The 72,089-nt window shown below is 39.4% G+C and overlaps 1 long non-coding RNA gene across 1 annotated transcript; it reads left to right on the top strand.

Moving 5' to 3' along the window:
• Positions 1-42,224: 42,224 nt before the first annotated feature.
• Positions 42,225-44,979, top strand: LOC138064214 (uncharacterized). Its single transcript, XR_011137490.1, has 3 exons — positions 42,225-42,714; positions 43,151-43,243; positions 43,646-44,979. It is a non-coding gene; the product is annotated as an uncharacterized lncRNA (long non-coding RNA).
• Positions 44,980-72,089: the final 27,110 nt, after the last annotated feature.

Here is a 72,089-nt window from a genome sequence, read left to right as displayed (position 1 = left end):
TTATTTTTGATAAACACCACAAAGGCCAAGTCTCATCCAACACACAGAGCTCCCACCTGCCTTCTACAGAACAAAAACCCTCTCTGTGCTATGACCTTTGGAAAATGAAATGACCTTGATGGAAATAAATGCAGGGCCACAGTAGCAGGGATGCGACTGAACTGTGTCTTCTGCGAAGGATATATTTTAACTCACATGTAGTTTTAATCTCCCTAGCATACTCTGCATCAGTAGAGCTCTCCCCTGATATGGTGCAACTTTTAGTGAGTTGAGTTAATTCAGATTCTGATGGATCTGGACGTGTTGCTATAGAGGACAGGTAGTAGGAAAAGGAATAAATATCTTTTCCTTTTGGTGAACATTTCTGTGATATACATTGGTTGAAATTTTGCACTTTTAAGAACTAGTTGGCAAACCTTTAAAAATAGTCCCTAATTAATGGAAGATTTTCAAAAAATGCAACCTTAGAGCTAGGCACCAGTAACCTGCTGAAAAAAAGGAGTGTTCTGTCTTTGCTTCAGTCAGAGCTTACAGACAATCAGAAGGGTTGCAAATGTGAGTTTTCCATTTGGCTGAAAATACCTGGCACAAGACCTGAATGCATGTGTGTTTGTGCATGTGTGTGTGAGAAAATCTTCTGTTTTTTGTGGCAATCACCTATGTCCACTTTATGGCATTCTTGAACACTGGAATGAATTAGTAACGGAAACATTTAAAATTATGTAGATTCTAATACCAACATCTACCACAACTGACTTTGGGATAGTTACCTCAGTAAACCTCATGTCTGAATATTTGATGAACTCGACCTCTGAAGAAATGATATATTTTATAGCCTACCTCCGGACTGAGGGTGTCAAGCACAAATAAACATCAATGCATACAATATATGCACTACCCACTTCAAAAGTTGCCACCAAACCACTGGCCTGATGTACTTTCAAGCGTTGCGTTTATTTTTATCTCATGGTCTTTTTATTTACGGAATGCTATAAATGTACTAGGTCAGACATTAATTAAAAAAATTACTTAATGAATTACAGATTTTTACAAAGTTTCTGCATTATTTCATAAAGCCATAGGAATAGGTGCACCAATGGCATTAGCTCAACTTTAGCCCTAAAATGGACCGTGAATAAAAATACTCTTATGAATGTTCTTGCAAGTCAGAAAGCCACTAATGGGCTGCTGTGATTACCTCTCTCTGATCATGGGAAGTACTGGACTAACATTAGCAGAAGAATTCTGAGAGAAGGATACTGTCATTTATTGTAAGATCTAGGCACATGGACTATGCTTTACTGCATATGCAGCTGCTTATTTGCGGGGGAAGGGAGAGTTCCTCTAGAAAAAGAAAGGAGAAAGAATCTGAATGTACAGAGGAAGTGGCTTTAAAAGTTCATTCCCATCACCTTGCAGAAGCCCTATTTCGAAACACTTAAGAGAGTTCCAGGTAGCACTGGTTTCTGGAGTTGAAACCTCCTTGGAATATGGCTCCATTTTTTTCAAGTTGAAGAGTTTCAAATCTACTGCAGTGGATAGAAGAATAGGATCTGCCTATACAGTGGAAATATACAGAAGCACATAGAAAAATAATGTATTTTTTTAAAAAAAGAAGGAAGCAGAGAAGATGGCCATACTGATCAGTCTCTCTCTCTCTTTTTTTTTTCCCCAGCCAGAAGATGCTAGTAAAGAGACTAGGTAGAATATATAGCTCTCATACACAGGCATTGTTCCTAAGCTGTGTGCATCTTGTACAATGAGGATCACACTCATGGATCATAACCTGACTTGGCTTAGTTACTGCTTTATGCACCTTTGTCACAAAAGTGACTAGTACAATTCTCAAGAGTTATCACACTTGCCTGCCTCCTATTCTTGAGATATATCAGCTCAGCAGTAAAGGCCTTAAAATGCACAAAATTATTAATAACAGTAACTGAGCAAGATAAGAATAGAACCCTTGACCCATCAAAATCAAATGGCATTTTGCTATTGAGAGTGGGTGAGTGAGAAAGGATGTCAGCTACTATCTTCTACAGAAATGGAGAGACTGCTCTCGCTCCTGAATTTCACGCAAGGAATGTGGGGATGGGAGCAGAATGGGACTCACTGTAGACCTTGAGTATAGCCAATGTGATCAGTTGAGTTTGGATCTCCATGTTTAATGCAGACTGAAATATTCAGAGATTTTAGCAGCATCCTCCTGAGAATGTAGAAATGATACTACTGAGAATATAATTCAGCTAAATCAGAATGGATTTTCACGAGGACAGGACTCCAAAACCGCCACTCACCAAATTCTGTTTTCTTGTCCCAAACCTGTAGCTTGAGCCCCTTGGTGAAACAGTTATTGTGGGGCTTGGAGGAATATGGAGGAAGTATGGCAAAACTGTTTTTCTCGACTTCTTTTTCAGATATTGCTCTACCATTCTGCTGAAACTTCATCTATATCTATTCAGGGGCCAAGTAGTGAACTGAAAGCTCCTCAAAATAGGAGCTTATAATGGAAAGTATTAGGCAGTTTATAATGGAAAGTATTAGGCAATCTTTACTATGTGAGCCACTGCCAGTCGCTCCTAGAATAAGAGCTTATCCTATCATATTTGCTCTCCTTTCTTAGGAAGGCTTCAGCTGGCAACATGCCCTGAGAGTCAGAACACTTGAGCTCTGTTGGACCAATAAAGGAATTAATTCCATAGCTGAGGGTGCTCCTCTGAAAATGCTCTCCCCTTGCTCTCATCACCCAGGCAACAATCACTGCACTTCCTTCCAAGAGCACCACTTTGGGATGGGGCAGGGGAGACTCGAAAGGGGAGGTCTTTTTAGAAGGGCAGCCAAAATCTCCACTTGATTCCAGACAAATAAGTAAGAAGCTGCTCAGCGTTTCTCTGAGACAGCTTTGCTTATAGTTTAACAGTTTTGCCTTTAGGCCTGCTTTTATAAATGTACTCATTTAGGTGCTGCATTTTCAGGGTTGATATGGTATGCACTGCATAACATTCATCTCACTTCTCAGAAAAAAAGAGTGTTGTATTTCAGCTTGACATTATTCCTCTAGGGAAAGTGAGGCTCTGAGGCAGGGAGGTGAACAAAGGGTTAGTGGGATTTTCCTCCGTGAGCATGAGTGTTTGCACGCAGAGCGAGTGACACAGGAATTCTGCTACATTTCTGAGCCTGGGCTGCCACAACTTGGACCCATTTTGAGCTTGGGCAGTGATAATTCAACCTGCCTAGTGGGAACTTAGCTTAACAGCATGGTTTGGCTGTTTTAGACCTGTCTAATTCTCTTTCCTCCATAGTCTCAAAATACCTTGGAAGTCCAGATGCCCAAAGTACTGAAACTTCTCCAGAGACTGCAGCTTCAGCATGCCCAACAGTCCTTAAAGAGGACTCCAATCAACCGATGGACAATGAAGGTGACAGACATAGAGCCATTCTCCCATATCTGCCATTTCAGAGACGAATGGAATTATTTAACCAAGTATTTTCTTCAGCTTAACTTTTGTTTCTGTGGCTCAAAGTCTGGGGGAAGGACTCAACAACTTGCTGCATGTTATGTAAAACCTTGCTCCTTTACTACAATGGAACAATCAAGGAGGAGTGTGAGACAATGTTTAGAAGACCTTATTCCCACAGACCATCTTCTTGTTAATTTTATTATGGGACTGGTCAACCTCATATGATTCTTTTCCGTGTCATCCTTGTTTTCTACAATAAATACAGATTTTGATGATTACAGGTTTTGTTAAAATGCTAAGACATATAAGCTAAGGCATAACATGTGAAGAGATAGCAACCTCATAATGACTTTTCCAAGGCTTAGCCTTGTATAATAGGAATAAATATATTAAATGCATTGAAATATGTGATGGATGACATTTATTTATTTACAAAAAATGAAGCCACTTGAGGACTCTCAATGGATGATTCTGCAAGCACTTATACGCTTAGGTTAAACAGAGCTACCTACATTAGTAGAGCTAATAATGGGTAAATATATGCAGAGTTCAGTTCTAAATTTGAAACGGTGTAACATAAACAAGCAGAGTGTAACTAAACAGGTAGGCAGTGGGTCATTTGTTTCCAGTGGCTGCTGGAGAAACACCAACTAGCTATCAGGCAGGATCATTTATTTAAGGTATTGAGATCCTCCATTGTGCAGATACTTTACCACAGTTTTTTAGCGTTTCTCAGTCCTTAATATATTTGTTTTCACAACATGCTGATGACATGGAGGCGTGATATTCTCCTCACTTTATAGATGGTAATCTTTTATACAGAAAGTTTAAGACTAGATTCAGTAAAAGAGTGTCTTCCAATGCTGCCTAAATTTGGAGGCAGCTAAACACTTTAAGCAGTTTACCTTTACTTTCAAATCTCACAGAACACCTGGAGCAGGGTTCAAGTGTTTCAAGTTACACTTGAGTTACTGGACCAGTTACCCCAAAGCAGGTGTCAATAGATGAACTGCGCCATATTTTAGGAGCACTCTTCAGCTGAGTGTTTGTGCGGAGGAGTTCTTTGTGGCTCGCTCTTCAGTTGGCACTGAGAACTGGCCCTGAGCAAACCTGGACCTAGGAACTGTAAAGCTCTACTCCCAGTGCCCATATGTGTGCCCTTTCTGTAGACCATTCATAATCAAGCATCTAAGCCATTCTCATTGCAGTTTGCCATTTACTATATCCTCTTAAATGTACAAAAAAGCGTAGATCAAATACTTTGCGTGACAAATTTAATCAGTCAGACTGTAATCAAACACTGTAGATAGCATGTAGCAGTTTATTCTGAAATAAATGGAATGAAGTATGCCCCTTGCCAAGACACTTTCATTCATCCGTCTAAACAATCTGAATCATTTCATCATGACAAACAATCCCAAGTTGCCTTTATCTGAATATTTAAAGTGTAGTTAAACTTGTAACTTGTGGATATGTCAGCATAAACTGTACAACTGCAGTATAAAGCATTATAAAGTCTAAATATGATGATGATGTGTTCCATTGAAAAAATAAAAATCACAGTTTTTGGATAAGCTACCATGCATTTGTCCAAATTATACCGACAGTCACGAGGAAACCATATTGAATGCAACGGTCCTGCTAAACTTCTCACTTGGTCTAGATAATTAAACAATGCTACCTCTGTCTTCACACTTTATGTTAAGTAAAAAATATCCCTCTTAATATTTTCCTAGGGAATACTGCAAATACTGAGGCAACATGAACTGACTGGCAGTATTACAGTCGTATGTAGAGACCACCTGGTACTAAGGAGACCTGCTAGAAATCTGGGTTTCCAATTCCCAAGAAAAGCTGTTTCTTTTTGAAATATCATTTGGTCCAAATCACACTAAAACCACTTTTATTAATTTGAGCAATGAAACAAAGTGACTGCAACAAAATAGCTCCCCAGAGCCTGCAGCTGCTCAGTACAATTTGGCATTCTTGTCAGTTTCACTAGGGCTAAAAGCAGACACGGACCTTGCCAGACCTGGGGCCACTAACCAGCTCAACCAAGAGGACCACGGACAAGCCAGTGACCAAATGCTTTCAGGATTCAAAGTTCTGGGCATTCTCATAGGGCATTTGACTTCTCACTTTAGGAAAATCCACTGACTACATCTCTCAGGACTGGGGACCTATAAAGCTGGTGATGGAGAAATTTTCCAAGTGCCTAAGCAACAGTCTCGTGAAAACGCTACATGGATTAAGCTAAAGTTTAATTCAATCCGAGACATTTTTAATCAAGTAATATGAGTTTGATGAGCTGGTATTTTCTGATAAAATATTGCTTTATCAGAACAAAGCTAGCTCTGTTAATCCCAGTTTGTAAGTTAATGCTCAGAGATGACTTTCCAAAATCAACAAGAAGATATGATTTAAGACCAAGAATGCAATGATGGTTCCATTTCCATCATCCTTAAACCTAACACAGTAACATAAATACAACACCAACTTTTCTCTTTGATTCCTACCGTTAGGCACTTGCAGATAGAAAAAGGGCAGGGTTGAAAGTGACTAGCCACAACGGTTATACAGTTGTTGTATCAGATAATTTCCACAGAGCTAAAAGTAGATATTACTAGTTATGCTGTTCTCTTCAGACCAGCCTGGAGATCACCTCCTCCACAGAGACATTTCAGGGTATGCAGAAAAGGAACTTCTATCTGTAAGACTTTGTTTTTACCTTTTCCCATAGCTACAAGATCCACAAACAAAATTCCAGATCTTCTTATACTTCAAAAGAGCCACCTTTTTCTCTGCATGTGACACTGGCCACAAAATGCAATCAATTAAGCATTTAAAAATTAATAAGTATTTTACCTAATTATGCCTATTTAATGCTCCTCCAAGGGGGGAGGGGACCAAATCCTGACTTAACCTTTAAACCTGACTCTCTGTAAACTTTGGTTCGCAATGAGAAAAATTTCATTTTGATCTCAACACTTTGATTCATGGACATCCACAGCATTACAGAACCAGTATTTGTGAAGCAGAAGCCATGCCAGTCAGTTTTGATCTTCTCATGCCTGCCAACAATGAGGAGACCTTTGCAAGGGAGGAAACTCCTGCCTAATACTGAGGAAACTCATTCACTTTAATATTGTCCCTAGTTATGCCTGATGCTACCAAAGGACAAATGTAATTTTTGCTTCTTCAGGGCTCACAACTTCCTGCCTCCGCTCAATGTAACATTGGCCCCCTACCATAAATGTCGTACATCAAAAGTCAATGTTATCATCATTCGTATTTTTCTCCATACAGCAGCACTACCTCAGTCTTCATAAATCCATTTGCAAGGTAAGTAATGGAACGGCTATGCTGAACATTTTACTAAGAGCATGCATTTCAGGTGCTTCCAAAGCGTATGCTATACTATATTCTTGCCGAGATTCTTCACTCAACAAATTGTTGAGCTTGATAAAACTGTTATATAAAAACGTCTTCAGTTAAATAACGCAGAGTGAAATGAAGCTCGTGAAACCATGTGGAGAAGGATTAGAATGGCATAAAAAGACTCAAGACAGATCAGCACTGACATTTTCTAGCTCACATTTCTTGTGCAATGAAGCACTCTTGGAACTCACACCACTTGATAAGCATTTCTAATCAATAATTAAAATAAATACAAGGATTACAAATATATACTGGAGTGGTGCATTTCCTGCTAAATTCTTCATACCTTTGACATTATATTTTAGTTTCAAGTGTAACTCAAGTTTATTTAAAATGATGAGCAGAATGAAAACTTTTTTTATATAGCTACACATTGCACAGTGTGTTAGAAACAATTTTTCACAATGCTCTTCTAAATTTGCTCTTTTTTCTGACATTCACTATATCCTATACTTTGCATATTCTGCATATGGATTGGCAATACTGTTAAACTGTGCTCACACCTCTAATATTTTTAGAAGTACCACAGAGAAGCAGATTCAGTCAGATTTAAGCAAGAAGTTCATACTGGCCAAGAGTCCAGTAGAAGGCTTTAGTTTCATTGGAGTAAAGTGTTCCCAGTCTTTTCTTATACAATCTTCAAAAATATGAAGTTACCTGTAAGCATTGTCGCTGTGTAACTATGGGACATCCACTGACTGAGCACACTTTCAAGAGCCTCTGTTTTTAAAAACACCTACTGAACCCTTCCTGGATCATGGAGTTTTTTTTTCCAAGGAGCTCTGCTGGAAGAGCAAGGCAAAAACTGAGGCAAGGAGAAAACTTTTTGCACCAGCAGTTTAAATCAGAAGACAAGCTGCTTAACATCTCAGATAGCTCAGATGACCTCAACCATTCTTAACTAAGCAAAAAAAAAAAAAAAAGAAAAAAGAAAAAAAAAAAGCACCAGCGATCACAGCAGAAGACATGTTTCCAAAATTTCCATAATAAAGAAAATTGTAAAATAAAACTGCCCTGTTTTTAGTCTCTTACATAGAACTAGATACTTACAGTTACACTGAAATACCAAAACTTGAGATCAGATCACAGACTGAGTTAAGAAACCAAATGACTGCTCTTCTCCTCTGCAGTGTATTGGGATGTAGTATTCTCAGGCTCCTGAAGCTCTGTGCCACCACTGAAGAGATGACATCTCAAGTTTAAGCCAATTGTTTCCTCACATGAAATGATTTTCTGATTCCATTTCTCAAGAAAGATTAAAATACTTCCCCCTTTTCTACCTATTCAATGAATTTTCACTGCAGAAAATTATTTAGATATTTGTTCAAGAAACATAGACTTAATGGCCTGCCTCTTTTAGATCTGCCATAATGAACCTAACCAAATCACCATAGACTAGCTTCAATAACAGGAGTTAATATAAAATTAAGGATTATGAACACCCAGGAGAAATGACTAGAATTGAAGAATTTGTACTGGCTATCTTCCGTAGTTGTGGCCATTGTTATACCATTCTGAAATTTTTAGAAGAACGTAACAAAAAAGTGCGAATGAAAAAAAAAGTATTTTTAAGCACATTCATATTAAACCTTTGAAATGAAGGTCACACACAGACAAGCTACCCTCTGGTATTTCCTAACTCTGAAGCACTGGATTTTATGTGCATCTCTACAAATGTCTTAATGCCATTTTTATGTGCTGTACAGACATAGATGTGTAGAAGTCTGCTCACTGAAGGGACGTGTGATAGTGTAACAACTTTTGTGTTCTGTATAGGAATGGACAGAGAGGAACACGAAGAGAAAATCTGTGATAGTTTGATGATAAGCTAAGGATGCCTAAGTTACTAACATATGATGCATGGTGGTTAAATCACACAGTTCATACACCTGCCACTGAACAATGTACTGCCTATACCACATATTTCCCAGAGAAATATTTTGGAAATGTTTTAGTAAGTTTAAAAATATTGCTGGGAGCATATTTCCTACCCTCTCCCTGTAAAAGTAATGCACTTTCCTATGAGTCTAATTTTACAGGCCTTAAGTTCAAATAGCAAAAAATATGAGTAATAAATGTCAAAACCATCTACAAACGACGTAACTCAGCTTTTCTCTACAAATAATGCTGGTACTTCAAGCTTCTTTGCTTCTAGCAAGCTTCAGAAACAGACATCTAAACATAGCCATTCAGCACTGACCCTCTTCAAGAGTATATTACAGCTACTGCCGTTTTTGATAGGGCTTGAGTGCACACAAGCTGCATGGTAACATATCTGCACATTCTCATAAATCACTTTGTTACTAGTGCCCACTCTTTGCACTATAAGGAATAGCTGTGCCCTAGATTTTAAATACTCCTGAATCTGAAGCAGCATTATTTAAAGTTGCAAGTTCATTTTTTATTGTCCATAAAAGCCATCTTAAAACTAGCCAGCTTTACTGAAGCATATCAATTACCACTGCTTACTACAATTTGCAATAATTACAGTTTGTTTAGTGAGATGGTTCTTAATTGCAGACACCACTGAAAGAACAATCCAATGAAAAATACAGTTTGTGCAATCATTCTTTTTAAGCTAGAGGAAAGAAACTGGTGGGGAGGAAATTAGTTTAGATAACTTATTCTGGAACATTTTCAAAACAGCTGGCATAAAGGAGCCCTGAAGCTTTATCTTTTTGGTATAAATCAGTAGTAACCCCCTCCATAGAGTTACACCAAAGTAAAACCAATGTACACGAGAATAAAATCAGACCCACTGTTTTCAAATCAAAAGACCATTAATCACCTTTGCTATATTAGATGCTCTGCAGCTCTACTTATATAGCAGCAAATGACACTGTCCCCAGCATCGGTCAGGACAAAGTTGGTCATATCTCCTGAGAGATGGTTTTTCAGCAGAAAAACACTTCAGAGAGAGCGTTTTTCTGGCTACAAGGCCAGATTTAACAGGAGACCTCAGCACTCAAGTAGGACTGCAGTCTTGCAAATCCTCAACTGTTTTCTCATTCTAAAGCTAAGAGTTATGCTAATTCACACAGTGACTAGGGAGCATACTGCTTGACTTATTTATCTCATAAAACCTAACCAATGGTTCACTTACCAAGTAACAACTACTTGTGATGAGATCTTCATGACTGACCAGTCTACCTGCTTGAAGTTATCTGAAAAGGCTAATCAGTAGTGATGTGTAGCATTTTACTCCTTAAGTGATCTTTGCTGAATCAGTTCATGTTCAATGGAAATAAGGTTGGCAGAATCTAGCCCTCAAATAAATGTAGAAAACTGTCAGTACTTGCGTGCTGATGGTTTCAGAATTTGGGAGGTGGAAATAGGTAAGAAAATAGCTGAATGTATGTCAAATATATCAGCTTTCCAGAATTAATTACCTACTTCAGCATTTGGATATCACCTTGTGTTTTATCAAGATATATCTTAAGTTGCTATTAAACTTCAAAATAACTAAAATAACTGAAGGCCACTCTGTAAAGTGCACATAGTGCCTGGCTGTAGCCTTAGAAATTCTGAAATTAAACTATTCCATCCACCAAACATGTAGGCCATTACACTTAGGCATTAGCACTGAACTTTGGATAAACAACAGCCTTGACATGGACGGGATCAAATTGAATAAAAAGACAGTTCAGGGACATTGAGCTATCGGCTTCTCTATTACAATTGATTGACACTGTCAGTTACAAAGTGGGCATCTGTCACCTTCTAAGTGAACTAAGGAGACTTAGTTTCCAGCTTGTTTCAAATACACAATTAAGGAACCTTAGAAGGGCAAGGCCTTCCAATCACTCTGAACCTGGGCTAGCTTAATTGTATTAACTGAGCAGAAAAAATCTCTGTGTTCAATTATTTACCTCTAAACTATCTTGCCGTAAGTCAAATACAGCAATTAAAAACTATGGACAAGAAGCAGTACTAATCTTGTATATTCTTTCATCTTTTCATAAATTTTTTTAAAGTTATCAGTAGTACCTCATCAATAATTTCATAGGTAGGATATACCTTCTTACCTCTTCCACTTACATCACTTAGATATATAAAGTTAGAAAACGTATTTTAGGAATAGTAGAAATAAAACTTCCATGGCGTAACATTGCTAAACAACCTCAAGAGTAAAATACCTAATAAATACCTACTTCCTTAAATAAATATTATTGGAAAAAATAGTTGTGGAAAAATTGATCCTACCCATAGTCTTTCCCTGGCTTTAAACATTCAGGAACAACTTACTCAGGAAACGTATTTTCCCCTCCATCAGTAGAAACTTTTTATATCATTTGCTAAATGTGGATTAGCTTCCAGTACTCACTCATGCTGAATGAGTAGCAGAGCCCTTCACCCTTTGGCTAGTGCGCCATATCTAGCCTGAAACATCAGCGAAATGCCCCCCTCCCCCCCCCCCCCCCCCGAGAACTTGAGTGTGCTGTGAGGTTGTTATTGCTTTTGTAGGAAAACTGAAGGAATAGCACAGACAAAGAGGCCAGAACACACCAAGGGGGAGCCAGCAATCGTGTAAAATCAGTGCATTACATGAACCAAGCGGAGTGAGACATGGTGTGCTGGAAGGCACCCTTCACCAGCAGAGGTATTTCCCTTGCTGCTTCTTACTGCCAGAGCACCACTAAAAACTCTGTCCCATCATCCAGGCCAGGATGGCCAGCCTCCTCTAAACTTTTATCCAATTTGTCCCCCTTAAAAATACTTGAAGAGCTCTACTATATGGTGGGCCCACTACATTCAGGGAGTCTGCACAAATTTAATCCAAAAAAGGCTGTCATGGCCCAATTCTGCATTATGATATAATTTACCAAGAACTCAACAGCTTTTTGTGGGAATTTCAGAAATAATCCACTGCCGATCGCATTATTCCATGCAGAAAACTGATTAAACTTCACGCAACGCTACCAGTGGAAAGAAGAGTTTTAATGCTATTGTGAAGTATCTGTGTGACAGCAAAAGAACACTTTAGCCATTGGATAAATTTTCAGGTGTCTGTGAGAAACGGTACTAGAGCACAGAAATACAAATGCACGGGCTACAGACCTTGTTAGTTTAAATTCTTTTATCCCTATCTATTGAATTGCTTGTGTGCAATTTTCAGCAATGCTAAAAGAAAATCTAAGACTGAGGTGGGAAAAAAAAAGCTCAGTATTGTTGCGTAGGTGGTTTTGATTAGAGTTGGCAGCAATTTAAAATGAGATGCATCTTCCAGAAGAAAAGACAATTTTACTCAGGGAAAATACACGTGATACATGAATAAGACCTTTGACTAGTGATGGGCAAATCTACTGAAAAATGTAAGTGCTTATTACAAGCATTTTCAAACCTTTGGAGATCTCCCTCAATTTCCCTCCTCCTCAGAGACAGTATGGGGATTTTCAAGTAGATTTTTTTGCTGCTCTTCCTACCCCCACAGCATCCCTGATTATAGGTGATCACTTATGCCAGTATGCATAGAACAAACATTGAAAAGGCTGTTCAGATGATTCAAAAGGAACAAAAGATTACCCTAGATATACAAAAACCGGCATGGAATATTTCTAGCTTTTTTTCTGGCCTCCTGCTGTGAGGAGTTCCTGAAACCTGTACCAAGGTCTGTGCACACTTCCTGCTACGTGAAAAATTTTTGAAAAGATGGCTGCCTTAAAAAGCAATATGGCCAGAACCTACTGATTCTTAGATGTAAGTGTCAATTTATTCTGCTGAATCCTAGCCCTTTTGGACAATTCAACTGCTTCTCATAATGATATCACTGCTTATTATTATAACTTTAAAATTATTTTAAATCGCCAGTGATGTGCTTCAGACCATATGAGACAAAGGATCAGGTTTGCCTCTGGTGCACGTAGTGTCAATTCTGGGCTTCAACAGCAGATGAGATCTCATTTTGCCTGCAGTCTAAGCAGACACGAGCATGCGCTGTCTACACTCGGAGCTAAGTGGAAGCTGTGTAGGTGCAGTAGCATAGTGCTGAGCCTGAGCAAATATATCCTGCCTTCTCAGCAAGGCTTATTAGCTTGGGCTCGGTGCCTGCTAACTGCAGCTACACGGCTTCTGGTTTGAAGCCAGTTTGCATCTGTCTGGCTCAGAGCACAGGAAGAGCAAACTCCTGTCTGCTTGCAAAATACCTTGTAGATGTACTGTATGTCAATCCAACAGGGACAAAAACAATCCTAAACATAACATTATGGGCCTAATGCAGCCCCCTTGAAATCAGCTGAAGATTTGACCCTGGGGACACAGATAGAAAAGAAAAATAGTGAAACATGCAAGCACCTTGAAGAAATTTGTCTTTCAGTGGATGCTGTAAACTTGCTTAACTTACTGGTTAACCCTTCCACTATCTGATCGCTTTGCTACATCCCCCCCACCACCCTTCTTCCATCTCTGGGAATATGAGTTACATTCACTCTGCACTCCCACTAAATGTCAAGTTGCTGCAAGTCGAACAGCTCTGGCACTTACACCCACATACACCTGTTTCCTGACCGACAGATACATGATGTGTTAACTTACACCACTGCTAACTCATGATTGAATTTAGTCGTGTTTTGTATTTATTTATTCATTTTTAAAAAGCACTCTAGGGTCAATATAAATACGTGGGCTCTCCTGCAGTGGTGTCACTCTGCAGAAAGTCACAGAGGTTATTTTGGATTTATCCAACAGTCCATGAGAGAAGAAATGGATAGTTTTGCAGAAGCTGTCAGGGTTCACAAGACATACTGCAGTTCCATGATGAAGTGTGGTGTTCATGGTTCAATAAATATAACAAGAGACTGGAAAGGAACAGTGATATTTCCCAACACCTGTTTACAAGTGGGGGACTAGACTGGCCAGCTCAGATACATCCAGGCAAAAGTTGGTAGGATTAAAAAAAGAAAATGGAAATGGGTTGTTGTAACAATATAGACAAGTGAATGTGAAGAAATACAGACCATGGAACATCTACTGGGCTGGCCATGAAGCAGGGCACACTATAGGATCAACTCTGAAAAAAATACAAAGTTATGGTGAAAAGACACCATAAAATGGCCAAAAAACAAGTGTCTGGCTTTTGCAGTGTTTATACAGCAAACTGCCTTACTATTTTGTTTCTTTTGTGTGTTATCATTCTTACAATTTTCCATTCATATGAGCATAAAGTTTCTGGAATGGATCAGTGCAATCTATTTAAAAATAATTTTCCAATCAAGCTATATCCCAGAGATGGAAAACAGGTCTATATTTAAAGAAAACGATTTGATATTCATCAGTACATAAAATATCATAGTTCCTGAAATGTATTTTAAACTCAGTTGGTAAACTTCAGCTTGTCGTTCCTGTTGAACAACCAGGAAAAGGGATGTTTAGCTTTCCAAAAAAAAAAAAAAAGTAATGCCATATGAACTCTGTATGTAGAAATACACATGGCTGTAAACACAAACACACACATTTACCAGAGGATGCATATACCAAATGCAGGTCATCAAAGCTTTGCCAGAGTGTACACAGTAATGGCTCCTACTGTTTCATCTGTCTTGCTCTAAAAGACATTTAATCGCTTCTTAACGTTTCTTCTGAATGAAGAACAGTTATCATAGTCATCAGCATGAAAGAGACTCACCTAATCCCAAAAGATTATTTTCTGTGATGAGAGACAGAAATGCTACCTCAGTATAAAGAAATCGTGATAAACTGGAAAGATCACATCCCTAGGTGTGCCTCAGTGATCTTCGAGGCATCAAGAGGAAATGTGAGAAGCTCTTCACTCCCCTCACAAGTCTGGATATAGCCAAGGGGTGACAGTGGCCTCTGGCATAGATTAGAGCAGCCTCAGAATTCTCCTAATTTATAGCAGCTGTGTGGCCACTTGGACATTGCTCTTCCTCCTCAAATCATAACAGCATGTCATATTTCAGACATGACTTCCTTTCTACAGATGTGCTTCCCAGCTCTTATTTGTCTTGCACCACAGAAGCTGAAGGGACGGAACTAGCTAGAGCAGCTTCAGACCTAACGGTTCCCCATGCAATCAGAGCTCCACTCTGCCTGATTATATCTATTTCTGATCCCTTCTTTGCTGGGTTCACACATCTAAATTGTGTCGTTAAGCCTGCTGCCAGCTAAACATATGCACAAAAGCTAACTGGAGAGCCCAGAAAGTCTCTCCAGGTTTCTCTCTACAGTCACTGGTTCTTCTCTGGGCCACTGAGCACACACCAGAATCACTGGGCGGAGGAGCTCCTCTCTCTCTTCGTTGCTTGGAGAGGTTATAGTATGTGAGTATCCTTTGAAAATTTTGTTGCCAAGCAGTCAAATACAAGGGGTATCATGACAGGTTAGGTTTGCTAGCACTTTCAGAAAAAAGTAGTGAAACTGGAAAGCTATTTTATGCCATTTCATGAAGGGATCTTTGAATAAAATAGTGATTCAGCTCCGTAGCCCTTGAGAAGAGAATACTAAAGGACTAAAATTAAACACAAAAATAAATACACAGATTGGATGGGAATAAAAAAAGATTTTTATAAACTCCATGAAAATAATAGTATGGTTCATAAAAAAAGATACTAGGCTAGAGTGACTCTGCATAAGCCCATGTGACAAACGACGTCTGGTTGTAACAGAGTTACATGGCATAATCTTACTATGTTCATACACTGCATTGAGTAACAAGAGATATAAGTGTATTAATGCGGCCCTGAGTTAGTAAGGCTGAGAGACAGAGTAAATTTTGTTCCATTTAAGTGCCATATGAATGCAATCACACAGGTCTTGGCCGACTCGAAGCAGGAGGAGACCTCAGGTGCACCTGCCTGGAATAAACAGCGGAGAGGAAACCAGGGCAGGGGCAGCAAGGGCTTTCTGGTTGTACACACACGCACACAGCCCTCAAAGATCAGCATTTCACTTTTCTGGAAAGGAACTGTGACAGAAGATGTACTTCTGAGCGAAAATTCAAGGATTTCTTGTTCTTCTTGCATCTGGGCAAGATGGGAGCTGAACGTGATAGGAATACAAACAGTGGCAGTGGGGGCAATTTAGAGACCTGTTGGCGTTACTGAATGCATTTGTGACAGGGACATTTATGCTGAGACTGTCTACTTGTGCTTAATGGTAAGTACATTGAAGCTCTTCATAGGGTGATGGCAGCAAACATAACACGCTGCAGAAATCTTGATGTATGGTGCAGCCGCAGAGTCTCTTGGTAGTGTATATTTAGAGGTTGCTTAATAAATTATAAATAACAAATGTTTTAAAAAAATTGCAGATTACCTCTCCCGCTGCTGATTTCACTGTTACAATTTCAGTTGGGTTCAGTTCAATCATATGTGGCATGACAAACTTTGAAAGTGTTTCCAGTGTGTAAAATCATGCAGACACTTTGGATATCTTTCAGGAGTAGGTTTCCACTTTGGACAGGACTATGCAATTTGGAGTTTCATACTTGTACAGGATTAATAGTGCCCACTGCTGCTCCAGGTCAGATATATGCAGCATTACTTCCATATTGGTAATATGCTTTACCCTTGGCATTGCACATTAACCCTTTTCTATCCTGCAACCTGATCCTACTTAATCCAAGTTTTATCCTACTATGACAAACTGAGAAACAGACAGAGTTGTCTCAAATTCTTGGCTATTCTTGGTTGTTCTGGCTACAACTTTGTTGTCTGTTAGAGATCAGACAACCTAATTGTCAGCACCAACGTGCCAGGCAAGTTTGCCAAAGGAGAAATAAAGCATAACACACAAGTCTCAGAATGTTAACGTTTACAAAATGGTCGTTTTACCCAGCACTGTCCTGTTACTATATGCTCTGATACTTCAGTTTGATAAAAGGCTATTTTCTCCTCTACTATAGTTCAAGTACTCAGTAAATGTTTCACAACTCAGGGATCTCTCTTTTTACAGTTAGGTATAGTTTCTTTGTTTGTTTCCCCCCACTCACTTCAATAATAGGATTTTCAGTATGCCTCTTACTTAGAGGTAGGAAAAACAGATATAAAGAACTTATTTTCCAAATCATATATTGACATAAACTCCTTTTCATGGAGGAGCAGATGAAACATCCAAACACAGTCCTACTACCATTCACTGGAGCTAAGGGGGCCACTGTGGGGATCAGGGAGAGAATGCTTGCTCCTCCAAAAGAAAAACTTCTCATGTTTTTAAACATGCCCTCTGTTCTAGATGTTTGTAGACTTCATGCCACACTACAATGAATAACGGGGAGTGAGAAGAGAACAGCAGCTAAGCTACAGCTATATTAAATACCTGTCATACAGAAAAAACTGACATTTATAACCTTGTTTCACACCAATGCAAATGTTTGTAGATGATTTGGTGTTAGTAGGTCACAAAGAATATCCTTATGCAACTTTGGGATTCTTCACTGATATATTAGTTTTAGGCAACGGGAAGAGAACACTAACAATTATTCAGTGAAAATTGGGACTTGTGTTTATCCTACAGGAATGGGAAGATAATAATATTCTCTAAACTAATATACAGTTTTAAATCAGAGCATATCAGACCACCTTCTAAAATTCAAGTCTCAGTGAAATAATTATATCATCTTTTTTCCCAAGCAGGCAACCTAGACAGAAAAAGTTGATTAGACTGCTTTCTAGTCAGACAATGAATCAGTGGCACAGCAGGAACATAGCTCTGTAGTCTTGAGATCCATGTACGCACTCTGGTAATTGGATCAAACGCCAGGAAAAACATTCAGAAAATGAAACAGAAGTAAGTCAGGTCTTAACTCCTTGCATGTCTCTCAGCTGTATAAATCTCGAGTGCCTTTCTTAAAATTAGTCTCGTAATTTTCTTCTTAGTTATGCAATTTTATTTCTTCCCTTCTCATGCTCTGTGACTGTCTGTGCTTTGCTTACAGCACGCTAGCCAAATGGATCTTTAGGCAAAACAAAATGAGAACAATCCTATAAACCACTTAAGCCAGCCAAAGCACTGAGTGAGCAACAGAATGCATTCCAGGATTCATTTGTACTAGACCCTTCGTTGTTTCACATCTGGGATTACATTTAGCCCAGACAGCTTTGTAGCAAATCTAGTTAACGTTCTCTGCACCTCAGAAATATGGCTGTTCTCTCCCCTAAGATACTCTTGTGATCCACTGACATCTCCAGTGGAATGTCATGGCTTACAGAAAGAAAATTCAACTAAATTAAAAAGTATACAAATATCCTCTTTGAGGTGTTTTTCTTTATTTTTGTTCTTTCTTTTGTTTTATGTCTTTTTAACGAGAAAATTCCATTGCTAGTTAAAGCATTTCCCTCCTCTGCACAGCTGCCTCACAGCCTGGCAGCGCTCTCATTCCCTTCTTCACCTTAAGATTCTTTTGAATCTGAAGTGATCGAAAAGCACCTTTGCCCCAGAGGTTTGACACTCCATGAAACTGAGCCCCAGCAGCAGGTCATTCATTCCTATAAAACCAGTCTTCATAGGGTGTGCTGTAGAATACTGTGTTTTTAAATGACCTTATAGTTCACTGTCTTCACTGGCTCTGGAGGGGCTTACCAAAGACATGACACTGTGAAAGAAAAATGACTTTTTGAAAAACAGTATCTTCCCTCCTGCCCACCTCCCCTTCCTCTCCTCAAATTTTTAGAGCTGCACAGGAGAAATGTTTTCCTTTTAGAACCAGAGAGGAGACTGTGGAAAAAACACATACTTTTGTTACCACCCTCTGTCTAGACATAGACCATAATGAAGATAATAGATAATCATTTAAGAGTTGACATAGACTTAGCAATTTGGTGGCCTGAAAAGCATGTATGTTTGCACTACCACTTAGGACAAGCCTTGTACGTTTTGCTGACCACTATAACCAATTCCTTGTTTAAGGATGATAAAGCACGGGCTCAATCCATACGTGAACAAATATAGGGCCATAAAAGCAGAATGAAAGTAATTGATCCCCGTTCCGGAGGCACTTCACAAATTACACGCTGTCCAACTCTAAGAAAGGCAGTTTCATGACCTACTCCCTGACCTGATCACATGCATCACAACTCCAATCAAGTACAGCATCGAAAAAGGTGGGGGTTGTTCTTACAAAATCTTACAAGGCCAAGGACTAGATCTACAAAGCAGAGCTAGGTAGAGCACTGCAGCACCTAACATCATGCATTGAGCCACCTTGTGGAATTTGTAATATCCAAATTAAGTGCCGGGGATGAAGGCGGGGGTGGGTCTTTTCTGACAACAACTGCTAAAGCGGAAGGTCACAGTGCATTTGCTAGCCACTGGGCTCAGGATGTGGAAGACCTCATTTCAGTTTCCTACACTGTCTGATGCGATTTAAACCACGTCTTCTCTTCCGCTCCCAAAACACTCTCCCTCACCACCAGCATGGTTTTCTAACCACTGGGAAATTGGCTAAACGTTAGGGATACCATCTCTTTCTCTCACTGTAGACTGTGCGGAGTTGAGACTAGTAGATGCGATTTGAGAATGAATATCAGATTTGTTTAGGGAGATAAACAGGGAAAGCATGAGCAGTGAGCTCCTTGCCTCTTTTATTCCCACCATGTTTCCTGATACGCTCAGAAGTAAAACTCAATTGCTCTGAGGGAACTTTACTGACAGAAACATAGACACGCCGAGACTTTGGATGCCTCTAGAGTCGAAAGCTACTGAGCAGAAGTTCTGAGGATGTAAAATTTGGATGAAAGTGCATAATTGTTTGTGTTCAGACATCTAATTCTCTCCGTACATACATCTCTTCATAAACTAAGCAGCCAAGTAGCAGAGAAAGGCATTCCATCCCTAAATAGATTCCTCAGGCACTATAGCAGCTTTTAATCTCATGTCATTCCTGCAGAGAGCAGTGAATGAAGCTATTTTGCAATATATCCAATAGATATATCCTTATTTCTGATTCTGTCTTCCTTCAAGTGCTCTGGTGAGAGGAAGAATGGAGGAGAGTCTCCCAGGATATAGCTACAAAGTACAATCATTATATTTCCTTGTATCCTAACATCCCTGTGGTTGAAGAAGTGGAGCTGTCCCCATCAGTACTACCTAAACACAAATATTTTTTTCTCAGTGTAATTGGGTACACTGATCTGATTTTCAGCATAATTATAGAGCTAGTAAATATGCTATCTAGGTGTAAAACAAAGAGTTGGTATCACACAACGTCTCTTCTAATTGGCTTTCCATGACCCTAAGGTATTTCTCTCATTTTGCATCTTTCACTCTTTTTTCTTCCTTTTCTCCCACCCACCATTTTCTGCTACTCTTTCACCTGTCCAAGAAAGTCAAGTGACCTTATCCTTGTCTTTGTGGGAAAGTCTTGATTAAGATGTGGATCTTACAGCAAACTTTAAAGATGATTAGCCTTAGTCTTATCCTAATTGCTTAATTAAGCCTTTCAGAGTTCTTGCTGCTAGATCCAGGTCCTTGCATGCCATGCTTTATTACCCTTCTTTGACGGGAGATGTAGGATTTGGAGGCTGAAACAACTATTTCTGAAGATGTTTTGCTGACTTCATGGCTGTTGAGAACACGCCATCAGTAAATGATAAGGCCAGCTTCCTGTCCAGCTTACTGAAGCTCACTTTCACCTTGCCTCATTTGAGCTTGAACAAATAACTTTTATTCACAGAATCACAGAACAGTTGAGATTATCAAGTCCAACACCCCTGTTCAATGTAGGGTCAACTAGGGCAGGCTGCTGAGGGCTGTGTCCAGTCAGGTTTTGAATATCCCCCAGGATGGAGACTCCACCATTTTTCTGGGCAACCTGTTCCACTGTTTGACCACTGTCATTGTAAAAAGGTTTTTTGTTATGTTTATATGGAATTTCTTGTAATTCATCTTGTGCCCATTACCTCTTGTCCATTCACTGGCTACCACTGAGAAGCATCTAGCTTCATCTTTTTGCACCATCCCATCAGGTATTTATACACAATGATAAAATTCCCTCCCAAACTTTCTCTTCACTGGGCTAAACAGTCCCAGCTCTCTCAGCCTCTCCTTAGAGGAGGAGATGCTCCAATCCCTTAATTGTCTCTGTGGCCCTTCGCTGGACTTGCTCCAGTTAAGCCCATGTCTCTCTTGTACTAGAGAGCCCAGAACTGGATGCAGCACTGCAGATGTGGCCTCACCAGTTACGAGTACAGGGGAAAGACCACCTCCCTCAACCTACTGGTGATGCTCTTCTGAATGCAGCCCAGGACGCTGTTGGCCTTCTTTGCCACAAGGGCACTCTGCTGTCTCAGGTTCAACTTTGTGTGTCCACCAGCACTCTCAGGTCCTTTTCTGCAAAGTTGCTTTCCAACTGTTTGGTCCCCAGCATGTACTGGTGCATGGGGTTATTCCTCCCCAGCTGCAGGACTCTGCATTATTGCAAACTTCATGAGATTCCTGTCAGCCCATTTCTCTAGCCTGTTAAGATCCCTCTGAATGTCAGCATGCTCATCTGGTGCATCAACCATTCCTCCCAGTTTCGTATCTTCTGCAAACTTGCTGAGGTGCACTCTATCCCCTCCCCCAGGTCATTAGTGAAGACATTAAACAGTATTGGACCCAGTAAAACCCCTTGTGGCACATTGCTGGTTACTGGCGTCCAGCTGGACTTTGTGCAATTGATCACAACCCTTTTAAGCCCAGTGGTTTCAGACAGTTTTCAATCCACCTCACTGTCCATTTTATCTAGTCTGTACTTCATCAGTTTGTCCATAAGGATGTTATAGGAGACAGTGTCAAAAGCCGTGCTTAAGTCAAGATAAACAACATCCCCTGCTCTCCCCTTTTCCACCAAGCCAGGCATCTTATCGTAGATGGTTGTCAGGTTGGCATTCACATGCTTTTAGTGTGATTCACTTCCTATACATAGGCATTTCTACTGAAAGGGAAAAGTTTCCTCTATATTCTGAAAACGAGACAGAATCCAAAACTCTATTTTAGCAAAGGACTATTTCTGGAAGTAAAGTGGCTATACAATCTGACCGTTTTTTACTTGACCAGATGAACTGACTGAAAGCTCAGTTAGAGCCATAGCATCCTCCTGTGAGCTATGGTGAGAGATACAGCAGCATGCCAACAGAACCAGTAATACCAAGAGGTTAACAACTTAGAAAGAGAAGTTTGTCTTTATTTCATGGCCAGAGAGGCCATGAAACATCAACAGCAAACATCAGAGGTGTAACTACCTCTAAAATAGTCTAGAATTCTGGCTTTAAATAGACACTATTAGGACCTCTATTCCTATGGAAGTGATAGCTGGATAAGGTGGCACAAGCAATGGCATTACTGAAGTGACTAAAATCATCAATTCCGAATTTGATAGTGACACTGTTTAGTGGAATTCTTAGATTTTCTTTATCAAGTGGCTGAAAGATGTAGTGTTTTAGATCTGCCTAATCAGTTTCCAGAGTTTCTTTTTTTTTTGGCTTGTCTAATTTGAGTTCAAGATCACCAAATTCAAACTGCTCAAGGATTTTTTATATTTCCTTGCTATTATTATCAAAATAAGAAGACCTCACTGATAGAAACAATGAATGAAATTTGGTGAAGATAGTTAATTAAGTAGTTCACATTTCAAAATTATTTTGAGTCTTGATTTTGCAGCATCTGTGGCAATTGTCTGACTTCATTTTAGCACTGAATACTTGTGAAAGTTCCTTGCTGTTCATGAGATTCAGAGCAGCCTTGTGGCCGATGTTGCTCTAGTCTTTTTAAAATGTATTCTGTAAGATTCTAATGAGCTGGGGTTATCTATTGTGCTGATGAGATAAAGCAAGCACACAGAAGCAAGAGCAAAGGAGAAAAGATGACTGTGAATTGATGTTATTATTCACTGCATGAATGACAAAAGATGTATTTAATATTTTTCCTTTTGTTTTTTACTTTTCAGGATACTGATCACCAAAACGTGTTGATGTCAAATCAAGAGGTAACATTCAATCCCTACTAAATTATGTAGATAGGAATAAGAGATTTAATACTCTGCTATGAGATAAGAGATTTTTTCAAAACAGAAAATAAAGGATTTGCCATACAAATCAGACTTCGGATCAGTCACGTCTTATCTCTGGCAACTGATAAAGGAAAGAAAACCCTTCCACAACCCACCGGCCTAACAATATGTGCATAGTTCAGAGGAGGTCAGTCAGCAGTGAAAACTGTTCCTCCTCCACTTTACATCTTGAATAAAGAGGTTTCCTGTATGTAACCTGGAGAGCTATTGATTGCATAGTTACTCAATAATGTTTTCAGTCTGGCCTTTAGTTTACAATGCATGTGGTGACAGTGAATTCCATGGATTGAAGCACACGATTCATACCGAATATGCAATTGCTATTGTGAGGTAGTCCACCATTTTAGCTGGATGGAGCACTTCTAAAATGCCAGAAGCTCAAGTCTTGTCTTCATCACCAAGATACCTTGAAGTAAAACCTTGATAAACACAGGGCAATTTGTATTTTTCATATAGCTAGCATGTTGCAGATTATGTGATATTCCTACTCTGGGAAAAAGAATAGATTAGCAAAATCAAGGCAGTGGTGTTAGATGGAGTTAGACTGGTTCTAAATGGGATTTTAATTGAGATGAGCAAGCTAAAGAGGAAAATGTTTGTTTTGCCAGGGCCTGTGAAGAGAGCTTAAGCAATGAGTCTGCAATTCTCACAGCACCTGCACTGAAAAGCTTCCATCCTGTAAAAAGAGGATATGCAATTTACTTGCACTAGAGAATAACAAACTTTCTGCAGCATTTTCACAGATGATTAATCACTCTTATGTTATAACAGGGGTGCTCCCAGCTGTATTTCCTATTGTTTTGGTTTCCTTAATTGTTTATCACGCAGATATCTCCGATCTCAGTGTGAACTTAGAACCTTTGGACTTTTGCAGCTTCTTGATACTGTCTGTTTTGTATTAAATAAAAAAGTATATTTAAAAAATTATATGGGTTGTGTTAACATCATCTTGCTTCTTTATGGTTTCTATTCAAGCAGAGACAAAAGAGAATGGTTGCTTTAGTAAGTCTCTTTCCATTTTTGCACAATGTTCATTCATTCTGTGCTCCACCAGATGTGCTGTGTTTCATTTCCAACCAGGTTCCCATCTGTCCAGAAGGCTGGAGTTTGAAGGATCTCATTATTGTGAAGATGGACTACTTCTTATTCTGTCCAATTTGAGTAAAAGGTAGAAAAGGATGAAAGCAGGAAATGAAGTAGAAATAAAAAACCAGTCTTTTAAACATTTGAAAAGTGAACGTAGAGGCCTGTGAGCAATATTATAGGGAGACCTCAAACAATATATGAAATTAGGTGTTTGGTCTGAATTCAATGAAAGATAATGAAGGGTTTTGATATGATAATCCCACTTAAATGATTATAGAGTGGGGGGGGTGTATATGTGTGTGAGCTGTGAAGGGAGGAGGGGTGTTACAATAAGCTAGCCAGCCAGTTTTGCTCTCAGTAAAGTGTCAGATCGGCTGTTTTGCTAAAGATAAATTTTTCATGTTCCAAATATTCTGAGAGAAAATAAACTATACTAATAGCAAGATGCGTAGTGATTTGCACATTATCCAAGCCATTGAGTTATTCCTGACTGTCCCTATTCTAGTTCTTGATTTGCAGGCCAGCTACGCTCTGCAGCTGGAGCAAATTATATCAACAGAAGTGCTGATGTGACCACAAGTTGACAAAAGGACATGATTTCTAGTAGCAGAAAAGCAACTAGATTTTATGAAATTGTATCTAATAATGTTGTTTAACTCATGGATCTTGCATCTGACGTCTACTTTTTATCCAGTCCTTTCAGCGGCCCTTTGTTAGCAGTCACTCAGAAGAGGAAATAAAATGTAGCCATTGAAATAAAAATTGCTCTACGCTTTTTAATAGCTCAGCTGCAAGCTCTATTGTTTTATTTAATGGATTGTATAACTGAAGTCTTTCCTCATGACTATACTCATTTGGCTTCCTAGTTTCCAAACTAAACTACAGTATCTTGGGGTTCCAAAGTAAGAGACTGAGAGAGAGACAGAGATGAAAGGATAAAATGGTCTTATATTTGCAGAATACAAACTCCTAGAAGCTACGTATGAGGAATCAGAACAGTGACTGAGAGTCAAAATTTCTGCATTGCATTGCGAGTTCTGACATTGACTTGTTCTGTGCCCTTGGTTAATAAACTCAGCTCAGCCCCTTCAGGTCTCAATTTACCAGCCTGCAAAAGGGTGTAATAATATCTATCTATCCATTCAAAAGACATGTAGTGACTGTGAATATCTGCACCTTGAGAGCCTCAGATAAAATAAGAGTCACAGACAAGTGAAGTACTATTTCATTAAAATTCTAAATCACACAGGAAGAATTCTCCCATCACCCAGTATTTGTGATCTCACATAGCTGAAGAAATAGGATGCAAAAGCAAAATAATGGATAGAAAAAGCATCAGATTACTGTTCTCTAGCCACTTATCAGAGGTACAGATCTGAATTGCTTTGACAGGTATCTCACTGCCCCAATATGTAACTTTTTCCACACCTATTCTTCCTAAGACAATTTGCTAGGGGACTGTCCCTCACAATTTGTACAGAGCCTCGTGCCACGGATCTCAGTTCCAAACCAGGATCTGCAGCAGTCTGAAGGTAATATCAAGAGTAATGTTGTACTAGGGGTAACGTGATGAAAAAGCTTATTTTCTGTGACTGTGTTAGAGAAAGCTCAGTGTAAATATCTCTGGAGCTTTTGTAAGCCAAAAGGATTCTGCAGCACTACTGGGATGAGTGAAATTACTGTATCACTGATAAAATATATAGGCGATTTTTATAGCGAACTTAAAATGACAAACATTCATTCAACATTTGTAAAGTCATTTTCAGTCAAGTAACCCAAAGCAGCCTAAAAGGTAATTGACAGTTAATATGAACTTCATGTGGTGATGAAGTAATAAAACCAGAAAGAATCAATCATCTCTTCCAATATCTTCTGAATTGTCTTCAAATATCCTGAACCTGAAAGAATCTCAGGGCATCTCTGTGGTCTTTCGAGACTGTTATTCAGCATGTGTCTTGCACTTGCTCTTTAAAGAATTTTGGGAAAGCTTTCTTTCTGCTGTTGTCCCAAATGTACTTGTGCCTTGTAGGCATGTTCAGTGTAATGGAAAAAAAGGCCTTATTAAATCATCAAGTGCTAAGAAGGCTTTCAGCTGTGGAAGATACGCAATGTACACTGCAGTTGAAACAAATCATACAGTATAACCTGTTAAGGATGTAATTGAGATACATGTAATCATTAACCTTGGAACAGACTGGGAATCAGTTAATGAATCAAATCAATACCCTCTCCACTGATCCATAATAATTTGAAAGAAATGAAAAATTTAGCAGTTGCTGTATGTGAGGTTATCATGGGCTGCAATTAGCTAGCCTCCGGGAGATTATGTTACCTAGTTACCAGAGGGTAAGTGTAATTTCCGTAGATCTTTTGGAAAGATTTTTATAATGACAGGTGCCAGACAATGAAATGGGTCAGAAAGAGACTTTAGGCGCTGGCTGTAGCTAGGTCAGCTTTCCGTCCCTTCAAGCAGCATATCCTTCTTGTGACATTTTGCACTTACAGTTAATGCTGCAGTACGATGGAGACATTTCAATAGACTCTTAACTGAGTGTAGCTGTTGCAAAAAATAATGAAATGTTTCCTCTGTTTTAAGTGCTGCTACCTGTCCAGAACTCACTATTTAGTGCTTATTCCAGGCGGAAATGAAGGCTATACTGTATGCTTAAAGCTGAACAGTTTCTCAGAGAGAGAGTGAAGCTTCTAAATTTCTGGGCATGTGAAAAAGATATACTGGCCAAGGGAATAAATACAAATGAGAAACAAGTTTCAAAAATACATGTGGAATATATGTGCCTAGATGGCAAATGTTAACGAGCCTATTTTATAACACTAAATAGTGTAGAGGAAGGAAAAAACTGTTGTTTGCCTCCACAGCATGTATTCAGTGATACCCATGCACAGTAGGATAGTTAGTTAGCTACCACATGCAAAGCAGAAAGCAGATGGTATGGTTGATATAGATCACAGGAACGTGAGTATCTGTGAGTGTGCATGTCTTTGTATGTTCGTGTGTAAATCAGCAAGGAGTTTGACATTGACATACTCCATCAAGTCTAGTTTATAAGGAACAAGTAGTGCAACATTCTGTGCATCTGGCAACATAACTAGCTCTGTCAATCTGTGGATACTGCTGACATTGTACTATTAGCGTCACTTCCATCTGTTTTGTTTATACAGGGCTTGATTTACTTTCACCATGTGAATTGGTAGTGGGTAGAAATGCCCAAAAGTCTCCGGTTCCAATTAAACCTGCAGTGCATTGTGTTGCATATTATCAGAAAGGGGAGCATTATTGCAGTGACTGCTACCTGTTTCTTCTACAGACAGTATCAATGTACACTATGCAATACGGAGGAGTGTGAATAGATCATGAAAAACCATTTCATCAAAGAAAATTCAATCCTTGTTCATTTTTCTGTCCGCAGGGATAAATAAATGTTCTGGTAATTCAGAGTCAGGTTAGTCCATCCTACATTGAATTCTTCCTCCTCTTTCCACCTGCTTGGTGTCACTCACTGCTCTAAATTATACCACAGTTTTTGCCCTGAACCATGCTTGGAAAAACTGAAACTGCTTTTCCTCATCTCCTCAGTTATCCCAAGTGTAAACCGTTAACAGGACTATTCTAGCAACTTACTTCCTTGAAAGGTATAACTCTTCAGCAGATCTCTACATCCCCTACTGACATTTGCTACTTTCAGAGCAAATCAAAACAAACTGTGTAACAGTACATATTGGGACAGAAAGTGAAAAAGTAATATACAACTGAAACTGTAAGGAGAATTGTATGGACATACTACACTATTATGCAACTTGGAATCTGAGCAGGAACTGAAGGTTAAATAATCTTCATTACAAAATCACAGGATCTTTTCCACCCATGCATAGTTAGGTCTGCACTGTTATATCCCATACAAAGAAAACTTCTCACAGTCCTATTTAAGAGAACTGGTTAATTAGTTACTCAGAGGGCAGAGTGACATCTACTGAACCAAAACTTGTCACCTGTAGCACCTCATCTTTAAGTACCATCCTGTTCAATTCTATATGCAGAATTATCCAAGGTACCTTCTTAGGAATTTAGCCATGTAACAAGGTGTCTATTGGACATAGTATTGCAATGCTATTTGAATTAGGACAGAAGAATACAATGCTCTCAATGTTGTAAAGACGAATCGAAAAGTAACTATTACCAAACTGCAACCAACATGCGTAGTGTTATTCTGTAACAGGACCGGAGCAGGTACATTCAGGCCTATTTTCCTCAACTCCTGTATTTAGTAAATAGTAGTTAGTTGCCCAGGGATATTCTCCAAAATGAAACAGGGAAGATGTAAGAATAATAAAAAGAAATTAGACTATCATCTATTTTGATGTCATAAAAAAGAGTGATTCAGGTCCTGTTTGCCTATGTTCAGACAACAGTTCCTCAAGTTACCTGGGGAAAGCAAAGGTTTGCAAACCTCAGTAATAACATTCCCTCGTTTAGTGATTTGATGCACGTGACTTAACCTTCCGTCAGAACAACCTGATGTCTCTTCTCCCATAAACAAACCATGACGTCATCCAGACCAACTTGTTCAGCGAAGTGCATACAGACCATACCTTTAGCCTAACAGAGAATATTAAAGAGATTGTTGATGTTCTGCTGTCATAGTTCAACCAAAAAACCTCCAGGCAAAGATCACGGCCATCATCCTCTGTCCTTAGAGAAAGGAACCAACAACATTTTTTTTCTACGGTAAGAATTTCCTAAATCGTCAAGCTTCAGACACAGCCATACTGGAAGAACAGCATCTGATTTGCTGACTAAGAACTCACAGAGTGAGTTATGATTTCACTGTAAAAATTACCACAGTGTGAAAAAATAATAAAAAAAAACCCCAACAACCCTAAAACAAAGCCACTCACCTAGCCCTGCTACAGTCCTACTTCAATTATCATGAGGTGTTCAGGCTAAAGTCTTTCATGGCTGTGACAAATTTGAGATCTTTTACTTAAGTACAATATGCTGACCAAATAGGAAATGACACATTAAGCACAGGGCACAGGAAGCCTGAACTATGTAAGTTCAGCTATCTAAACAAGATTTAACCTATTCAAAATGTTTGATTTTCTTATTCCTGTGTTTAAAGGCACCCAGAGCTCCCACTGTCTCAATATCAGGCAGTGCAACGCGGTGTGACAAGACTGGGACAATGTTTCCTTCTGGCTGTCGGGTATCACACCAGGTAGGGTTCTGATTTCCTCGGGTTTCTTCATTTAGTCATTATTTCACTTCAGCTATTTACAGAAGCTGTTCAGCAGGAAAGATAGTCACCGTTCTGGTTGTCAGGGCATAACACACTTAGCATATGCTCTCTCCATCTCTCCACCACCAGTTGTAATGGGATGGAGACAGAAAGTAGATAATAGGTAGTAGGTAGTTTTACTTGGTAGTCTTTTTACTGATACACGATAGTCTGGAGGCAAAATTTTTTTTTCCCTATGTATATCTCTCACTATAACTCAAAAGCCATCGAGAAAATAGAGCATGAAGAAGGGAAGAGATATGCAATAACTACAACTTAAAGGGGACCTTTTGCTTTGACATCAAACCTTTCCCTTTTCACAGGTAAATCACATAACTGCACAAATAAAGAGTCTAACTGCAACATTCAGGTACCTTATGTGCACATATACATGTGCAATGTGTTTACAATCAAAGTAGAATTTTGCACATTATGGATAATATTTGTCTTTACACAGATCACACACTTGATAAGCTTTTGAGAAGACAGGTAGTCAGTTGGTTTTGTTTCTGTCATTTCCAGTATGATGCCTAAAGAGAGCATTTCAACAGTAGTTTTCCATATAAATGAAACAAGGAAGCTAGACATCTCAGAATACTTAGATACTACAAACAGGTTAACTCTTAAGACATATGCTACAAAGCTGAATGAAAGTCCATGCAATGAAAGACTAAACACTTAATGATCTCACATATGGTTTAGGGCAGTGAACCTGGGATGAATGTTGAGGATCAGAACTTTGTCCCTGGCTCTTCTATTAATTGCTTTTCTCTATATAGAAATATACAGCAACTCTCACATATAGCAGCTGCTTTCCATTAGCAGATCTGGAAGCACTTTAAATAAAGTCAGTCAGTAATGACCTGCTGAGACAAGTATATCCCCACACTGCTGCCAGGGAAGGGAAGGAAGAGGTCACTGATTATGCCAGTAGCAGAACTATGAATGAAGTCAGGAACTTCTGAGAACAGGTTCAATACCTGATGTCCTATGCCTGACTTCAAGAGCTCTAATTACTGGGATTTCAGCTGTTCGTGGGTCAGACACATACACCATCCTTATCTGAGTAGGTATCCTTATCCTAAGTATCTACTGTGCAAAGGATGTCTGAACTGAACATTCTTCAAGCATACTAAGGAGTTGTCAAGATAGGCTGAGGGTCTGTCTGATGTGTGAATCCAGGTCCTAGACTAGTTTGAGTAAAGACTGTAGGCTTTAGGGAAAGAGTCACGTAGTATTAGCACTTCCATGGCTTGCTTTATGGCTTTATTAGATGACTACAAATTTAAATGGCACCTGGAAATGCAGCACCTCCTCAGTTATTTTATTACTATGCCCCATCCACTGTATTTAGCTGAGTCACAGAACAGGAACCCAGCCTGCCACAGCCAAACTGGTTCTTCAGTCAAAATCTCTCTATATGGCATTTGATTTGATTCCCTTATTTTTTTGATGTAAGACCTTAAGATCTTTTTTCCTTTCCCTTCCCTTCCCTTCCCTTCCCTTCCCTTCCCTTTCCTTTCCTTCCTTTCCTTCCTTTCCTTTCCTTTCCTTTCCTTTCCTTTCCTTTCCTTTCCTTTCCTTTCCTTCCCTTCCCTTCCCTTCCCTTCCCTTCCCTTCCCTTCCCTTCCCTTCCCTTCCCTTCCCTTCCCTTCCCTTTCCTTTCCTTTCCTTCCCTTCCCTTCCCTTCCCTTCCCTTCCCTTCCCTTCCCTTCCCTTCCCTTCCCTTCCCTTCCCTTTCCTTTCCTTTCCTTTCCTTCCCTTTCCTTCCCTTTCCTTCCCTTTCCTTCCCTTTCCTTCCCTTTCCTTTCCTTTCCACCAGAGAGGGCAGATAATTTGTTTAAACTGAAATAGAATTACTTTGAACTCATTAAGAAGTTACATAGGGTCAACACTTACTGAAAAGCAGATGGAGGTAACTTAGCCATGGCACCTAGCTCTAGAGGCACTCAGTGTTTATGGAAAAATTGATAAAATTTTGCCTTTGCAACCCCATGCATCTCATTTAAAAAGGAAAAATTAATACTCATATCTACATCTCTGAGTAGTAAATCATCAGCAAAACTGTTTGAGGCCCTCAGATAAAAGGTAATACAGGAACTCAACAAAGTAGTTTTATTGTATCATTATTGTTTTATTGTATATTATAGCCAAGATAAGCACTCATAATCTACTTCAAGTGAAACTAGCACAGAGTTATTATTTTTCATAATTTAATAATGATGATGCAGAGCATATGGCCAAAAAAGGCAAGGAAAACAGTTGTTATAAAAACAGAGCTCTGTAGATGCACAATAGTGAGTATGTTGTAAAAAGAGATGTGTTTCCTTGGGGTTTCTAAAGCAGGAACTCTAGGAAAATATTTATTCATCTGGTATTTACCCCTACTACAAGCCTTGACATACCACTAACCTGCCTTCACTCCTGCATAAAACAAGTACGTTGTTGCCATTTTCTCCTCTCCAGAGATGATTAGTGCAGAGAGGAGACATTTGTGAGTGCTTCTGCTTTCTTCTGAAATTGAGGGGCAACAAAGCCAGATCCCTCCTGCACTAAGCTGCTATGGGAAAAAAGTGTGGAACTTGGGACTGATGCCTCCCATGTGAGTACCTGATGAGTAGACTATAGTAGACTACCATGGCTCAGTGGCATTTTATCATGACAAAAAGTGCAAAGTACTTTTCTGAAAACTGCCAAACTCATTGTGAATAGCTTGTAACATGATGACAAAGGTTCTCCTTGAGGAGACAGCAGCTGAATTCCCTCAGGAACTGAATCTGGTCTCCCATGTCTTGGGAATCTTCCCATAGAATGTCCTTCTCTGAACAGGTTTTGAAAGAAAGTAGCAGCACCCTTAGGTCTCCTGCTGTTTCTCATGGTATTAGGAAAGCCCTAATATGCTTAAGCCCTTAGGAGACATTTTGCTTGCAATACAGGCTTGAAATAGGCAGCAAGCTACCAGAACCTGAAGGATGGGAAGTATTGCACCTACTCAGAAGGACTTAACTATGTGGATGGAGATATAAAAGGTAGTCCTGCGGACTTTATAGTTTGGTATTTGCAGAGATGACAACAGCAGCTCCATTCAGGCTTGTATCAGGTACTACGTTCTTGCTGAAGCCTCTAGAAGTGATGTGGCCATTGGGAGAGTTACAGACCCAAACCTTTCCACATATAACATTATATTTGAAGTTAGCCCATGTGTGTATGTTTCCCTCAAAGGAGAAAGACAGGTTAGTTACCTATAAATGTGGCTGTCTGCAACACAGCTTTTAAAAAAACCTGAAAGATGGATCTTGGGTAAGTGAAAGCGATAACATATTTACCAGTTCCAGAGAGAAACTATTTACTTTCAAAGCCTGGAGACTTGTATAGCCCCTCCTGTTAAGGGAGAAAATAGTTACAAACAGTATATGGGCATACGAACCTGATATTCATAGATAAGTGGGAGGAATGTCTGGCTATCATACCTGACTAGTCTGAGCCCAAGGATGTGTGAGAGACCTTGTGCCATCCAGACTTTCCAGTGAGCTACTGAGTCCAGAATAAAAGTACCAGATATCATGATCCTAAACAAGCAAGTAGGGTGGAAGAACGTTCATCTGTAGGTGAATGTTTAAGCTTTTTGAACTGTCTATGTTCAAGGACACATAAGTGAGTTTGGGAATCCTTACACGTAAAAAGAATAAATACCTGAAAGATTGACACAAGCTGTATCCAGAGACACCTGATGCCTGGTGAAGAGTTTGGGAATCCTTACACGTAAAAAGAATAAATACTTGAAAGACTGACACAAGCTATATTCGGAGACACCTGATGCCTGGTGAAGGGTAACAGTGGTGCCCTCCAACATGCACCCATCTTTCTATCTGTACCTAGAATATCTAAAAATTTATTTGAGGAAACATCACTTTTGGAGTTTCATTTTTTTTCTAACAGATTTGATAGCAAAGTTCTCTGCAAGGAGGTTGTTTGCACTTTTGACTTCATGACCACAGACATGAAGCTACTAAAAGGACATCATGTCGGACCTCCAGTCATGGTACAGGAATCTGAAAAAAACAAAGCTCCCTGCAACAAAGCATTTAGAGATTCTGAAAGACGGCTCTCAGATAAGTGAATATGATAGCAAATGCACTAGACACAACTCATTCTAGACTGTGCTTAATAGGTTACAGTTCACTTTGGTTTTTCACAGTGATTCTAACACATGTTCCATAATGAGAAAAATGTTTTAAATTCAGGATAAGAAAAGGACATGGGCAGCAGGGAATAAACAGCAGTTTTTAGCTTGAGTTTCAAGCATATAGATAACGGAGCTGAAAGGTTATAAACAAAACTCTGAGCTCACACACAATGGGAGCATGTAGGAAATTAATGCTGCCTATGGATAAAGAAAAAAAAATCCATCTCATTCAGATCACCATTACCAAGTTATTACTGAGAGGGGGAAAAAGAGGAAGATAGAGAGAAGGAGGAAGATCCCCCTTTTAGGTTGTTGTTTTTAGCTTTTCATTTTTTGCTAATCTAGATTAACCTAAATGCAAGGAAGGACTGCTTTTCCCTGTAGGTATAGGTCATTAGTTCACATAACGGTTTTGCAACAGCAGCCACCCTCTCTTCCATTTGTTTAAAAGCCTCTCTTGCGAGCAATAACGGATAGACTTCCCAAGCATTTTCTGCTTAAAAAGTTTGATTTGTACTATCACTGAAACTCTGTCTTTAAAAGCATCATCTTCAAATCTGGTCAGATTGCTTCCTTCGTGAAAAAATAAAAAAGATATATTTCTGAATAGCCTTCACTATTTTTTTGAATATAACCCATTTTATCAAATATTTATAAAAGTTGTTTTGCACTTTGAGATACACTTGCAAACTTTGGATTGACTTGTTGACAGACGTCTACAGTATGTGACTTCCAGGGACTCTCAGGTAGAAAATTCCTCTGAGAGCGCAATGTGTAGGTAAGTATAAAGTAAAGTAGAGAGTAGTTTTTTCTAAATGTATGAAAACACTGGCTTACTGATGGCAAGAGGGAGTCTTAGGAATTTCAGAGAATGTTTTTCATTAGAATATATAGGAAAAAAAAGTTAAATAACTTGACAGCTTAGCTACTGACTGAAAACTGGACAGAAATTATTAACTTATTTACAGCTGACTTTCATAGGCCCAAAATTCCCCACAGTATAAGCAAGAATATGATAATCTGACCTTTTCTTATTCAAACACAGCAATGAACATCCTGGCTATTTCTAATGTAAATAATCTCCAGTACTTCCTATTCTCTTGATTCATTTTATTAAAGTGCATCTTGATGCTCATCCTTCCACTCATTATTTAAACTGTGAGAATTAGCACATTCATAGATCTCATTCACTGACATAAAAACCAGTAACTTGTCATTCTTACTGTGTAGCGTTTGAAACATTACTTTCCCTTTTTGATCACCGCTCTATGTTTTTTCAGAGGTTTAGATTTTGAAAAGACACTCTAGAGATTCCCCTACAAATATCCTAAGACATCGTAACAGTCTCATTTTGAGTTATAATGTCTTGACTTTGAAGTGTCATTAAAACATGAACACGAAATGTCCACAGCATTAAGCTGAAACTCTTTCTAATTTCCTGATTAACTCTAAAAGACAATTTCTTGATCTACCATTAGACATGTAACATATGATCCACAGTACGAGCTGGCTGGATTATGATAATAACCTCTTCAGTCAAAAGTTCCCGTATTTAAAAGGGTCTTTAATGTTTTTAATTTTCCATTTTACAACACTAACAAAAAATCAAAAAGAGCCACATGGCTCATAAGAAAGGCTACAACTCTTTGAAAGGAACTGCTGATTTACCAAAGAGCATTCGTTTTCCAGCAGGCTCCTGTTCCGTCATCCTGACTGGCACACGCCTGAAACTTTCAACTAAACACAAGATAAAGCTTTGTAAAAACAGAAGGCTAACTAGGACTCCCTCTGTTCTGCCTCACTAACTGGACAGTCCCACCCTTTGTGTGCTACACCAAGGGCTTTAACATATTCGCAATGTGCGTGTGTCATATGAGTGTGACTTACTTCTAATCTACACCCACTCGTACTTCCTTCCTAATAGCAAGTTGTTCCAAAATATCTTGCCAGTAGCCCCTTTCCTGCTGCTTCAAGAAAAAAATTGAATCTGTGGTCCATTGCTTCATTTTGCCCAGTGAACTAAACATGTTTGTTTTGTCCTTAAAAGCCTCACTCTCCTTCCTGTTTGTGAATGAAACTCGCATCAGCACAATGCAACGTGACTTCATTCAGCAGCAGCAGCTGCAGAAGCAGCCAAGAAGGGAGTTTTGGACATTCAGAGGACTGTGCAAATATTTGGCTTCTGAGGTTTAGGAAGAGGAAAAGAAAATTCATTTTTTGCTGGGAATGTTTTCATTTTGACATGTTTTTTTAGTTTAGTTTTCTACATCAAATTAAAAAAAAGAAGAAAATATTTTGTTTGGGTTAAACAAAACAAATCACTTGACCAACAGAAGATGTCATCTATTTTTAAATTTAAGCTCACTTAAAATTCAATCCACGTTTTTTACACAAGTTCAAAGCAAAAACCTGGGATACTTCATTTTGAAAATATGCAGGTGTTTCCAGATTCTCTTCTTACTCTTTTTCATTCTTGGAATCAAAGAAATAATTATAATGTCTGCCTTGTCTGCATCTGCTGCAATATCACCCCACTACTTCCTGGTACCACTGCATGATGCTATATAATATCACAAGGCATCAACATTCAAGCAAAATAGTTTCACTCATTTCTAACTTAAAGAATTATCAAGTTCAAATAGTTCACTGGAAAATATCTTTTATTGCTCCAGTCTTTTTTTTTCTACTCTCAAAGTTTCTTCATTTTGGATTCACCCTATAACTACCTTCCTAGTCTCTGTTTGCTCTGCTGTTTTAGTAATTTGATTCCCTTTATATTTTTCTTTCCACTTCACATCTCCCTTTCCAACTAAAATAATCCTACTATTCCTGCATCCAAGTCATGGAATTAAATGACAAATTTTGCCATAACATTGTTCATAATGGTTGCACCATGCCATTATGTCTGCCTTGTCTGCCCAGACTATACAGTTCCACTGCCTACATGTATGTAGGTGTCTAATCCTATGATTAATCCTATGACTTCAGTGTGACTCAGATGCCTCAGTCTGTGAGGGTTTGTGCCTAAGGTCTTTGGACAGAGACAATCTGAACTGCTGTGTTCACACAACGCTCTCAGTCAGTTCACAGACATGGCCATAATTAGAAACATGACCAATAATAATTACCACTATCAATGTTGTCAACATCATCACTTAGTACAAGAGCTCAAACTAAAACAAGGCTTTCCCACTTCATGGGAGAACTCATTACTGAAAGCAGTGGCTGGGGAAAAGTTTGCTTCCACATGCTTTTCTTTTTTTCATATAATGATTTCTACAAAATTACTGTACTGTAGCCGTGATTTTTATTTTAAAGCTGGACCACTCAAATAAGCTCCTTTTCTACTACATTTTAGATGGAGTGTCCACTACTGTGTCACGTGGCCACATGTTCCACTAATTTGGCTTCTCCAACTAATCACCCGCAAGGCCAGCTGGCTGAACTCAGTGGTGAGTGCTGGGATCACCATTTTACTTTATCATTTGTCATTTTGCTCTTTCAATAGTTAATATATTAGAACTGCCTTCACTAGGTGAATGCAGAACACATATTTGAAAGTCTCATCATGGAAAAAGTCTGCTAATTTAGACTTTCTTACAGCCATACCAGTTCACACTGCAGACCTTTTGACAATTACCTCAGGCCCACTATTGCCATTCTTATCCAGCCAACCTTGCTTTCAGGTGGATCTTGCTTGGATAAAACAGGCCTTAATATTGTCCAAATAATGCACAGAAAATAATATACTGCGGGAAAACGGATGTCCTATTTATTCTGTTTTTGCACTTTTTTATAGACGCTGCGTAATTTCTTTTTTTTTTTGTATGTTTGTCGAGGTTACCATTAATGCATTTAAAATTAGTATATTTATTGGACAAGCAATAGCTCAAGAAATCACTTAAATCAAAAATGTTTGACTTTTAAACTTAAACTATCACATAATCTAGTTTCTGTCTTTTGAATACATATACAAATCATATTACAACCAGTATGGTGAGGAAACATATTCTGTAACTATAGAATATCCTATAACTATATTCTATAGTTAAGACTATATATTCCCCAAGTTATGTTTTAAGTAATACAGAAGAAATCTATAAATTAACTTTGAAGATCCCAGCACAGGATCAGATATCTGTCAGGCTCATGGCCAATGCAAAACAGGAGCAGGAACAGAACTTTTGAAAGGTAAGTTCTCAGTTTCTGACCTTTTCCTCAGATCCCATAATTGCAATGCTGGACTCAGCAGAAGCCATTTTGTGTTGTTCTTACTGAAGTAAGCACTTAAAGCATTGTAATTCCTTGCTAATAGAATGGGCATTTACTTTTCTTGCAGTTTTAATGGCACATTGCTATGTGATTGGAGTTTAGGATGTCTGTGGAGCATCTGTCCAAAAAAGCGCATGCATTTCTTCAAGCATTTAGAATATCTGCCAGGTTTTAAAGGATGGGGCCAGAAACCCAGCTGCCCTGAGGTGAAACTTCATGCCAGTTTTCTAATACACCCTTTCATTTAAACTGCATTGAGTTTGAGTAGGTTTTTGCAGTTACCCTAGAAGAAGCAGGGTGTCCCATTTTACCATGCCACCTATTTTCCAAGCCTAAATGTAGCAGCTTTTTGGTTGCTTATAAAGGTTTTCCAATCCTACGAGAATCACTGACATTTTGAAAACTCTTCCTGTCTCCAATCATACGGAAGAGTAGAAAATTCTGGCAAATAGAAAAACAGTGGGGAGAGCAGAAAAATGGATTGTGCAAAATGAAATAGCTCATCTAGATTACTCTGTATTTCATTTGAACTTTCTTTTTTGTATCTTTTCATTCTACAATAACTTTCATTTCTAAAAAAAAGTCACTTTCACTTGTAAAAAAGGAATACTTTGATACTTTGTTTTGGAAGTATCAAAAATTCATTTCAAAATGATTTTTGAAAATTTTTTAATAGTTTCCCTATAGCATTTCAAACAGGAAACATGTTGCTTGTCTGAAAAAAGATTTGATTTCAGCAAATTGCCACTTTTCTCACTCCCCAAAATGTTTAATTGAATGATCTCCCAAATGCTAACTGTGCAGCATCATTACACACGCACTGATCCACTTTAGGTTTCCTTTGACTGAAAGGGAATCCAGCATTAGCTGGATATATAGCTCTTTAGCTGCTCTGAACAACACTACCAAAGGATTCAGTTCCCTGGCAAAATCACATACTGGGACTGAGGACCGAAGGAATGATCAAAGTGACAGTCAGATTCTCTGCCCTGCAAATCTTAAAATGAAGAATGGATGTTAGGCTTTGCTTATTATTCTGTATTTCCTCACACTCTACATAGAGATAGACACAATACAAGCCCATGGAAAAACATCATAAACCTTCAGGTATATGCCTTCCTTCAGAGTAGAGCTGTCTCAGAGAACAAGAGTTATTTGGGCCCAGGCTATTCAGGCATATTAACTTACTATTTGCCACTCCTACATAACTGTACCATTTCCTGACACTAAACTCATCTTCAATATGTGAAGACAGAGGCATAGGAGGAAATGACACCCACTGGTAGCACTGAGTAGTATAATTTGAAAGAGCTTTCATTTACTGATTCTACAGTGTGATGTATTTGGGTTATGTTAAGTAATTGATACATTTTATTTGTTTCTTCTGCTTTTAGTGTTTTTTTCCTCTCTGCTGCTATGGAACTCCTTAGTCCCCCCCCTTCCAGGTGATCTGTTTCTGCGACAAGCGTATCATAGTAAGAAAGAGGCAGCTGGCATGAGTGCTGGTTTCCTCCCACCTTCCTCAGGCTGAAGTAGAGTTCATTCTGGGTCATCAGAGCAGTTGCAAATAAATGTTTGTAGGCAAGGACCAACAGATCTTGTGTGACGTGGACTCATTGTCATCTTTCCCTCATGAGTTGTAAGTGGTCTTCAATTTACTAAGATAAATAACCTGGCCTGCCTTGTAAAAGTGAGCCTCGGAATTTACTGCAACTGCTGCTTGATTTCAGCTTTCAATACTGTACTGACAGCAGTGTTTGGGATCTCTTCTAGCCAAAGATCCACAGAAAAGCAAAGGCACTAATCAATTAAAAAAAAAATCTATAGGGAATCTGCTATTTTGCATCGTATTATTATTTTTGACCATGTGACTATTATGTTAGCAATACATCTTTGTCCGATGTGTTCTGGGCACTTACCACTGAGAGGCAACTGGCTGAGTTCAGCAGCACTGTGCACAGAGACTGAGATCATCAGAAACACACATACAGAGAGCTGGGTTTAGGAATAAAATGCTTAGAAAGGGGCATGCACCAAGCAGCACACAGGGAAGTGGGACAGAAAAGAAGAAGTCAGGCTAGTTGTATCATAGAGTCAACTACAGTTTTAAGGATGTCCTTGTGTGACAGCAGTAGTTGTGAATTTGGAGCTATGGTTCCTAACTCTGCAACCATCTTATGTAATATTGCTACATGCTGTGTTTCTGAAGGCCTAAAAAGAGGAGATTCTTAAACTGCAGGCATCTCCTGACGATAGTACCCAAACACCTTCATCCTTGTGATTCACTATAGTATAGGGAAGTGCCTGTGCTCTGATTTTAAAGATAGGGAATATCCCTGGAGCACAGAGGGGCTAAGAAGTTAATGCACAAAAGGTAATCATCTCACTGTCCCATTGCTACTTAAGATCAAAACTTTGATTCTCAAACTTCCCGCTCACCTGCAGCCTACCTTCAAAGAACCTAACCTTTTCCTCCAGCAAAAATCTGAGTATATTCAGAACTGCCCAAATCCAAATCATAGTCAGCAGCTAAATGGCTATCTCATGCCATGAGATCTCATGAGATCTACTTAGATTTTGTCTGGTTATCCTCCACGGTCTGCTCTGGGTACTGTCCAACTAAAAGGTAAAGCAATAACGCAGTGACCTCACTTTTTCAAGTACATTAGTAGTGAGAACATTCACCTAAACAAACTGGGAAGAAAAATTTTAAAAGGAATATAACAGTTTCTTCTCTGGCTATATTTTACGATAAAGAGCTGGCCCTGAGACATATTTTCAGGAGAAGGATCAGGACCAAAATTCTTAGTAGAAGAAAATTGCTTCCTTGTAGTCCCAAAAGGACATGTTTATACTGCTGAGGTAGAATTTTAGGTATTCTCTTGTTCTTGTAAATGGATCCTCACTTTTGTAGATGTCATTCTTAGGCACCCATTCTACCAGAAGCACCTAATCCATTGCGGTAGTTTCCACTTGGCAGATAGGCCAACTTTCACTTTATTTTGCAGGCTTGGCACTTGCCTAAGGTAATATAAGCTGACTGTGATGGAGCTGTGAAATGAACCCAGCTCCTCCAAATGCAACCCAAGCCCAAGTGCGTCACCACTATCTTTTCCTGCCTAGGTGAGAGCTGTATTTGCTTTGATCCCCACAGAACCGCCTTCCTGCCAATCTTGTCTTGGACTTCGCAACGCAAAGAAAATGCTTAAAAAAAACCACAGCCAGTGCTATATGGGCAGGAGGTTTGAAATTTCGACTGGAAAATGGCACAAAGTCTGAAGTTTTTGGCAAAACTGGAAAAAAAGCATTAAGGTAAATTTCAGAGCAATAAGAAGAGTTAGGAAGAAGTAGCTGCTTTTGCACAAATTTATGGTAATTCAATGAACTGAATGATGTCAGTGCTCCTACTTTCCAGAATGTCTGCTACCCATAGAAAGCAGCTTCAAAGCTTAAAAGTACAGGAAACTTTTCATTTGCATTTGTTATGTTTTGGACAAAAATTGATGACTGGGTACATATGTATTAAGCAATTTGGGGGTTAATGCCATAAAACAGCAGCTACCACACAACACGATTTAAAAAGATCTTCTGAAATATTTTAAAATGGAAAAATATGTTGCAGATTATCCATGCGTGCATGTGTATGTGCGTATGTATGTGCATGCCTCCATACGATCTTGATGTAGTTTTAAAATAGCACTAAAAAAAGACCAGATTCAAACCTTATATCATCTGAGTCATTAACAAGAAAGTTCAGATTCACATTTTAAATAATGCCTTGTTTCTTGAGCAAATACAGGCATTTCAATGGTTTAATATTATTCTGATTCTCTTTTAGGGCTCACAGGTTTTCTCATTTTGTTTGCTCTCTTCTTCCTCTCATTTCAAAACTCATAAGAAGCACGTAAAAAATTCAAGTCCGACCCTAAATTCCGAATAAATGGCTAGCCTCCGAGCGTTTCTCATCAAGGTCAGAATTTCAGTTTAGGACAGTAAAACTGACAAGTAACTCTCCATGTTGACAGATAAAGAATTTGAAAGAGAGTCATTTACCAAGGTTTTTTTTTTTTGATGTAAACAAAAGAGGTCATATCTTTCTAGCTGATATAGGCATTCATTCCAGTTATGATCTCAGCTGTGAAAAGGTTACAGTGAAGTATATATGGATAAGAATACTCATTCTATTGCCAGGGGAACTGGAATAGTCGAGCTTATATTTGATCTTTTGTTGCCTATCATACTTCATACTTTTCATCTATGTCACACCACATCACACTAACATTATAGAGTAAACTATCCTAGCATCTTGACCTAGCTGTCGCTATCCCTCCACTCTTGCCCACCCCGTCACTGACAGAGAAACTTTCCAGAGTTACCATAGGCAGGAATCTTTTCAGACAATTCTTTGTGAGGCTATTTATAGAGCAAATTGTTACAAAAATAGCTCTGGTGCTGACATGTATTTTTCTTCTCTAGGGTAGGAGATGACCTGTCCCTCCCTGCAGTGGTCTCTGCCAGCTGACACTTCCTGAACTGCCTTCATATAATTGGAGCACAATTCCTGGATTGCAACCCAAGTTTTACTGTAACAAAGGTGGAAAGTGTATTTTACCCCTGACAGACACTGCTGTGGCCATTCTAACTCACAGAATGCTCTCCACACTTTACGGAGGCAGGCCAGCGACTGAAACAGTTAATAGCTACTATCTCTCTTAGGAGACGAAGGAAAAGGACAGCACTTCATAGGTACATATTTGCCACTAGATTATTATTTTTCTATTTACTTCTAGAAGAAATGACTACTTTGAATATGAACTCTATGGATTATTTTAAAGATTTCCCAGCCTCCCCCTGAATTTAAAGGCTCTTTATGAAGTCCACTTTTGAATGGGTATGAAATGGCTATGAAAGAAGGACTTAGAGATGAAAAAACTGTACGTCAATAAATAAACCCGGGCAATTTTCTTTATTCAGGTAAGATCTGCTGGGAGACAGCAAATCCTGCTTTACTTTTTGCTGACTGTATTCGAATGGTCCTTACTGAGTGGTGCTATCTGAAGCAAAATATTATGTATTATGTAGTCTTCTATGTGCTAGGTCTCATGAAACATAACCACATCATTCTTCCTGCTAGTTTCACTAGGCAGCTGAAAATCAGTAAAGCACTTCATCTTCAGTCCCTTACTCAACAGCAGAATATTCTCAGTGGAAGGATACTAACTCCAGAACTCCCTTTCTTCTTCTGTCTATCTGATAGAGTCTGACCCATACAAGACAGCTTCAAATCATACTGATTTGTTCAGATCTTATGTACCAGTTAGGAATGAGTCAAAGGGACTCTGCAATGCTTTGAGATAGTAAATTAAATTAATCTGAGCTACATTATGATTTTGTACTTTCTTCAACTCAGAGAATTACAGAATTATTGTTTGGAAGGAACCTCTGAAGATCATCCAATCCAGCCGGGATCCCTCTCCTTCTCCTCATACATCGTGTGCACTAGGTCTGTGACTGTCTTGTTTCCCTTCCACTGGCGCTCTCCAGTTTCTCCACAACCCTCTTGAGCTTGCGATACAAACCAGACACAGTATTCTGCATTTGATCTGCTGGCCACGTGCCTCCTAATGTAACTCAGTATAAAGTCTGCCTTATTCATGATAAGAGGACACTGCTGGCTAACATTCAACGTGGCATTCATTGTAAACCCCCAGGTCCCTTTCAGCAAGGAAAAGGAAATAATTATTGTCCCTATGCTGGCAACACTGACAAAATTCAAAGAAATGAAATGATCCAGTGCTATTTTTCCTAAGATTAAACCTTTAACTTATTCTCACTTTATTTCACTGTTTTCCCCTCCATGCATATTCTGCAGGGGAATAATTTTCGTTTTACTGTCTTTTTTCAGCGCAGCAGCAGTGGCAGTGCTGAATGTAACATACACTTCCTTCTAGAATACTGTCAGAGCAGCAAGACTATACTAGCTACAGCATATGGAATAAAGTACAGAGGAACCATGCATCAGCCGGAGATCCCAGCAATACAGCTGCTCTCCATTCAATAGCAGGCACATCCATCGACTCCTGAGGAGCCAGGGCAGACCCTGCATGACATGAGCTCCTGGAAGCCTCTTTGACTAACATTACTATTGGCAGTCGTTGGAAGAAGCACCTGTACTTTCCTGTGCAACAGCATCTACTGTCTGCATGCATTACAGCGTTCCTGCGACCTTTCACAATCCTTCATCTTGCAACATGATTATGTTGTTGATTTCTTCAGTGGACTTTTAGTTCCGTATATCTAACTTGCATATTCTGCGTGAATGGGTTTGTTTATCCAGAGGTCTGTCTATCTAGATATACAAAAGTTTTCATCACCAGGGTGTCTGGGTAGCAGTAAATAGCCATACTCAGGTTTAGGGGACCTCTGCTAATGCCAGCAAAGTTCTAGGAAGGTTCAGTTTGGCATTTGTGACTGCATATAAGCAAATTTCAGGCAGCAAGATACATTCATGCTTTCCAATATAATTTAAAGGGAGAACTAAGTGCCTTCTGAATAACTTCGGAACTGGCTATTCAGCAGAGTACTATACTCCCTTTAAGCCTCAAAGCAATGTTATATGGGGAGTATACCTGTTCTCAGTATTTCTTACCCCTCAGTTTCTATTCCTTTAAACAACAACAAACTTCAGTAAACACAAAAAACGGGGTTCATTATACTGTGCAATACTTTTTAAAGAATCCTTGCAGAAAGGCTTTGTATATTTATAGTTCTATCACAAAATGTAGCTAAGAATAGAAATGGTTTCCTCTCATCAAGGAGTGAATCTGCCAAATGTTATTGCTATAGGAAATCTAAGTCACATTGGATTACCACCTGGCACTATCAAAGCTAAACTACTGTCAACTTTAAAGCATGAAAAAATGATCTAATTATCATGAGTTTATGAAATATGTTTAGAACCTTGCTCACTAAGGAGTTTCTTTTTTCAATCCTTTTATAACATATTGAAAAGGAAGAAAGCACTCTTAAGTGGAGGAATTTCTTTTGTAGCTCAAAAGGAATTAAAAACAGAGGTAGAAAATTAGAAAAGTTCAGATTCACATCCCAAAGATCAAGGAAAGAAGATAAGAGTGAGAAAAAAAGGATGGAGTTAGCTTTTTTACACAATTCACCATAGGCATGTATCACAGCTGCAAAGCATGAATGCAATTTTTGGGTATGTTTGGGCACAGGTTTCTAAATTCACAGCTGATTTCACCATCAGACAACATTTTGCAAGAGGACCTAAACCAATGTGGAAAAGTCTAAGTTCACTAAACATGAAAGATCCACACTGCCTTTTTAAAGACCTCTATTGATCATAAATACCTCGGTTAACTTTGATCCCTCTTCATACATTATCTACATAAACAATATTCAACCAATTTCGATATATGACCTGTTGGAGAATACTAATGAACCAGAAACTGTAGTACATAAAAAGGAAATAACATGTGATAAATAATAAATATATATACATATAAAAATTCAGCCATCAGTTTTGAAAGTAATTCCAGAGACTCAGTCACAAGCTTTAAACATCCACCAAATCACATCCATGTGGTCTTCAATTCACTCCTCCAGTTTCACCAGGATGTCTGCATTTGGCTAAAGCTGAGGAGCAGTGTCTGCATTTTCTAAATGCTCAACATGCCCTTTGTTTATTTGGACCCAATCTTTTTGGCAGATGGACAGTCTGCTTCAACTATTTGAAGAATTTAAGACAGGGAAGCTGGCATGGGTGTCTCTGTGAGTTCTGGAAGCTAATGTAGCTTGATAGAGAGGCTCAAATTGTTTTAGGATTCATACAACTCAAGGTATCACCATCTTATAGACCACACTTCGAACTGAAACGCACAGGACTGCTTCAATTAGGAGCAAGCACGCTGTAAGCTAACCACGGCTACTGATTTCACTTCTGAGACTGCATTAGAGCATGTCCAGTCTAGCAATTCCTGGCTGAGAAATAGGACACTTTTTACTCTGGTCTAAGTCTGTCCTAGAAACAGCACAGTGGGAAGAAGCAGAGTTACTGAAGGAAGAATATGTTTCATAGAGTAATAGTGTTAAATACAAAGCCTTTTATTCATTGACTATGATTACCATCTTAGCTACACGACTACAAAGCTGAAGTAAATCTCTAATGCAAGAACTGGAGTTGATGCATAAACACTAGGACAAGCAACAAACATATTGCAAGTCCCTGTTGCGTATTACAGTATGGTTGTTCAAATTCAAAATTCACGTCTGTAATTTTGCAACCATACATGCTTCCAATGTGTAGATATATGTTGCACGTTCCATCCCAACTGGGAAAAATAAGTAGCTTAAAAGGAAAGAGTGACTGAAAATTATGAATGCATTCAAAATAGTTCTCTACAAATCAGTAACTATTTTTCTCTTGCATATGATGGCAAAATGATTTTTTTCTCTACTGGAAACTCCTAACTTTCCCATAAAAGGAGGAGTAATTATGAATATACTAGTTTAGCATCAAGTAGGATGACAGTATTTCCCAACAATATTTTTTCCAACCTTAACTTCTTGTTAGGTCTGTAAGAGCAATATGGTGGCGTCGACTTATTCATACAAGAACCAACAATAGGTCTTAGGTTGTTATTTAGGCAGAGCAAAACATCAATAGTCTTATATTTTTAATAATGATCTTATCTGCTGTAATCTTGGCAGCCTTGATGCATATTAGTTTCATTGCTGACAATATCAGCTGAGCCAAAATAGTTACTGTAGGTGGGTTCTGTTTAGTTTAAGTGGAATGTGTGGGGTCACAGTATATCTATTTCTAATTTTAGTATTGTTGTTTTGGGATCAGTGCTGTGTATCAGCCTATTGCTGTAAGTTTGATACAGTTTGAAAAGAGGATATGCTATATTTTTAAAAGTGTAACTCTCATGATTCACGTTAGAGTGTAGCAATTTTTATGTAAGAAAACACTCACACAAAAGCAGTCATTTGGACTGAGCCTGTGCCTAATACAGTATTCAGTTTCACCTGTGATTCTCTTCTTGTTCGTAGGGTGATCCTGCTATTAATGACAAAATTCCTGCTGATGTTTCTGAGAACAAGAGTGAAGCAGTCTGGCTTTACTGCTAGCATGAGGAAAACTAACTGATTTTCAGGGGCCTGACAAGAGAATTAAAATAGAAGAAAGCAGGGTGGCTTAAAATGACCTACTATGTGGCAGGTGGTGAACAGTGTGCACTTATGTGTGTGTAATACAGGGGCAGTGGGATACCACATAGATAATAATTTTCTTCCTTTACAGATTGGAGCTTCCTTTCTCAGTGGACTCCCTCAAAATAAAAGTGCTATGCACTGGAGAGAAGCGACTATGTTAGCAGGCACAAAAATTACCCTGCTAGTTCAGAGAGCCCTGAAAAGAAGAAAGCTTACCTTAATGAGAGCAAGGAGAGTGGCCATTTCTTTGAGGGTATAAATTTAACCTGCTGTTTTCAACAAGATGCACGTAGCTGCAAAGCCTTAAGAGATTTCAGCCTAATACCTGCTTTTAAGTACTGAGACTTTTTTCTTCCCCATGGTTAGTGTGATGAATTCTGTAAGACTAATGTTCCACAAGCTTTTCAATAAGGGGACAGAATATGTTACGTTTCCCGAAGAACAAACAATATACTACCCAAGGAAGCTGTGCTCATCTCCGAGGTGTCCTTGCTATAGACTGAAACTAAAGAGGCCTAATGCTAGAGAGGTATTAGAACAAAGTTCCCAAAGGTTTGGTCATCCCAAAGGATGTTCACACCCTTCTTAGTGTGTGAGTACCCTTCTTAGAGTGAACTAAACTGTTCACTCACTGATCAGAGTTTTCTTTAAACAATAAGTTATTCACTGTATCCAGTTATTGACAAACAGCATTTTCTTTGTAAATGAACAGGTTATAAAGTCTAAATCCAGGGAGCTAAAGCTCTCAGATCCTTTTCCAGCTTCTGTCATTGGCCTAATGCAGCTTACACAGGTCACCTGAGAGCATGTTACAAGCTTTGATGCCATTTGCTTGAAAGTACTGTGTTTGCTATTATTTTAATTTTCTGAGATGCTGAGCTCCCACTTCCCTTCTTTACTTTCTCTACTTCTAAAAGCTGAACTATTTATTTAAGTGCTTATACACTAATGTATTTGAATAGCAAGTTTTAGATTTGTCACATTGAAAATATTACCTTACAGCTCGAGATGTTGATTTAGGTTTCCTACATTACATGCTATTAAGCCAGTAGTAAGCCCAGGAAAACAATACTGAAAGAAGTTTTTCCATTCCTAATATGAAGTTTAGACCTCCTTACCTCACTGGGGCAAAATAAGTTGATAGTAACGGCTGTCATTTCTGCTTACAGTTACAAACTTTCCCAGTTTCCCCTGTCAGACTGGGAAGTAATTACAAACTTATCATCGAGATACCATCGAGGAAAATCCTTCTAAATATTAAACTTTTAAAGAATAGAGCTTGATAAGTCTCTTTTCAAACAGGAAACAAGGACTGTCTTTCAAGCCAGTTTTACTTCTACACTGCGAGCTAAATGTGGACACATGCTTACATGAGTCCAAGCACGTCTGCAAAGACCAAAAGGTGGTATTATCGATTCCTGCTTGTACTCTCTCATTTAGGTGGTGTGAACAGAGCGTTTTCCAAGCAAGCGCCTCTTCACCCTGCCAGGGCTCTGAGCTAATGAAAACCCATGTGAAGAAGGCTAAGTGCAGTGGCATACTTGCACTAATGGAGCGCTGCGAGAGGCAGGATGCGCTCTGTCAGCTGTGGGAGGGCCAGCACCTGGCTTACTCTGCTCTTGCAGCCTCCCTTTGCTTCAGAGAATGAACGGAGCAGGTTTCCATCTGCCTGCAAAATGTCATGTAGGCAGGCCCCTACACTTAGGCAAAGGCACCACCTTTCCTTAGAGGTCATTTGTAAATATGACCCTCTTGACAGTTTGGGAATCTAATTTTCTACAATTTTTACTGCCTAGACTGTCAAAGAGAAGATTGAGGCCTGCAGAAAACTAATACTGGGCTGCAAAATAAAGTAACTCCCTCCAACACTATTGCCAATATAATTTTCAAATTACATCATTTGAGTCCTGTTTACATGCTTCTATACTACCAAATGAACCTCTGTGAATCAGAGAGAGTCTGTCTTTCACTGCCTAAGATATCTCACTGGAATTCAACTCATAGTCTCTCCAATTTTAGCAATATATTTTTTAATTTTGTTTTTAGCATCAGACTGAACACGATCAAATCCCCTTCAGCTCCCAAATACTTCTCTAATTGTCTACTGTGTTTTCCTACTGGAGTCTGCAGCCTAATGGACATTCTCAGACATGTTGATGAGTCATCTGACACAGGAGGACTTGGGGACGGAGCCTGCCCATTGGCCTGCACAGCTGAAAACCAATACCGGTTGCTATTTAAACCAACAGCAGAAGTGTCAGTGTATCTGCAACATTTTTAAAGATGGTTGAGGAAGCTAGAAGTTGAAAAATATTCTTCTTCTCTGGTCTACTGCTGGATTTGCAGTGTTTACAAACAGCTGCTACAACAGCCCCAAGCTCCAAAGAAATATGTGACACATCCAAGAATCTGACAGTCAAACCCTAGCATTTGTTCCAGTGCATCCCTTCTAAGGTTTGGGGTAACAGGAGACATGCTCCTCATGGCATTTGTCACTGTAGCAGCTGTGTGCATGGCAGTGGCAATAGCTATGTGATTACTTGCTCTATGACTTACTGCAGCTACTAGAAAATGAGTCTTCAGACATGGGAATTCAGACAGCCTTTGCAGCAGCCAGCAAAGAGTAGGAAACAAATCCCATGGCAAAAATAATTGCCAATAAATAAAGAAATAAGCAGGGGTCCACATAGCAACTTGGGTATTAGAGGCAACAGCGCAGGTTTTGAAAACCAGGCTGTGGCAGCCCCATTTCTTGCTTCAGTGAGGTCTTTAGGAAAATCACAGTCCCACACTGCCTACCCTGTACCTCTGCTTTACCTCCACCCACTTTTCTGTTCACTCTGAAATCCTGTAAAGAGAGCAGGCGCTTGCATTGCTGCTGGAATTGAAGAGGGAAGGCAAATGCAAAAAACTGAGATCTCTTCCACAGGACAGTAATAGGAGCAGAAGAAACCACGCAAGCAACACCACTACATTTCAAAATATACTACACAAATGATCAATGCAAGGTGCACACACAACCACACAGCAACTGTTTCATTAAGTAAATGCTTCGAAACAACAGCGCAGTGTTCAGGCATGGAATGAGTTTGAGTACACAGAATATATTAGGAGGCGAAGTGGCTCTACACAAAAAACACCAGATCTTTCTCAGCTGTTCCCAGCAGCAGCTATTGGATCAAACCTTAAGGTTCTTGTATTAGAAGCCATCGTTCCTCAAACACTCTTTGTTAATTAACAACAATGCACCCTGCAGGTAGTGGAATTTTTATTTTATTTTATATTCTGGACGGGGCTCTTAAGATACCATTTTTAGGTCACATTCTGTATATAACATCAATGGTTTATGTTTGCACTACCAATGAAACTCTATAGCTTTTATAGCACGTGGAGAAAAGATGCCGGGCATTTTTTACATAAGAAGGTTTAGAGCAAATAGATGTCAGGACTCAGGGATATTTTCACTTTTATCCTGTTAAACTTTACAAGTTTTAGCTGTGCTTCTGAATTCTTCAGAGAAGCTTTGAAATTCACAAGTTCATACAATTCACAGAGCATCTGTTGTGAAAAATAAAGAGATTGTGACTTCCAATTTAAATAACTAAGATTTCCATTATTAAAAATAAAATCCTTGTTATTTAAAAATAAAAAACCCAGAATAGTCAGCTTAAGAGTAGCATAAAAAATCTAACATACAAATTCCAGAACAAGCAGGAAATGGATGTGACTGGAGGGCTCTATTTAGTCCACTACAGTTATCTTTATATCAGGGCAACTTTTAATGTGCAATTAGAAATTAGGCATCTAGTTGTTCCTGAAAGCCTGAAGTAGTCAGGCACCTGGGCCTGGATCCCTAAAGTATCAAAGCACCTGTTAAAGAAACTTTTAAAGTACCTAAATTCCAGTAAAAGCAAAACAACTAAATACTTTCCAAGAGCTACACCACAACTACCATTTAGGATTTTGAAAATCTTCTAGTTGTAAAGCGTTCAAATGATTAGCAGAAGAAATTCTTTAAGCGCGAAGGGATAAGAGAAAAAAAATGCTTGGCCAAGATGATGAGGGTGAGAGGAGGACAGAGGGCCCATGGCTGGCAGAGGGGAGTTCTGAAGGTGAGACTAAAGAGCCTGAAGGCGTGGATGATGCTCGGTGACACGTAGGTGCTTCAACTGGATTTGAGGTTTATTCAACCCTTTGCACACCAAAAAAGAAGAATAAGCTTGCATGTATCAAAGTCAGTGTGAATTTTGCACAGCTGTATTTCAATAATCCAAGTTTCTCAGTGCTCACTTTTTTTAAGAACCTCTTGTTGAGCATCTTCCATGCAGAGATCTCAAAGCTTTATAAACGATGCCCTGTGAGTTTGGCTTTCCTTGACAGATTGCAAAATGGGGACACAAAGCAGTATATTTTTCATCTCGGCTTTCCCCAGATCACCTAGTGGGATATGGCGGAGTTGGGACTCTCAGCACTCTGCTCTTCCAGTTCTTAACAGCTACCAAAGATCATACTCAGATATCCTCACAACAACCCTGCGGTATGGTAGGTAAAGTGTATTCTCATTTACATAGCCAGAAAAAAAGTCAAAAATAAGATAAGGTGCTTATTAAAGGTCACACATCCTGAGCTGAATTACCATTCTCCTTGTTACTCCATGTACTATTTTTTGTCAGCCAGACTATGCTGCCTCTCCTTGGATTTCCAATAGGTGTAGAGAATTAAGGTTATATAAGGACTTTATTCATAGTATTTTTATTCTTTCTTAATTACTTCTGCATCACCAGCTTTTTTAGCCATGCTAAAGGAATGCATGAACTCAAACTAGGTGATGATACACTCAGGAGTGTCGGGTTAATGTGGCAAGGACTGCTAGTTTAAAAACACTGTTCACAAAGTTAGTTTTTTAAAAATGTGTTTTAAAGGGATAAATGGACTCAGGAAAGTACCAGCTTAAAAGGATGGGACAAGGAACTGAGGGTCAGCCTAAATGTGAATCTGACTGCAGTCCTCCATCTTTTTAGCAGAACATTTTGAATTACGCAGAAAAAATAAAGCCTCGTATCATTTGAAGAAGCAATATCTAATTAAATGCACCAGTCCTTACTGCTATTTTTTTACACTTCTGTACTATGTCTAAAATATTCCCTTTGGCTACTATATCAGCAACACTTGACATGAACAACTTTGGCCCAGTGTTTTGCTGACAGCTCTACGGCTCTGCCTCGGGTGAAGAACAGCGCCCTGTCATTACCAAAGCTTCCAAGGGTGAACCTATAGCAATCCTCTCCATTGCAAGACATCATCTTAAGCGTAGCCCCCCACGGCTCTGTACAAGTCTCCTGCCTCACTAAGACCAGGTGCCTACATGAGACCACTGTTCATTTCAGTTGTTGGATTTTTCTAGGTTTGAGAGATAAACATTACATTCTGAGGGTTTGGGCTTCTTTTTTTTTTCTCTATTGCTTTCTAAGTTGTCATGGTTATCATTTGACACTCTCTCCAAATTCTCTTTCTACTTAACAACTCTTGTACTCTCTTTTTTTACCCTGAATAAACAGGCGGCTTGAAATTCAAAGAGGGGAAAAAAATGGGAACATTTGTGTGCAAAGAAAGATGTTCACAAGGGGCTGAAAGACATTTTTGACCCACAAAAAAAGGCCACAGACTAATAGACTGCATGCTGTGACCAAAATGTCACTATTTTTAAGGTGTCTGACTTATACCTGCCTCATATAATGGTCACTCTGAACAGGATTTTGGCAGTCAGTTGACCACTAAGCATGAAGCAGATTTTTTTGTATTATTTTTATTTGTTCTACATTGTGGCTAGGATTTCAAACTTTTTCTGGAAATAAAAAAAGACAGAAAGAGGGAGAGAAAAGGAAATAATCTGAAGAGATATGGAGAGACAGAAAGTAAGTTGGAAGGACAATTTAAATACACACACAAAACATGCACGTACACAAGAGAATTCAAAAATAGAATAGCGAGAGGATTCATAAACAGCCCCTTGAAAGCACACGCTACCTTGGATTTACGAAAACAGTCTGTCGCTCAGATGAGCATCCTGAGTACAAAGTGCTTCAGAGATGTCATTAGAAGGTGTGTTGGTGTGGTGACTGTAAACTTGGCTCCAGCACAGTTCAGCCCGACTGCTCTCCCTGTTAGCTCAGCAATTTCCCAGTGGTCAGCCTGTCTTGCCATAATCACATGCTGGCGCCACAAGCGTGTTTCTTAACTGTACACTGTACCTTGTAATGAATGCATACTAAAATATACTAAACCGCTTCGATTCTGGAGCAGCCATGACCTCAGACTCTCAACACTGCTCAAATACAGCTCAACACTGTATTTGCTTATATAGTATACCTGATAAAAAAGATTCCAGCTGTAATGAATGAAGCACTTTCTCCCTATTTCCCTATCTGTGTTAATTTTATGGTACATGGAGTATGAATTATTTCACTTTCATTCCATTCTTTAGACGGCTCTAAGCTGAAAGTGTCTTTGGGTTCCAGCAGTTACAAAATGGTCCACACGAAATACAGCTGCCCAGAACTGATACAGCGCGCACAGACGACAGAAGTTTGTGGAAAGCACTTCTCTGAGGGAAAGGAGGAAAGCTCCTATCGCTTCTACAGTTACACACATGTCCTTTCAACACGTAACTTATCATGACTCCAACTAGGAATGACTTACATTAAATTATGTAAAGACTATATTGCTCTGTCAGACTTACTAGAACTCATAAATAAACCTGTGTGAGCTTTTGAGATCTCCAAATGTAAATTAAGGATGCTTTTTCATTTCATAAAGGCTGAAATACCACATGCCTCATTCAAGCTCAGCAGGACTCTCTTTTTACTTTTGCTTTTATGATATCAAGGCAAGACAAGCCACAATATCAAAGCCTGCATCATATATGACTTTTTTTAAAAAAAGAACACAAACAAAAAAAGGAAACCCACAATAGCAACACACAAAATCCCAGCAATGACATGAAGGACAACTGAGATTAAATTCAGGTAGTTTTCTGCAGCTGTTCTGCCATGTTTCACACGCAGCTAACATGAGGAAGCTTTGAACCCAATTTTCAAAGTACTTCTCATATATTCTTTTTTCTTTCTCACAGCCACATGATTGTAAAAGAGCCATAATTCACAAGACAAGGTTCCTAAAAGCACCTTGCCTTTTGGTAATATTAGCTAGAGCAGCTGTTATTATAATCCTACTACAGCAGTAGCTATTTGTCATCATTAAAAAAAATGTTAAGGAGCCTTTACAAACCTGCATTCATGGTCTATTTTACATGACAATGTTACTGAGTTTTGATGGAACACTTCAAATGCAGGTATAAAGTTTTTTGCCTTGTTTTTGTATTTGAAGAACAAAGTCATTTTCCAAGTTATTTTAGAGGCCTTAGAAGGGACAATGCAAAGCGCAGCTTTGTAGGGTTTCCCACTGGGTGGAGCATGGTGTGGTTCCACACAATGCGCTTTGGGAACGGCGACTTGGCCGACCTTTTTGTTCTGACTAAGAATCTCTTGCCAAACTTTCCCCAGCATAAAATTCAAGCTACCTTTTTGCCATTTGTCCTTGGTGAGACCTGGAGGCTTGCTGTTAGCCTTTCTCAGCCTAGGTGCATGCATCGTTTTCCTCATTAAAAACCCATATCAGATAGCTGAATTGCATTAAGATGCGCAGGCAGCTGGGACTTGATTCTACTTGTAATTTTATATGAAAGTAATGAGGTTTATAGCAAAGGAGTTCTTTTGGATTTACAGTTGTGTAAGGGAGAGCAAATTCAGGCGAGGGGCCTTGGATTCCCAGGTGTGCCTTGGTGAGGCACCCAAAGCAGGAAGACAAAGTGGCTTCCACCAGGGTCACCTTCCCTTTGAGCTGACAGCAATTGGTGAGCTCTGTGGTTTCCTGGCACAACAGAGAGATCGGGCAGCACTGCTGTTGGGGCATTTGGGGAAAGCTGAGCAGTGCTGCGTCCAGAAGCTGCAAGGCTAGAGCAGGGAGAGCAGGGCAAGGCGAGCAGCATGCACCACCTGCCTTTGTCCCACCAGTGAAAGCTGCAGCAATCTGACTCAGCTGGCTTTCGGGCTTCTTTGTACATTGAGATAAGATTGTGGTCACGATTAAAGCCAACACTGTGGAGTCCCTTGTGGAAGTTTCACATAAAGAACTGCTCTGGCTGACTTTGTTCATCCATTCTATATATTGAAATCAGCAGCGGGACTATTTCAGTAAAGCTAACTTAGAGCAGCCTCAAGGTGAAGGGAGCAGATAGGTAGTTAACACTGACCTCTGCCTCACTCCTCTGTGGAACATAGCTCAGCTGTACCTCACTAAGGTTTGAAGCTATTTTTCTCTTATTATCTTTGGATACTGAATTCAGGGAATACAGGTGCTGTTACATAGCACAGTGAATGACATTTATGCAAAGAGATATTATTTCTCATATTTTCCCTAAACTTGAAAATTCTGGCATTGATTCCTTGCTCACTTCCCACTGCACTAAACCGGTACTTTGCAGATACTGACAGTCACGCACATAAGGTGAATGAAGATTGAGACAATTGTCAATCCATCCAGAAGAAGTGCTGGTGCTTCAAAGTTTTTTGTGCAGATGCTATTCTGAAGCAGGAAAGAACAATTATTACATTCAATTAAACATTTCCCTCACTGGCTCTTTTTATTTCATTGCTTTTGATTTTGGGGGAGAAGGAGATAGAGTAAAAATTATTATAAAGTATATTTTAAAATGAACACAAAAAGCTCTATTTGCATGTGAAAAATTATATACTCAGGGGAGAAACAGGCTAAGGTTTACAGTGACAATCTGTTTTGGCACAGACCATGCAAAATCGCATGGAAGAATTTTGTATCTCTAAAGGAAATTTTATAGACACACCAAACTCAAGAAATTGAGTTAAATATCCACAAGAGAGATGCAGAAAAGGCTCATTGCACACATAGGCTAATCAGAGCTTTTACACAATACTGTGATTCCACAACCAGAGGACCAGAAGTGATACCAGGACATTGGTAAGGCTAGTGACATCATCCTTCCGATATCCTAAGAGTTTGGTCAACATAACTGAAGTCATGGGGTCTCCTTCAGCAATCTGGAACAGCTACAGCACCTCAAAAAAGCCTACAACATGCTATGCAGATGGATCTGCATGAAGTTAATGCTGAGTTGAATTAATTTGCATAGCATTAGTTCTCACAGACTCGTAAGTGTTTTTCCATTCCTTTGTACATTGTAATTCCAGCCAGACACTTTTTTTTCAGCCGCAATGTCCCTTCAACATAGCCATGGCTTCATGTCTGACCATCACTGAACAACAGTTTTCATAATTTCTATCAAGTCAGCACTGCACAGTCTCAAGATTAGAGCCCTAAACAAAGTCTGGGCTTTTCTATGTTAAGATATTTCTGCTTCCTTTACAACATGTGGGACACTGTGATTGTATGACCCTTAATAAATGTTGCCCTCATCTTCTGTCTGTTTAACAAGACCAGCTAGAGAACTAAATGGATCTGCTCCAGAGGAGACAGAAGCAAAGGGGAAGGAATGAAAAAAGAACAAGTGAAACTTTCTGCACAGTGGAGCAGTGAGTTACTTCCTCTCATGCAAAACACAGGAGAAGGACTGTAACTGGCTATGCTACCAAGCTAAAAATTAAAGGGAAAGAGATTAAAGAGAGACCTAAGTCTCTGGATAGAACTATGAGGGCGTTTTTTGCATAAAGCGTGGCCATGAGATAGACAGTTAGGGCACTGAAATATATCCAAGAAAAACAACCCGTGCTAGAAGGAAACTTCAGACTGACAGGACTGTAGGTCAGAACTGCAGCAGCTGCATCAAGGAGGCTAAGGTGTCGCCTGAATGCAAGTGAGACAGCCAGCTCCACAACAGCAGAGAGACAGAGAGAAAGCTGCTTTAAAGTCATGGAAGCACAAGAGAAGAATATATGAAAAAACAAAACTTGTACAGGAACAGATGTTATTTTTCAAGGACAACAGAGTTAATATTTTCCGTAACCCCTCTGAAAGGCTTTAAATTTGCTGATAAACAACCAGGCCAAAACAAATATTTTTTTGTGCAGCCACAGGGTTTGTTAGGAGGAGGAATAGCTATTGAGTAAATATCCTGAGGTATGCTACAGGTTGTGAGGTAGAAGTGACTTAATTCTACATCAGAAGGATCCTTATAGGAAATCGGATGTTCACTGCCAAAGCCTGAACAACGTGTAGAGCATAGCCTGGATGTATGAGGATCAGCATCTTGAGAGACATAACCGGGAGTGAACTGCGAACCTTCCTAACATCAGCAGGTCTGCTAGAGCTGCAGTTAAGGGTCTACAGTCACTAGCTGTAACAGTTAATAATCTCTGCACACCAGGCACAAAAGGGGAAAGCTGGGGAAGTCCTGTAACACCCACTCTCCAGTGAGAGCCACTGAGACCCACAGCATTTTGAATCCCAGACAAGTCTCTGCTTTGAAATGAAAAATGCCATCTGAAGTGACACATAAGGACATGAGTAGCACTGGCGAAAGCACTGGCAATGAGAGCTTGCACTGAAGTGCTAGCCTGTTCCAGCGGGTGCCTTGCACAGCTCAGAGCCTTTTGGATCAGCACAGGGAGAGTGCTGGCAAAGCTCCATTCTGAGTGGGTCACTGATGCGCATCTCGCTGTAGCAAAGGTCAAGGAGAAAGCCTGGCTAGCAAAGGCTGTCAGAAGGGTTTCAGAGAGCTTATGACAGACTTGGTGATGCAGGAAATGATGGCCTATCTGTTCAAGGAATGCAGCCATTTGAACCATCCCCTCAGGAAAAAAATGAATTAGAAAATGTGGGAAGTCAGGGAGACAAAGTCAAACAAGATAAAGAAAGAGAGAAACAGAAGGTTATGTCTAGTGCCAAAGGGAAGAAAAAGTCTAAGCCTTAAGCTAAGAAGGGGGGAAAGGCCAGGCCTAAACTCACAGAGAAGAAAAAGAAAAAGGTTTGGGCATAAAATCAAAAGGAAGGAAAAGGACAAGCTGAAAGCCAGGGGGGGAGAGAGGGCAAAAATAAAGTCAAAAAGAAGAAAGACGTACAGTGTGTTAACAGAGAACCTGCTCAATAGGAGGCAGAATAATTCTCTCAAAAGTTAAAGAGCTCGGTCTCCTCATATTTTCAACATACCCAAGTATTTCTGAACCTAAAAATGGGAACTAGGCTACAAAGCACAGACTACGTTATTATCTGCTTATGTCAATACATTTGAAAGTAAACTGACCATCTGGGTGACTTCCATGATATTACTAATACCACAGCTTTTGTATCCAAAAGCAAATCTTTGTGCTCCTTCCCTCTCACTTGCAGTACTGGATGCAACAACAAAAAAACCAATTAAAGTTACAGGCACTCAAAATATGTTCCTAGAAACCTAGACTTTGTTGGACAAGTGGAAATGTGCTTAGAGTAAAATAATAATTTGTCAGTGAGAAAAGTAAAATATTATACAAGACAATGACAACTCAAATATTTACGGGGGAAACAAGCAATAAAGGCGGAGATGTTGTCAGATACAAAGATAAACAGAGAACCAACAATTTTAAGTGACTAACATAAAATTACAAGAGTAAACATTCTACCTAAGAAATCTAAATTCATCTCCTGCAAAGCCAGGAATATGTGAGCACTGCACATGCTACTTATGTGGAGTCTATTTATACCTAAGAACACAATAAAGTTCGTAGATACATGCTTTATCCTGGTAGAAAATAGAAAGACACATAGCTTCTCTGGATATTTCTTTAGAACATGACTTTGGAAATTGTGTGATGAAAGCATGCTAACTATCAATTTCATTTGCTGCTCTGCTGTGGAACAGAGTGGACAGACTGCAGCATTAGAGAGCAATATACAGTAGACTTTACATGAAATGTGTCTTTATCTTCAAAGTAGCAGATTTATTGATTTTAATAAGTAGAAAATATCTACCCGGACATTAGACAAACACAGACTCAGCACAGGCTGAGAAAAAGCTGATAATTGTATTAAACTGACTGAGTTTTTGTTACATGTTTTTGGGAAATTTCCAATAACACAGAGTGCCAAAAGGCCTGCTTGTGAGTCTGACAAAAATACCATAAAACCAAACAAGATAAATATTACATTTTTTCAGACACATATTGTACTGTATTGCATAAATATAAGGGCAGATTTCTGCAACCTTGCTTGGATAAAGTAACACCTCTGTGAGCAGTTCAACTACTATCATGACTGATGTCAATACAAATAATAGCTACTCAACCTGGCTGATACTTGCAGAATATAGTTCATCTACTGAGCTAGGAAAAATACCACTAGGTTGACCCCTAGGAGCTAGTAATAAAGAAATAATGGCAAAAGCTGCTCTGTCTTGCTTCCTTCAAGGTTCTAGATCTGTGCCTAAAAGCAAGCTTGATGTGATTAGCACATTATAAAGCTCTATAGGGATGAATAATGAGGATTTCTGCTCCTATTTCCAGTAAGTAATGAGTCTAACAAGGTTTATAGAGCTAGTGCAAGTGGAATTTTAAAGGCTTTTACTTCAGTGCACAACCAGATGGTAGTGAGAAGAAGAGTGGCTGGGCTTCTGCAGTGGAAACTGTGACTGACTGGGTGATGAAAAAATGTGTTTGGAAAAGGAGAGTGGGAAGACACTGGACTGCGACAGAAACAGAGCAGGAGGAGTAAACTTGGGGTACAGGCAGGAAAGTCTACACCACTACAACAAACTTTAGGGAGTCGCTGTGTATAGGAACTCTTGTTTCTCTTATGGCACAGCTAGAGTGTATGAAGCCACAACAATTGTGGGAGGTGGAGGAGGCATAAGTACACACACAACCAGGAAAAAACAAACTGTTGAAAGGCTGATCATTAACTAAGCATCATTCCTCCAGTCTATTAAGTGAAGTGGAAGTCATATGAACAAAATAAATGTGACCATGTCATTAAGGCAGTACTATAATGTATATATTCAAGGGGATTGAATTAAGTGTGCCTAAGGTGCCTTAATTCTGGCAGTACCTAATTTATGACTATTCACACTTTCAAATAATACACTTTTTATGAAGCTTGCATGAATGCAAGTGTATGCATGTGTAATTAAGTGTTAAGTATGTTCTTCCAGAGATACAGGGGAATCTCTGAGAGCTGATATAATAGTTCAGTGGATCAGTCTACTTCAAACCTCTGTGCTGATACTGCACCCACAGAAATAAAGTGCACACGTGCACTCATTGGTTAGTATGTCAAGGTACTAGCTTGTCTGGGTTAGTGCGAGTTGGTTTTGTACACCCAGAACACTGGCTGTGTGGGTAAAGGAAGACACTTGGCTTTAGGGATGACTCCTGGGCATAGCCGTTGGGCCATTTTTCCCAAGACGTCTGAGCAACATGAAAGCATAGTACAAACGGAAGTAGGTTTAAATTCAAGACTTTCAAAGTGAAGGGTCACTCCAATCTTAACTCCTGGCTTTGGTAGAGGGAGGAGGCCAGATGGTGTGATTAAAGGGCAGAGAGTGTCAAGGTCATCCATAATTACCATAATTTTGCATTTCTTGGGCTATTTTGGTTTGTATCACAACGTTAGTGTTATTTAAAGTACACTTGTTTGTTTGCTTGTTTGTTTTAGAAAAGAGCCAAAGTTGCAAATTTAGGAAATCTGTCCAAATTCCTTCAATGTTCAGAGAATGTTCAGCCCAAAAGCTCTGAGTCAACCTCTAACGAGACAGGGCCAACAATGCAGATGATATGGGGCCAAGATTTTGATTCGGCTCTTTCTTCTTGTCTTTTTCACAGAAGTGTGAGTGGTGGTAAGCTTTTTAGAATCAGCTGAGTGAAACAATGCGAACATTTAAATGGCAGCTGGTCATTTGCTCAGGCTTGTTCTTTCTCCACAAAAGCAGTTCCATATTGTAATGCCTGTTAGAATGTGCAGTGATTACTGTAATCCTGGATGCAAGATATAAGCACGTGCACCTAGAATTTGAGCGGTTCACAATACCTGTTACGGTAAAACAGCTTTTATAGAAAACTGCTTTTACAGCTTTCATTTACCAGATACTGGTAGTTTTTCTATCGTTGTGCTGAGATCTCCAAACAACGCTTAGAATCTTTTAAGTGACTGTTCGTGCCTGCCACAGGGGACCTGTGTTTATCAGATGGGGCAAGTGGGAAGGGTTCCTGTAGACTCTGTTCCATCAGTCTTATTCAAGCCAGGAAACAGGTCTGTGGGTGGAAAGTGGAAATGGTGGTCTTTTCAGCAGAATAAAGGAAGTCTCACCAAAAGACAATAACTGAAAGGAAGTACATACGGAAACATCCCATCACCCATACTGAACTGCAGTAAAACCTCATGCAGCTGAAGGTTTATGGGATCTTTGAAGCATAGCCACCCACAACTGTCATCAGATCAATCTGTTTTTTCTTAATAGAACTTTGTGGGTTTTTTCCCTCCTTTTTTGATTGACAGGCATAAGCTCTAACTTTCATGGCATTATATATATATTTTTATATACATACATGCACACAGAGAAAAAGAGAGGGAGAAGGAGAGAGAGAGAGAGTACATGCAGGTTTTTCTCCTTTATCCTGACCATATTCTAAAACAAGATGAAGAAGCGTATGTTCCACAAAATAATTGTATTCACCCAAAAACTGAAAGAAAAAGTCTCCAAAGGTATACTGTAACTGGGACTCCTGCCACGGTCAGACCTGAGAGGAGATGAGTGCCAGTCATGTTTCGCTCATGCAGAAGTCATAATCTTACTCCCTCGAAACCGATAGCCAAATCTCACCTGGCATCAACTGAAACACAAGCAGATTCAAATGAGATTTAGCTTTTACAGTCTTCAAATGACATGTAACTTTTACAATCTGGGGCCACATTTTCATTTGTTCTCATTTTTATTTTGCAGTTTTTATTTAAAAGCTGATCCTTGGATGGCTGGGTATGGGGGTCAGGGATTTAATTGCTATAGCTCAGTTAAGTCCATATCTAGCCTATTTCAAGTTCCATCTGAAGAACATAGCTGAAATGCATGCTTTTCAAATAACTGTGAGCCTACCTTTGATGAGTTCTAGTTGGTGAACAGAAAGGGCACCTGAGCTGCTGACAATTCATTGACAATTTTTCATCTTATTTAATATGTTTTGCCCCCTTCCTGTATGATTTTTTGTGCATTTGCATTAAGTGGAGTTTTGTTTAAATAAGGTCAAGATAAAAATGGATTTTTAAGTCTTTCTCTAAGAAACCGTTCCTGTTTGGTGGGATGAGTGAGTGAATAAATGATGTGCTTAAATCCAACAGATATGCACCTTAAGTAGTTTGCTAAAAAGACAGGGACTCGAAATCAAAGTCGTAAAGAAGTGCGTGTTTCCATCCATCCAGTCAGAAACCAGGAATGCTGCCATCCGACTGGAATGCCTAACACATGACAGCAATAACTACCACTAACACGGGCCATCCTTCTCTCTCTTCATCCCTTCCAAGGCTCTCTGTCTGCCACTGCACATGTCCAGACACAGTTCTGTTCTTCAGTGCATGACATGTAGGCTACAAAATCTTGTTCTGCACGATATGGGCATAGTATGCCACACATTCAGGCAAAAAAGAGGAGGCTACTACATTCACCGCTATCCAGAGACAGAAATGTTTAATGTAGGACATGATATAAACAGAGGCCAGGATCAGGTCTTAGGAATTTACAAGGAACTGTACTGTCTACTCATACATCACAAATCATATCTGAAGTCCTTCTAACGGATGTCTGTGCATTGGACTGTAAGGGCCAAAAGACACTATCAAAGAACAGTTTTCTTCATTTATTTAAGGTAATATTAACAGAAAATCAAAAACTCCCAGAGCTCCCAACAAGTCAGGAAAAAATATCACTCCAGTTGTCTTAAGAGAGAGTATGAACAAAGTAAGGGAATTCAGTGTTCAGGCTGACTCTCCATTCTCTAACACAGCAGTCCCTTTGCGCCCAGAGATACTGTTCAGCGCAACGCCCACAAGCTGCTCCGACTCCTTGGCTTGCCTGTTCCCTTTTCCTCCCGCAACCCAAATGCATGTGTTTCAGGCTTTCCACTGGCAATGGATTTGATGATGCAAGCAGAAGGTGCAGGTTGGTAGTTTGAAGTTGGAGGAAAAAAAAAAAGAGGAAAAAGAAAGGGCTTCCAATTGCTTACAATTTTCAGTTTGCCAAGTAATAAACAAAACCCCCAGAGCTGCCAGCTCCTTCAAAATTGCCATTTTTATCCCCACTGCTCCACCAAGCAGCTCAAAGCAGTACCCACAGTACCCTGACACAAAACCACAGGAGGGTGTGGTTCCTGCTTCTGCTGGGCACAGAACAGGGAAGCTATTTATTTCGGGTGCATCTCTGTTCAGTGAGTCATGTTTCGACTGGAAAATTGGCCACAGCTTTCTAGCAGATCTCTGTTGCCAGCAAAGCTGGCATGTTACCCAATTCCTCCCAGCTCCTTTTCTCCCCCCACTCCCCCCTTCCCCAGCTTGGGCTGCCTTTATATTGTTAAAGCCCCTGTTTAATAATAGTCATTGTTCCATGTTAACCTTGAGAGTCTGGGAGAAAGGACAGTGAAGGGCGTAGCTGTGTGCTATAATGAGCATTTGGTGCTATAGCAGGTGGGAAAGGCTTTGGGGATCTGGGCAGATTAGAAAGAGAGGGGGCTCTAGCAGATGTTGAAGCAGGATGATGTATTGCTGTTCACTCTGGGATTCAGACAATACCAGCACAAAAGTAGAACAGGGAAACCGGGAAAAAAATTGATCCCTTCTGATACAAACTAGGCTAGAAACCAGACATGCTTGAAAGTGAGCATTTAAAAAAGACAAATATGTTTGCAGGCCCAGCACCTTCTCCTCTCTGTGACTGCCAGATTTCTCTTTTAAAACACCATCTCAGGTTTGATTTATTTTACATTAACTTAAGCCTTGAAGCATTACATACAACTTCTTTTCCTTCCTTTCCCCCCTCCCAAGCAGAAGTGGAACTGAATATACCTGTACTTCTTTCTCTGCAACACACACCTCACACTCAGTCCAGACTGAACACACGGAACAACTCTAAATAAGCACTGGCCTATATGCCAAAGGTTAAAGGCACTTAGAAATGCAAGTTGATTTACACAGCTCTTATTGCAACCCTTCTTTTAATGGCTTGATTCATATTCTTGTTAATCCCATATAATGTAGGCAACCTAAAGAACAAATGATACATGATCACCTCTTAGCTAAACACCAGTATAAAAATATATGTTAGAAGGGACTAGAAAACAGCTCTTAAACGATGAAACTTTGTTCTCCATAGCTAAAGCTATGGAGGACTAATACCTCAAAAGGCAATGGTATATCTGATGTAGTAAATGCTGCCAAAGATGAAAGAAATTCAGGCTCAGCTTTGACCTTGATTTTCTGGAATGCAGATCAAATAGAGATACTAGCTGCAAAGCACAGCGAAAAGGTAAGTTATTCAAGCAGATACCTAGATATGGATATAGGACCTTAGTTTTAGAGTCCCACTAGGGTTGAAAATCTAGGCCTAATTTCTGTTTCTGTTTGCAAAAATGATGTCAAAAAACTTGCATATTTCTCAAATTTATTGGATAATTAAAATTGTTCTCTGTGAAATAATTTCGGCTCAGCAGATCATATGCAAACATTTTCTGCAGGCAAACAATACCCAGAAACTGGGTTAGCTGGTCTTGACTGGCACAGATCACATGGTACACTTCTATTCACCGACTAATGAACGTCTCCAAAATAGTTGTTATAATGGAGTTTATCCATAGGCTGTCTTTCCTTCTTCACAGTGCCCTGTTCACACAGCCGTGTGCTAGGACAGCAGATTTGCAGGAACAGCTCAGAGCAACACTTTCTAGTGCCCTGTCTTCAGCTGTGGCTGATTTCTGCCTCTGTAGAAGACTGCCAAAAACCCCAGCACCAATAACCTTCCCCAGCAAAAGAAACATAATAAAACAACATAGGATATTATTATCTCTATTATCTCTTAGCGAGGTTGTCTATCAAGGGAGAAAATATTCTTGCTGATTCCTAGAGGCATCAGCTTTAATATTTATATGGCCTAGAAAACCATACATAACAGAAATATGTGAAAATGAAAGTGGAATCAGATTATTAGTAGCAGTAGTTTACAGCAATTTCAACCATTTGTAAACCCAAATTTGAATTTAAATTAGTAAGTCCTCTTCCAATAACTATCAATCAAAGCCTTCCTCCTCCAGCAAACACTGTCCACTCTCCTCCTCACTAATAGCTGACCTTGGGGGGGGGTAGCGGCAATGATGTGGTTAGCCCTCCTGCTGGGGCTGCTCTGCAGGTGATGGCCAGGGAACAGACTACGAACCCAGCCTCCGACTCCACACTAGTCTCATCGGGGGACAAAGGGATATCATGTCACTAAGCAACTGGAGCAGAGGGTGAAAGAGTATGAATGAGGCTTTCTCCCTTGTTACATATTTAGGCTTAAATAAAGTATCTTTTGTGAGTTTACCCAGCAACAGCATCCCTTGCCTCAATTAGCAGATTCCAATTAAATAAAAAGCAGTCAGAGTAGTTCATCACCATATACACACTGAGTGGTCCGCTCATCTACTGATATGCTGCAGTGCAAAGAAAAATCACCTTTCTTCCTGCTGCTCGTCCCCTTTGTAGCATAGGCCCTATTCACATCCACCTGCGTTCTCACATTTTGCATGGCTTTCTGTTTGTTTGCTGGGAAGTTACTGAGCATGAAAACGAGGTAAATTAATAATGTTTAATAATGCTTTCCATTTCAGTCATCCTTTTTATGAACAACTACACCACACGATGAGCAGCACCCAATGATCCAGTCAAGATAAAACTTCAGTTGAACCTCTTGCCCCTTGTCTAAACAGACAAGCACAACAATAAGAGACTACATATATGAGGCACTAAGGAGTAGCCAAACACTTGTGACACATTTTGGTTTGTGTCTTCTTTCAGTATACAGAGGCCTTAGGCTTGGACTGCAGATTTTGCTAGTACATAAAAAAAGCTTCTCACCAAATCTAATTGCTCCAAAATGGGTAATACTGGGGGAGAATGCTCACTTTATCTTATTCCTCTCTGTCTCTCTGTCCCTGCAGGATGGTGCTCCTCACTTGTTCTGGTCATTGGCAATTATGTGACTCCCAGAACACACATGGCTAGACTGCAGAAAGAACAGAACTCACCAATTCACCTAGTGTTGAAAGCTCATTTTCCACTTAGGCACCAAAATAGAAATCTATCCTATTCTGTTACGTTATACACCCTGACAGTCTCCAGCTCAGAGGTGATTCAGGCCAAGTGCCTCCATCCTGTTAGCTTAGATCCTCAGCATTCCTGGGCTCCAGAAGTTAGGAAGGGGCATAAAGTATAATTCAGGAACACGCACACATAGACTGTGAAAATGAGAGAGAAAGTGAAACTGAGAAATTTTGAGCAAAATGACAAGATGAGAATTATGGACTCCATTATCATAGCAGCTGCTTGTTGTGTACCCTGCTCTTTTGGAGGTCAGCGGTCATTGGACATGCCTAAAAGTTACTAGACAAGCATGGGAAAGAACAATGTCAAGAGGTGACTACATGACTGTTAAGTGGATCTACGGACACAGCTAAAAGAAAAAAATGCTTTAATCCACTGAAATATGGTTTGATTTATTGGTATGCAGGATAAGCTTTGAGCAAAATAAAAAATAACTCTGAAATGAAAGGGAAATATGTTTCAGAGTGGAAAAAAAAAACAATCTAGAAGTGCTGACTGGGAATAACAACAAAAGCCAGATGGCATAAAATGGCATCTTTAGGGATTATGTGGCATAAGGAGCTGTGCACAAAAGCATGCTCTGAGTCCTTAAAAAATCTATCGCCACACACTGGGCATGCTCAGTGTCCTCAGATAGCCACATTAACTTACTTAATGTGCTCTGGCCTTAAAAGCTGGACAATCATCTCTACCATTTAAGCTCTCTGCCCTTAGTTATCCTTGGCACTTCATCAAGCTTCCTCTGCTGTGCTGTTATATATCCTCAGCAATCCAGTATATTCTGCATTATCAAAAATTTGAAAAAGGATCCTTTATCATAGCTAAGAACACAAATCACCCTCCTACAGGCACAAGGCTCCTCCTCCTAGCTTGTTCATTTATTGTGCATGGTAACGAAGCTTTAAAGCGCTTACTCCAGTTTCTTCTAGACAGATCTGCAACATCACCGAAATGTTTTTCCAACTCATGAATATAAAGGGGCAAGAAACTTATTTTCTTCTACCCACCCAAAAATTCTGCTCTACTGGATGTAAGTGCAAGATTGGATCACTAATAAAACATCCATTTAAACAACACATTAATTTAATATCATAATGAGTATTAAACTTTACGTTTGTCAAAACTGAAGTTCTCTGTGCATTTAATTCTAAGAAGACCTTGCCTACTCCTTTTCATCTTTCTACCAACAAGGAAATACTCTAACTGCAATTAAAAACAAGCACAGTAACATTTACATTACAATCATAAAAAGTCCCATCACTAGTTCAGACATCTAGATGCCATACCCCATTTGCTTATGGAGATTTACAGAAATCTTCTTAACAGTAAAGAAGATTTCTCTCCTCAGACCATCAGCTTCTAAACTCAGCCTTTTCTCCTTTCTTCAGCGCAGGATTTATGCATATAAAAAGAAATAAATGAATCAGCTTTTTCTAGTTACACAAGAACTCAATGATTATTTGGTTCTAATTTGTAATGGAAGTGCTGTACTGTAGAAAAGCTTTGCAACAAGTCTGTTTTATTTGCAGACCCCTTCCTAAATTGCTTAAGAATATTTTACTTACAGAAATACAATCTATAATACTCAGTTCAGGACTCTAAGTTTTATTTGTCAAGTATGAACTCAAGACACGCAAATGACATCTGTTTCAGTATGCACCGTTCTCCCAGTCTGTTTTGGATCCAATTGGACAGTAAGCCAGGATGTTCAGGAATGGAGCATAAGTTCCCAATTATCATGGAAATTCTAGACATCTTATTGAATCCATCTTTAATTAAAGGTTGAACTGTGCTGACCTTATTCTGAAGGGTTTAGATATCAGTGAAACATTACACTACTTTTTTTCTTAAATGGTGTGTGAATCTGTCACTCATGAAAGGTACCAGATTGACAGTCCTGAAAACCCCAGTGTTCACAGAAAGGGTGCAATAGTATCATGATCTCCTAAATATCTGCATTGATGGGATAACTTCACTTGGCTTCTAGTTTTCATAGAGATAAAGTCATTCATTGGAGAAGGAATAAAGTTTCACAAGATAAATTTCCCCAAAATGCTACCAGAAGATACTGGTAGCAGTACTGGCCAGGAGGGCCCATGGTATCCTGGGGTGCACCACGAAGAGTGTTGCCAGCAGGTTGAGGGAGGTGATCCTCCCCCTCTACTCAGCCCTGGTGAAGCCACATCTGGAGTAGTGTGTCCAATTCTGGGCTCCCCAGTGCAAGAGAGACATAGCACTACTGGAGAGAGACCAGTGGAGGGCTATGAAGTTGATTAGTTGATGAAACTATGAAGTTTCTTCTTTCCTGTGAGGAAAGGCTGAGAGAGCTGGGCCTGTTTAGCCTGGAGAAGAGAAGACTGAGACATGATCTCATCAACGTGTACAAGTATCTGAAGGGAGGGTGTCAAGAGGATGGGGCCAGACTCTTCTCAGTGGTGTCCAGCGACATGGCAAGAGGCAGCGGGCACAAACAGAAACACAGGTAGTTCCATATGAATATAAGGAAAAACTTCTTTCCTGTGAGGGTGACTGAGCACTGGCACAGGTTGCCCAGAAAGGTTGTAGAGTCTCTTTTTCTGGAGATATTCAAAACTCGCCTGGAGGCGATCCTGGGCATTGTGCTCTAGAGGACTCTGCTTGAGCAGGGAGGTTGGACTAGATGATCTCCAGAGGTCCCTTCCAATCTTGGCCATTCTGAGATTCTGTGTGATTCTGTGATTTTACTGACTGTAAGATGGGTACAGAAAGTATCTGGTAATGAAGGAAGGCAAAAATAAGCAGTCATATTCTCCACATATATTGAGAGGTGAAAAATCACTACATATCTGTTGGAAATTTCCAGTGTGAATTTTCCCAGAGTGAGAGAATGCCTGGTTGGTATAGAACTGAGATATCCCATTCCTATTCCCATTTTCTTGATCCTGGTACACAGTGTGCATCATGAACAGGAAAGAATATAGCTATTCCTCACTGTTACCTATTAGTGGAAAATGACCCTGTAGAGCAACTATAATTTCAATTCTGGTTTCCAGCGGCCCAGCACTGCCTTATCCCTATATTGCCTTAGAATTGTCAAACTCCTGACCTGGAAATCACCTCTGTTTGAGAATTAGCTGAAACTAAGTCTCCTGTAGCTCTTTCGGGAGAATCAGGAGCAACTGAAACATGCAAAATATTTAGATGGAGACTCTCTAGGTCAGAATTGCCCTGACTCTGTCAAACTGAAAAAAAAGGGGAAACAGCAAGGCAGTTACGAGAAATGCAGTTGAACCTACACAAATTGTGATGCTGAGTATTATCTTCATACCGGAGACCCTATCTGACATAGCAGATTTAGGAACAGCCACACTGTGCCACTACACTCCTAGTCTTTTACCACACGACTGCCCATGGTGCCATTTTGGGGGCAAAACACTTGAAGTGAATATCCATGAGGACCCCATTACGACAGGGAAATGATTTTAGTGGAAGTTAATGGAAACCACATTACAAGAATAAATTATTTTACTGCAAGCCTATGAAAACCACATTACAATGGTCAAACAATCTCATTTCAAGTCCACTGAGACCACATTAATAAAGCCATTATCAGAATAAAACAATTTCAAATAAACTCTATGGGGATTTAGTTTTAAATGGCAACATGATTTCAATGCATGTTGAAAAAGGCCCCTTGAATGCTATTATGGTGTACAGTCAAATGTACAATCAAAGTTATGGGGAACTAGCTATATTATTATAAAAAACAGGAATAGTCCTTTTCCATAATCTACTAATTTAACTAATAATTTGCTATTAATTACTATTCTTGTTCTACTTATTGCTTCTTTTCTAATGCACGACATGAGCTCATTAGAAAGCAATACATGCAAAAGACTTCAAGAACTCATTATGATAGCCCAAAAGGCAGTAACCTCGTTCGCCACTTGTGACAAGCACTTGTAGAACGTTTTGTGAAGGAATAAGCTGCAAAAAGTCTTCCTCCCGTAGCCTCTCCTGTGCAATGAACAATCACCATCACAGGTGCTGAGAGGAGCACAGGATCTGTTTCTGAGCTCACCAACAAGGTAGACCATGCCTAGGAGAAGGAGAGAAAAGACAGGCACAAGGGAAAAGGAAAGTCTACATGCTCTCTCTTGCCATGGGGAAGGCTGTACTCATGTCAAACAAGCTGCTGTGCGCACACTCACTCACACACGCATGTTTGAAATGATCTCAAGTGAAGCTTTTACCTTTCTTCTTTGATTCTTTTTCCCCAATATCCTTCATGTTCAGTCTTGCTTTATGAAAATAAGCTTTTCCTATGAAAAGCTGAGAGAGGAAGGGGAGAATATTTCTTTATTTTTTTAAAAGATAGTCCCAGGCACTCATCTTTCACGGAGTAGTCAAAACATTAGTAGATCCCTTTGACTTTGTACAGTGACCAACCATGAAGCTTTGAGTGAGACATACTCACCCTCTTTTAGGCTTAGTGAATCTTGAATCCTTAACTGCAAAGGACAGGAGCTTTTGTAGAGTAAGACCGAGTCTGCTCCCACCTAGAATAACCTATATTTTATTGATTAAGGAAGTCCCCAGAAATGTGCATTTGAATCTCCTCAAGCAGAAGTTTTTGTTAAACTTGGCTCCCCAGAAGAAGAAAATACAGAATAGTACGCAGCCACTCTGTGGACACCAGTCTGGTATCTATATACTGAGCATGTTCTGATGTACCTAAGAGATTGTGCCATACCAGAAGAAGCTGAAGAAAGGGAAGAAACAGAAGCAGGAAAAAATCCTGACTCAGATATCCTGAATTATCTCCTGAGGTGCCTTCCAGGCTTACATTTGCTTGAGTCTACAAACAGGCTTCATAGGTATCAGCCCAGCACTTCAGCTCCACCTACTACACTCAAATCTTCTGCATGCAAAAGACAAGACAAAAATTAGATACAAGAAGAACTCTAGCTTAAATCTTAGGTACCTGTGGACTTCTACAAGCATCTATAGGTTTTGATAGGAGGGCTGCAGATTTCACTTTGTAACTTCAGAAATTCATTCTGAGAAAACTTAAATGCCAAAGGCCTTTTGTAGATCTAGCTGTTGGTCCCTGTATCTACTAGATAGAGAAATTACATTACAATCAGTGACTAATTTCAATGCTTATCTTTAGGTATCCCACTGGAGTATGATAATATTGTACAAAGGCGATAATCGTAAAAGCAGAAGTATCTCCTTGGGCATACAAGACCAAAAGTTCAGGTACCCTGCTGAGTTTTGAGACCACAGAGATGAATTTACTAATTCATCTAAAGTACTAAATACTAAAGGCTTTCTGTGTTCAGATGAGAAATCAGATCAAGAGCCCTAATGCACCTTTGGCTGTCCAGGTGGGCATCAAAGACCTTCAAAAAATCAGGAGAGAATGCATTGTAATAGTACCGTCTGTTCCAATACATGGGATTACTAGGTTGCAGCTATGGGTCTTTGAACTGTTCGCTATGCTTGGTTAAAAAAAAATTAAGAACAAAAAGATCTCTTGATATTTTTCAGTGGCATATTATTGATACCAAGCATGAAAAAAAAAATCAAAATAGAATCAGACGGAATATAATGCAAATAAATCCTTCCTCCACCAAAAAAGAAAAGTTCCTTAGAACTGTAAAACTGTACAATAATCAGACTCTGTGAAACTCACCCACATTTTGTTTGTCCTTAGAAGTCTATAAATATTTGCATTAATTCTAGTCTTTGCCTGCTCTCCATTAAGACTATTG

This window comes from Struthio camelus, chromosome W, assembly GCF_040807025.1.
Source record: "Struthio camelus isolate bStrCam1 chromosome W, bStrCam1.hap1, whole genome shotgun sequence".
Taxonomy (NCBI): Eukaryota; Metazoa; Chordata; class Aves; order Struthioniformes; family Struthionidae; genus Struthio; species Struthio camelus.
The sequence above is the reverse complement of the archived record's forward strand: the minus strand, read 5'-3'. Positions and strand labels throughout refer to the sequence as shown.